Source organism: Erinaceus europaeus, chromosome 9 (assembly GCF_950295315.1).
Source record: "Erinaceus europaeus chromosome 9, mEriEur2.1, whole genome shotgun sequence".
Lineage (NCBI taxonomy): Eukaryota > Metazoa > Chordata > Mammalia > Eulipotyphla > Erinaceidae > Erinaceus > Erinaceus europaeus.
The window spans coordinates 70,164,856-70,236,944 of NC_080170.1; positions in this window are offsets into that span (position 1 = coordinate 70,164,856).

Here is a 72,089-nt window from a genome sequence, read left to right on the forward strand (position 1 = left end):
TAACAAGGACCCCAGTAAGGATCCAGGTTTGAGCCGCCCCACCAGCCCCCCCCAGCTTTTATCAAGCTAGTTCTTTTATTTAATACTTATTTATGCCTTTTTGTTGCCCTTGTTGTTTTATTGTTGTAGTTATTGATGTTTTCATTGTTGGATAGGATAGAGAAAAATGGAGAGAGAAGGGAAAGACAGAGGGGGAGAGAAAGATAGACACCTGCAGACCTGCTTCACCATCCAGGTAGCGACTCTCCTGCAGGTGGGGAGCCGGGACCTCGAACTGGGATCCTTATGCTGGTCTTTGCACTTTGCACCACCTGTGCTTAACCCACTGCACTAAGGCCTACTCCCTGCTAGTTCTTTTGTTAAAAAAATATTTATTTATTCCGTTTTGTTGTCCTTTTTTTGTAGTTATTATTGTTGTTGTTGTTTATGTCTTCCTTGTTGTGTATGACAGAAAGAAATGGAGAGAGAGGGGAAGACAGAGAGGGAGAGAGAAAAACACCTGAAGACCTGCTTCACTGCTTGTGAAGAGACTCCCCTGCAGGAGGGGAGTCCAGAGGTCGAACCAGGATCCTTATGCAGGTCCTTGAGCTTTGCGAAACATGCACTTAACCCGCTGTGTTACCACCCAAATCCCTATCATTCTAGTTCTATATGAAAACATGAGAGGAAAGGAAGGTGGGGAAGAAGAATCTAAATACTGTTAATATAGAGATGAATTTACTTTAACAAAGTATAAAAAAGGACACTAGACTGGGGTGTATATGTGTGTGTGTTGACACACAAGGGCACTGGCAGCTTACAGAAAATACATTAATACAGGAACCTATCTTACTACTTTGTTTGGCAGAAGAAAATACAAAATGAATCAAAATAGTTTAAGTATGAGGACTACTAAAAAGAAATCAGGTTTGGACAAGACCCAGGAGGTATGAACAATGGTTTAAAATAGCTGTTGCCAAAAGTAGCTTCAAAATCCTGAAATCTATGTCACCATTGCTACTCATCCACATAAAGTACTCCATATATCCTGGTTCCAAACTGTTTTCAATAGGAAGTCACTAAATTCTAATTTGATAAATTTCTGCTGAAGAAATAAAGTCTACAGGCTCAAAATCATTAGTCTTACTCTGAAAAATTCTTAAACCACAGGTTATTGCCCATACTTCAAGAACAAAAGTATTTTTAGAGCTTCCTAATTTCATACATATGAGTTCCCCAAAGTAAAAAAATAAATAATCTTTGTTAGTAATACAGTTATTAGTTACTTCCTGCAACCAAAAATTTTAAATTTTAATAGTCATGTAACAACAGCCCATAGGAATATTTCTAAGTTGCAATTATATGTATCACATAGAAATACATGAAGACTAAACTTCTCTATCAGTAAGACACAAGAGGAGATGGTTACAACTTTTTAATAAGAGCTTTATATTATGATGGAGGAGAGAAATAAAAATCATCTATGCCATGAAGATAAGCTGACTGAAAAACAAAAAGTCCTTTCCTTAATTACTAAGACCATCAGGTTACTAAATTATGATTATTAAGTTGGGCCTTGATCCTATTTTTAAAATTGATTTTGTGAGTGTTTTTTGTTTTGTTTTTCCCTCCAGGGTTATTGCTGGGCTCAGTGCCTGCACCATGAATCCACAGCTCCTGGAGGCCATTCCCCCCCCCCCTTTGTTGCCCTTGTTGTAGCCTCCTTGTGGTTATCATTATTATCATTGTTGATGTTGTTCGCTGTTGGATAGGACAGAGCGAAATGGAGAGGAGGAGAAGAGAGAGGGGGAGAGAAAGACACCTGCTGACCTGCTTCACTGCCTGTGAAATGACTCCCCTGCAGGTGGGGATCCTGGGGCTCAAACCTGGATCCCTACACTGGTCCTTGCGCTTTGCTCCATGTGCTCTTAACTCACTGCGCCACCGCCTGACCCCCTGGTGAGCATTTTTAACATTTACCTTTTTTCAACAAGTCACTTCACAGAAAAAACTCTCAAAAAAGTTCCTGGCAGACTCTGTATAAGATACAGAGACTGATACCAAAAGTACAATGATTACAATGATACAAGCAAAGATGACAAGGAATCAAATAATCTTAGATATTAATTTACTGTAATCAAGAGTAAGAGTTCTTTTTGGACAATGGTCTTTTCTCACCTCACTTTAATCATTATGATGGTTAGTATAATATTCAGATGCTTTTTGTAATTAATATAAAACAAAATAATCAGATTTCTGGAAAACTTTGCACAATTTTAATAGATTATTTTCAGCAGAGATCTAAATTTGGAAGTAACCACCTTTTATTCACACCCTATCCCTTCTCATTAAGGTTATCTCATTTTTGGAACCTAGGAGGCTTACACTTGATCTCTCTACCTTTCCTCAAATATTTCCATTCCTCCTTCTTACTGGGAATCTCCTCTCTACTTGTTCCTTGTCCAAACTTTACTCCTGTCCAAGACTCAGTATATACCCATCTCTTAATTATTTAACTCATAATTATTTAACTCACTCTCTTTTAAATTCCACTACAGAGAAAACACTGCCAATATTTATGTCCATAGTACTGCATGCTATCACAAGATATCTGAAGTGTCATTTTTAGATTACTGTGAGTGGAAACACAATTCATATCTTTCACATGTGTAATCTCAGCAAGAAACTCTTTAGTACATCCGACAAATAGCAAAGAATAAGAGTTTTCAACAAGGAGGGCATGTCCTGAAGAAAAGAGGGAAGAGGTGCATGAATAAACTGAAGTACAAAGGATAAGTACTTGCCTAGAGAATAGTGAATGAATTTTTTAAAAAATGAATTTCTTAAAACTTGAAACAAACTAACAGTGGGGGTATAGCATAATGGTTATTCAAAAAGACTTTCATGCCCAAGGCTCTCAAGTCCCAGGTTCAATCCCCCACACCACCATAAACCAGAGCTGAGCAGTGCTCTAGTAAAGAAAAAAAAATTGAAACAAACTTAAGAGACCCCCCCAAAAAATAAATTTTCACAGGCTTGATTTTTTTATGTTTTATCACTTGAAATTATTTACAAGACTCTTGTTCCCATGATAGGTTTCATTACACCACACTTTCTACCAATCTGTCATCTTCCTCCATAATAGACCAAGGGCCTCAACACCCTTCCTAACTCCCTTTACAGGCTTTGAACCAAAGGACTATTTAAAAATATATATTTTATTTATTTTAGATATGAGAGAAATTTAGAGAGGGAAAGAGACACAGAAACACCAGAGCACTGCTCAGCTCGGGCTTATGGTGGTTCGGGGGGATTGAACCTGCAATTTAGGAGCCTCAGGCATGAGAGTCTGTTTGCATAACCCTTATGCTATCCCCTGACCAGGACTATTTTTTTAATCAAAGTCTGAGGAATGACAAAAGACAGAAAAATGTTGAACCAATGAGACCCCCTACTTAATGTAAATGAAGTCAAAGGGACCAGGCAGAGTGGCTCACTTGGTAGAGCATACATATTACTTTGTAGGAGGTGAGAAGGGGTAAACTTCTCAAGGGGTAAAGCGGGGATAAAATGTGTGCCTTTTTTCTCTCCTTATCTCTCCCTTCCCTTTAAAAAAAAAGTTTTCAGGAGCAGGGGATTTGTCATCTAGGCATGAAGCACCAGCAATAATTCTGGTGGCAAATAATAAGGAAAGAAGAGAAAAGAGAGAAAAAGAAAAAAAGTGTAAACAAACAGGGAAGTCCAAAAATAAAGGCATCTAGATACACTTTGGTATTAAAAAGTAAGGATAGAGGGCCTGGTGGTAGTGTCCTGGGTTAAGATGCAAAGCCCAAGGACTGGCATAAGGATCCTGGTTGGAGTCCTTGGCTCCCCACCTGCAGGGGAGTTGCTTCACAGGCAGTGAAACAGGTTTGCAGGTATCTTTCTCTCCCCCTTTCTGTCTTCCCCTTCTCTCTCCATTTCTCTCTGTCCTATCCAGCAACAATGACAGCAATTACAACAACAATAAGAAGAACTATGAACAACAAGGGAAACAAAGGGGAAAATAGCCTCTAGGAGCCGTGGATTCTTGGTGCAGGCACCGAGACCCAGCAAAACACTGGAGGCAAAAAAAATTTAAAAAATAAGGATAGTCATAGTCTGGACAGAACGTGAAGATACTTGATAAGCCAGAAGGAGAAGGACAAATAACAAACAATAGCACTCACAGATGAAACCTACAAGTAAAGGTGGTAAAGGGAAATAATAAGGTGAGCTTGGCTGACTGGTGTACTTCACCAGAAGAAAGAAAGGCTGCAAGATGAAGGATGCCCCAGCTCTCTACCAGCAGCGGGGGAGGGCTTCACAAGCAGCAAAACAGGACTGCAGGTGTCTATCTTTCTCTCTCCCTATCTCCCCCTGTTCTCTCAATTTCTCTCTGTCCTATCTAGTAAAATGGGAAAAAAATGGCAGCCAGGAGCAGTGGACTCATAGTACCAGCAATGAGGTCCAGCGATATCCCTGGAAGCAAAAGAAAAAAAAAAGACAATACTATGAATCTATCAAGAACAATGAACCCACCTTCTCTGACCCATCTTGGACAGAGCTAGAAGGAGTTATGTTAAGTGAGCTAAGTCAGAAAGATAAAGATGAGTATGGGATGATCCCACTCATCAAAAGAAGTTGATTAAGAAGATCTGAAAGGGAAACTAAAAGCAGGACCTGACCAAATTGTAAGTCGGGCACTAAAGTAAAAACCCTGTGGTGAGGGGTAGACATGCAGCTTCCTGGGCCAGTGGGGGGTGGAAGTGGGTGGGAGGAATGGGACACAGTCTTTTGGTGGTGGGAATGGTGTTTATGTACACTCCTAGTAAATGTAGTCATATAAATCACTAGTTAATTAATATGAGAGGGGGAAAATTAATTGTATGTCTTGAAGTTTTTTAAAGCACAGACTGAGGCTGTGTATTTGATATGTGGACTATCTCAAAAGTCTAGACCAAGTAGATCAGAAGCAACCAATAGCACAGCTATATACAACATACTGGGTACTGTAGAGCAAAACCTAACAAAAGGATTTTTCAAAGTTAATCCAATTACCAAAAGATGTGATTGATAACATTAACTATAGATTGTCTTTTTGAACCCTAAGACAGCAGGAACCTCACATCTCCACTACAGAGCCTCTTCTTCCCCCAGTTCTGGAACCCTTGGATAGGGTCCACTTTCCCATATGCCTCTCCCAATCCATATCAAATAATATTGCATCTGCAGATCACTACCTAATAAACACAATGATTGCCACCTCAACATGCTTCAGCTCAGACTGTGTCCAGAGACTTCACTTGTGGAATGCCAACCCTTTAGCTTCATTACTCGGGTGAGACCTTTCCTTTCATAGTATACTCTAATTCCATTTCAGGTGGTTCACTTTCTAACAAAGTCCCAAAACCTAGATATACACTAGTTTCTGTGAGAGAGAGCATATGTTCACACGTATCCATAAACTACTGCAAAATATATACCTGAAAGCAGAAGTACACTAGAGTTTGCAGTGAGTATCCCCCTAACACTTCCTCTCCACTGTTCCAAGCTTTGGGTCCATGATTTCTTTTTTTTTTTTTTTTAATTTTTTATTTAAGAAAGGATTAGTGAACAAAAGCATAAGGTAGGAGGGGTACAACTCCACACAATTCCCACCACCCAATCCCCATAACCCACCCCCTCCCATGATAGCCTTCCCATTCTCTAGCCCTCTGGGAGCATGGACCCAGGGTCGTTGAGGGTTGCAGAAGGTAGAGGGTCTGGCTTCTGTAATTGCTTCCCCGGGTCCATGATTTCTAAACAATTTGTTTGGCTTTGTATGTTAACTCTCTTTTCAGTCACCCGGTTCCAGATGTCATCAGGATGCTGGCCAGGGTTCCCTGGACTAAAGACCCCACCAATGTGTCCTGGAGCTCTGCTTCCCCAGAGACCCACCCTACTAGGGAAAGAGATAGGCAGACTGGGAGTATGGACTGACCAGTCAATGCCCATGTTCAGCGGGGAAGCAATTACAGAAGCCAGACCTTCCACCTTCTGCAACCCACAAGGACCCTGGGTCCATGCTCCCACAGGGATGGAGAGTGGGAAAGCTATCAGGGGAAGGGGTGGGATATGGAGATTGGGTGGTGGTAATTGTGTGGAGTTGTACCCTTCCTACCCTATGGTTTTGTTAATCTATCCTTTCTTAAATAAAAAAAAGACAATAAATGATGGGTTGGGGAATGCTGAAGCCCTGGTGCCTAATGGGGGAAGATGTTCTTTCCAACACCTACCACGGGGACATGGAGGTTGTACCTATGTGCAAACCATTGGCCTCCTCCATCCCCCCAGCCCCAGTAAACTGGAAAAAAAACTATATAAAGCAAAATAAAATAAATTATGAAATATTAAACATGTCGGACAAATTTGCTTTTAAATGAAAAACTGGGTTAGATAAATCCGAATATTGCCGTTTATTTCCAAAGGACTTTAAAGGTACAAGATAAGTTTTTGCCCTATAGTATATCCCCATGATATTTTTACTTGAGAATATTATTTGCATCCATAAACATCCTATAAATGAAAACAAATTAAGCAGAGAGCAAATACACATATAACACACTTTTATAACATTCAGAAAGAATAAAGAAGAGGAGGAAGAAGAGGATACAATCTAGATCTCTTTCTCCAAACTTACAGGACTGACATCAGCACAACAGTTCAACACCAAATGCAGGATAATATTCTACTATATAAGAAAAGCCAGTACATTTCACAAAGGAAATTAAACTCCAGACTTAATTTACAATTTGGGTATTTGATGATGCACCCAAAATTATAGACTTATTTCATTACTAAGACTATTGAAAATCCATGGCTAAACGGGAGGGGTCTGGCGGTAGCACAGCGGGTTAGGCCCAAGTGATGCAAAGCACAAGGACCAGCACAAGGACCCAAGTTCCAACCTGCTCCCCATCTGCAGGGGAGTCTCTTCACAGGCTGTGAGGCAGGTCTGCAGGTGTCTATCTTTCTTTCCCCGTCTCCATTTGTCTCTGTCCTATCCAACAACGAACATCAACAACAATGAGAACTGCAACAAGGCTACAACAACAAGGGCAATAAAAAGAGAAAAAAATGGCCTCCAGGAGCAGTGGATTCATGATGAGAGCACTGAACCCCAGCAATAACCCTGGAGGCAAAAGCAAACAAAAAATCACATAAATGTTCTAAAATGGGCCAAGCTGATAAAGAACTGTTCAGGAAGTTGGGCAGTAGCGCAGCAGGTTAAGCACAGGTGGGGTAAATCCCAAGGACCAGCTTAAGGATCCAGGTTCCAGGCCCCCAGCTCCCTACCTGCAGGGGAGTCACTTCACAGATGGTGATGCAGGTCTGCAGGTGTCTATCTCTCCCCCTCTCTGTCTTCCCCTCCTCTCTCCATTTTTCCCTGTCCTATCCTACAACGACATCAATAACAACAAGGGTAACAAAAGATAGTAAATAAATATTTTAAAAAAGAACTGTTCAGAAAGTTACTAAAATAGTGGTAAAAATGATGTCTACTAATGACAAAAGTATGTTTAAGTATCTTTAAACATTGCAGTCACTCACTTCTATAGTACTGATTATTTTGTAGAAACATATAAAATACATATACAAAGCATGAACCTTAAATCCACATAAGGATAGAGGTAGACAGCATACTGGTTAGTTAATGCTAAGAGATTCTCATGCCTGAGGCTCCAAAGTCCCAGGTTCAATCCCACACACCACCATAAGCCAAAGCTGAGCAGAGCTCTGGTAAAAGTAATAAATAAATCCACATAATAAAATGCAGCAGGATAACCAGTGGTTGAAAAAGGAAGCATTACTTAAATATATGCAGGGTTACACTCAAAAACATTTCTATAAATATCTACAAAGTAAGCAAAATTATATATTTAACAAATTTACACTGAAAAATATACAAATCAAACTGAAGCAATTTAAGGGGGTAGCTGATACACTTTAGCTGTAACACATATATCTTAAAATGCCATTAGAAGAGGGTTCCTGGGTTCCCTTTGACCGGCCAATGTCCATGTCCACTGGTGAAGCAATTACAAAAGTCAGAATGCCCACATTCTGCAGCCCCCAAATAATGCTGGCCCATACTCCCAGAAGTGGAGAAATGTTAGGTGAAGATGAACATAGGGCACTGCACTCCAATTCCATCAGGACCCAGAGAGAAAAGAATAGAAAAAAAGGAAAGATATTCAGAAGTAAATCAGAACTATAGAAAAATGGAAAATATGTATAATCATAACTAGATAGTTAATTGAAATGATAAGTCAGTCTATATCTGTGACCTTGGGAGAACTATTAGTTTCCAATGGAGGGAGTGGGACACAGAACTCTGGGGGCGGGAGCCATGTGGAATTATACCTGTTATCTTATAATTCTATAAATCACAAGTCACTAGTTAAAAATTGGGAGGGCGGATCCTTTTGTTTTAAAAAAAATTCTTTATGGTTTACAGTTGACAGTGAAATACAATAGTTTGTACATGCATAGCATTTCCACATAACAATACAATGCATATAAAATATATAGCTTATATATTAAAATGACTCAGTCTGTGTTTTAAAAACTTCAAGACATATAATTAATTTTCCCCCTCTTATATTAATTAGTGACTTATATGACTACACTTTACTAGGAGTGTACATACACACCATTCCCACCACCAAAAGACAGTGACCCATCCCTCCCACCCACTCCCACCTCCCACTGGCCCAGGAAGCTGCATGTCTACCCCTCACCACAGGGTTTTTACTTTGGTGCCTTACTTAAACTTTAGTCAGGTCCTGCTTTTAGTTTCCCTTTCAGATCTTCTCTCTCAAAAGCCTAGACCAAGTAGATCAGAAGCAACCAATAGCACAGCTATGTACAAGATACTGGGTACTGTACAACAAACCCTGACAAAAGGACTTTTCAAAGTTAACCCAATTACCAAATAATGTGATTGATAACATTAACTATCCATTGTCTTTTTGAACCCTAAGACAGCAGGAACCTCACATCTCCACTATAGAGCCTCTACTTTCCCCAGTCCTGGAACCCTTGGATAGGGCCCACTTTCCCATATGCCTCTCCCAATCCATATCAAATAATATTGCATCTTCAGATCACAACCTAATCAACACAATGATTGCCACCTCAAAATGCTTCAGCTCAGACTGTGTCCAGAGACTTAACGTGTGGAATAACAACCCTTCAGCTTCATTATTCGGGTGAGACCTTTCCTTTCATAGTATTCTCTAATTACATCACAGGTGGTACACTTTCTAACAAAGTCGCAAAACCTAGATATACACCAGTTCCTGTGAGAGAGAGCATATGTTCACACGTATCCATAAACTACTGCAAAATATATACCTGAAAGCAGAAGTACACTAGACTTTGCAGTGAGTACCCCCTAACACTTCCTCTCCACTATTCCAACCTTTGGGTCCATGATTGCTCAACAATTTGTTTGGCTTTGTATGTTAACTCTCTTTTCAGTCACCAGGTTCCAGATACCATCAGGATGCCAATGTGCCCTGGAGTTCCGCTTCCCCAGAGACCCACCCTTCAAGGTAAAGAGAGAGGCAGACTGGGAGTATGGACCGAACAGTCAACGCCCATGTTCAGTGGGGAAGCAATTACAGAAGCCAGACCCTCCACCTTCTGCAACCCACAGTGACCCTGGGTCCATGCTCCCAGAGGGATAGAGAATGGGAAAGCTATCAGGGGAGGGGGAGGTATGGAGATTGGGTAGTGGGAATTGTGTGGAGTTGTACCCCTCCTACCCTATGGTTTTGTTAATTTGTCCTTTCTTAAATAAAAAAATAAATTTAAAAAATCAAAACAAAAACAATACATCCCCCAGTAGGTCCTCCTCTGCTGTTTGGGGAGTGAGGTCCTTTCTTATTCCTGTTCATAAGCAGTCAAATGACAGAAATGTTATGATCTACTTAGAATGTAGGCTTTGGTTGCTAGCTCTACATCTAGTCCATTCAATTACCAAATTCTATACCATCACTGAGACTATCCCACCTACCCATTATTACTGTCTTTCACCTGTCATCTTTTAACTAGCTTTCTATCTCCTTAGCATTTTCCTACTCCATTTTCATTTCTTACCTCGTCTTGAAAATTAGCAATTCAATACTTTCTTCACTAAAAATATCAATAGTATTTTGAAATCTATGTGACAAAATCTATTCTTAGTAGATTTATAAACGTTTCTTAAACATATATACTTATAATTTCACTCCTATAAATTAACTGTCAAAGTCACACCCTTTATATATATTAAAATAATATTTTTGACTTTGCTTTCTGTGTCTACCACTGGTGATTTTTCATCTTCAGTCAGAACCTGCCAAAATTCTTCACCTTGAGGTCTACATTCCTAAGGCCTACCTTCCATACTGATCATTCTGAATTCAATCTACCCACATTATATTTCCACAATCATTTTCTACACTGCCTTTTGGCATGTCACTGTAGTACATTTTATATTGTAATTATAATGTGTGGAAATGTCTGTTTCTCACATGATTATGAGTACCTAGAGATGGATGTTACATGGAATACGTTCTCCAAGACTTAATAAGACCTTTGATCTAAAATGAATAGAATTACAAGCCCAGAGAGTAATGGATAATTAGGTCAAGTATGCATATGTACAGTGATAAAACATTTTTAAAGATAACACTCTTCTTGAAAGGGATAAAATGCAATGAAGACTTTAAATTCCAAACTTTAAGACCAAAGCAAGGACAAATCAAGTCTATCAATTTTAGCAAACTCAATACTAAAAGTTCTGTCACATTGTTTAAACTGCATGTATTGTCACAATAAACTTCTCCATAAGAAAACAAAAAATGCCATCTTGATAATGAAATTCAAAGAATTATAAATACTGTGAATGATTAAAGTAAATTCAACTCTTTGTCTGTCTTTTAAACACATGCAGCACTGTTAGCTAGTGTGGTTGCACAGAACTACCAAAGCAGAACGTACTCAAGTAGGATGTATCCACACAGAAAATAACAAATTTTCATAAGAGAATTTAGGTGTGACTTTTAATTAGACACTCAAAATCATCATTTTACATATTAAGACTCTTCTTGTAGTTTGCATCTTAATCTGTCAAAATTTGGAAAGTAAGATAATGCAACGTGAGTTGGTCTGGTACATTTGCCCTGCTTTGAGTAAGCCACAATCATGCACCTTAAGTTGATTTACTTCACTCGCATGTTACCTTTGTGATCTAAAATGTAATCTATAAATGTTCCTATAATAAATGAAAACTTGGCTTAAGGAATTCTAGTGAAATTCATACATCTTTAAACATTTTAATTCAAAGGAAGGAAACAGCTGCCTTTCAACTGAACAACTGAATGTACTATAAAGATAAAAGTTTAGAATGCTAAACTAAAATTTTAATCATTATTTCAAATTTGAAGTTTTAGTATTTGTAAATATTAAAATGTTCTATTTGAGTCTAGAGCAAAAATATTGTTCTTTATCAATCGAGGTTATGTAGAATAAATGAAACTTAAAGATACTAAGAAAGGTTACTACTAATGAAATTTGCATAGGTCATTACTAATGAAAAGAAGTTTGTTTCTAATTTCCACTAAGTTGTTAAAATATTTTTCAATCAGGAGACTGGCGGTAGCACAGCAGGTTAAGTGTATGTGGTGCTTAAAGCAAGGACCAGTGTAAGGATCCTGGTTGGAGCCCCTAGCTCCCCATCTGCAGGGGAGTCGCTTCACAGGTGGTGAAGCAGGTCTGCAGGTGTCTGTCTTTCTCCCTCTCTTTTCTTCCCCTCCTCTCTCAACTTCTCTCTGTCCTGTTACAACAATACAACAACAAGGGCAACAAAAGGGAACAAAATATTTTTCAATATTTTTCAATCTACCCATAAATCCTGTAACCACATAAATGGGCTGAAGTCCTACTGTTCCTATGTCACAATAATAGGTGATATAAAAATTTTGATCTCCATGTTAAACACTGGAATTTCAACAACTTTTATACTAAAATATTGAAACTGAAATGGTAATGCATATTCAGCATTAAAAAAAACACTTTAACAAAGAATGTTCAGAAATAAGCAGAGCATCAGAGTGGTAGAGTTCTGAAACTATCTAAAAATTCAACATTTACAGACAGTATTAAGAGAAATTCTACCTATTTAGTAAAAATTATGTACTGTTTAAAGAAATGTTTTCTAATATTCTCAATTTGACATTCTAACTACTTTAATTGTTAATATATGTTATGAGTCTCTAGCTTTAAAAAGGAAAAAAAAATCCCTATACAGGGGGTCACATATATTGATACTTTTGGTATTTTTAAGTCTCTTTCATGCAACAGAATTGCCAACAAATTAAATTAGTGAAATTACCACAAAAGCTTATCTAAGTCTTAGATCCTAAAGAGAAAAGGAGATATGGACATATATATCAAACTGTCATTTTAAATATTTCAATGCAGAATTTTATTTCCTTTGTGAAAATAATAGGGCATGGAATAGTTATTTTATATGTTGGGTATAAATACACAAATTGTAAAAGCTTGCTTGTTTTATAAAGAGTAAACATTGAAAACATCATTTCTAAGATATGTAGTATACTAAATATTAAAATAGTAAATATCATTTTAAATAAGAAAATTGAATGTGCATTAAGTCATATAAAAACTGTGAAGACCAACACCATGCAGTGATTCCACATTAAATTTGGAACTCATACATAATTACTAACTACTGAATTTCTCCCTTGGATCATTTTAAGAAATCCACAGCTGTTTATTCTGCATGTTATAAAATACCTTTCCTCATAGTTGGGAGCTATTCTGCCCTGATTGAGCTTTCTAGTTCTAGTCTCAATTCTGACACCATCTTCCTGGACAATACACCTAGCCCACCTGCATGTTAGCTATCAACTCAGAAAAAAAGTATTAAAGTCACATGACTTGGAAGATACCTAAAATAGACTACCTAACTTTTTTCCTATGAAGACTTTTAGTCCTATCTGCTCTATTCTTACCTTTAGGTTACTGTTTATTAAATAATTTGTCCTACTTTATATCCTACTGCTTTTCAGCCACCATTATGCTACCATTATGCCATTCTTACTTCCCTGGACAGATGACCTCAACAATGTGTCCTGGAACCTCACCATCCCAGAGCCCTACCCATCTAGAGAAAGACAGAAACAGTCTAGGAGTATTGGTTGACCTGCCAACGTCCACGTTCAGAGGAGAAGCAATTGCAAAAGCCAGACCTTATTCCACTTTTTGCGCCCCATAAAGAGTTTTGGTCCATAGGCTCACAGAAATAAAGAATGAGGAAACTTCCCATGGAGAGTATGGGATACAGAACTCTGGTGGTGGGAATTATATGGAATTGTATCCTACTTATCCTACATTCTTGTTAACCATTATTAAATTACTAATAAAACAATAGATTAAAAAATGTGTGCTTTACTCTTCCTTAAGAGATGTAAAGTCCTGTTGTTCAGAAATGAGTTAACATCAAATTAATAAATCATTTAAGGAAATATTCTGTCAGAGTATCAAAAATATTAAATCAATATACAATAACTAAACAGATTTTTATAGAGTAAAAGGCATTATCAATTTTTATATATGTTCAGGAATTGATGATGTTAGTCTTTCAAAAATGCAAAACTTAAAATGAAAATGTAGTGCAACTATTTTAGCTAATTTTCAATTAATGTGAGAAGTCAGTACTTCATTCTCATCTTGGTATGTTACTTTTGACTTTCATGGAATTTATAAACATGATAGACAGTGATGCCATTAGTGAATAAACTCTACATACATTTCAATATCCTAAATAATGGTGGGACTATCAATTATTCAATTTACTATTGCTCTCAAGAACTCTAAATTCTTTATCTCTAGTTAAAGAATGCTCAGAACTATCAAAAACTATAAAAAATGAATTTCATAGGACTTTTGTAAATGGCACTCTTAAAGTGTGAATTGAACAATTAAGATGTGCTCCTGGATTTTTTTAATCATCTCTTATAAATAATGGTTTTAAAATAAATCTATTCACATTTAATGACTCTGATTATTGCTTCCTTTGCTGAAATGTTGCAGTTATTTAGATGTTAAAATGTTACTAATGCAATGAGAAAACCAGTAAAGAAAAAATCACCTAACAAGTGTGAGTGTCTAAAATAGGCAAAGTGTAAAAACCATGCCTTATCAGTTCGTTATATTTATGTCAGCATAATTATACAAGGTATTTTATAAACACTAAGCAACTCGAAGTTCCTAAGTGCTTTCAGAATGTATTCTTAAATAACTTAGTGTGTTGTAATCATTACCTAAATTACACATAGCAAAGAGTTAAAACAGAGATTTCAAAAGATCAGGTATTTATTAGGTATTAGCCATTATGTTCTGTGGATCAATAATCATGAATAAGATATAACACATTTGTTATAACACATTTCTTAAGTTGCTTGAAATAGTAAAATGAAGGATTAAACTATTTCTTGAGCCTAACCTAAGTTTTTCTTGAGGTCAATTTTCTGGTCAAAACAGAATGCCACTTGAATCATTAATCAAACTTAAAGAGCATTATAGATGAAATTAAGTTTAACAAACACTGCATAAAACTTTAGTAATTCATTTACTTTTTCCTCTTAAATATAGATCTCAAAAGGATCAGTTTCACTGATTGTATTTGCATTAATATATAAATAAAAAATACCAATATAATTATCCATTAGTAGAAAGCATCAGCTTTTTCTACTTTGAATTTCCAACATTTCCTTAACTGTTGCTTATATCTACATAAAGGAAATCGTATTATGGTAAATATTAGAGAAAATTTGTGAAATCCTATCATTCTTACTTAAAGTGAATACAAAATAGACATTTTAAGGTTTTTAGCATTTTTATGAAATGAATTTAACCCTTTGCACAGCTTTGAATTAGTATCATCTGAATGCCAAAAAATTATACTGTGTAAATCATACATAAAAGTAGCTTGTTTAAACCTGTGCTACATTCAATGTAAAGAAATTTATCTGATATGGGGAAAGTTTCTGAAACATAAAAAAATAAACTTATTGTTTTATAATTAAAATTAAAATATTTGTTCTTAAATCCTAATAATAAGACATTTAAAAATATTTTATTGATTTAGATATTAAAATATGAAGGTTCATAGTTTTGTATTCCAGATTCTTCACATAGGTGCACATACATTTTAATAAATAATATTTAGGACTTATTACAGTTCTATTTCATTAAAAAAGGTTAACAAGTTAAAATATTTGAAATGGAATAAGAATTTTTTTCAATAAGATCACCAACCTTTATAAAAACTTATTATTAAATACCATTTCAAATCTTTATTCGTAGCATACAATACTCTTCTCTACAAAACTATTCTCAATAATATCAACTCAAAAATTCTGAGTGTGCCTCAAAAAACAATCCATTCACATATATAAAGGAACAATAGACATATATATTTAATCTTGGAAAATGATCAGAGGTTATTCATTAAACAAATGAAAATCTTCTTGATACCTATAATGAATATCAAGATTCTTTTAAACTAAGAATCAGTGGTCACTCAACTTCCTTGTCATAACCCTTACTTCACTGGGAAGGAAGCTATGGTATTTGAGGAAATAGGGAAATGAACTGTACTATCAGATTCTATTTTCCAATGTCTATTGTATTGAGCACCAACACAAATCTCTTTATCAAAGTGTTAAGACAGGGAAGTATACTAGGCAACACAGGACAACTATCATGATCCTAGAGAAGAGGAACATTTGTATATTTTTATAAAACATGCTATCCTTTTTTTTATTTTGAAAGTGCTCTTTTATTGCTTACATTAAAGAATATTTTTCCCCACCCGCTATCCCATTCCATTCCTTTAATTGCAAGCAGACAATGGATCACAGATAAAGTCACCAATTATTTTGCACATTATTTAGACATCGGAGCTTCCTAAGTGATCTAGCCCTGTGCTTTCTGTTCCTGCTAGATCCACCATCCCTTTCTACACTCCTTTCACACAACATGGCAGCAGTATCAACACAGAGGTCTAGTGGATGTGAGCTTGTATCCTAGTTCCATCTCTTGGTATTTGCACACCCTTGAATGATCCTGAGTCTGCAAAATGATAATTAAATAAAATGACACATGAATAAATACCTTACAGGGACTCTTTACATGTTTACTTAAAGTGTATTATTGTACTTCAGTGCTTTACATGTTTACTTAAACTGTATTATTGTACTTCAGTGCTAAGTTCTGTGCTAAGCATTGGGAACACACACACAAACACAACTCACAAGCAACACAAAATCAAGCCAAACTAACAACTTGAGAACCATTATCATCTATATCTAGTCACTGCCACCAATAACAATATAAGCAAAATAGGACCTTATCAGAACTGTCTTATGGTTCAGTGGCTTCCAAAGCCTTCCCTGGGTCATAAATAAGGATACAGTTATGTAAGTGTTTACCTAGACTGGGTGATTTCATATCCTTTTTCTCAATTGGTTTGCTCTTTACCAGAGTAGCCCTTAGATGACCTACTTTGTATTATTATCCTCTCTGCCCTGGTGTTTTTGCAACAGTTCCCAGACAGTTCTCTTGCTTTGAACTTTAGATGTAAGATCATACTTTCACATTATAGATCTTGCCATGTTTCTACCTGCTGGAAAACCTTTTTAAGTTCTCAGACTTTTTATGGGGAAAGTCTCTTCTGTTTCTTAGCATATCACATATGTGGCTTGGTCAACTTTCTAGCTTTATCTTCTTGAAGTGATTTTGAATATCCACTCATGTGACCCAGTACCTCTAACTTGTCACACTGTCAATTTTTTTCACACATTTTCTTCCCTCTCCATGCTAATTCCTATTTTTTTTTTATTTAAGAAAGTATTAATTAACAAAACCAAAGGGTAGGAGGGGTACAATTCCACACAAAACATGCTATCCTAATCCTATTGAAGTGTAATTACTGTTGCTAATATTCTTACTCTGATATGAAAATTTTCTACATAAATAAATATAGAAGAGAATTGCTAAGATCATGCTAAGAATGGGTAATTCTTTTACAAAAGTCCACAATAATAAACCCTTTTATTAGACAATAATATCCTTACTTTCAGAGTCATTCTGTGGAACAAGCTTTCATGTTAATAAAGATAGGGTAGCAATAAATCTGTAACAATAAATTTCATTTTAAAAACAGTCTCTTAAAGCAAAAAAAAGTTATCTTTAATTGTCATATCATTCTTTGGTACACTAAGGGGAAAATAAACTATTGTATCTCTTTCAATGGATGTGTAGGGGACCTTCTTTACCTTTCATATAGCAAAGCATAAAATATGGTACTATATCAAAATCTGAGAATAAATAGAGATTCGATTTTAGCAGATATGAATATATCTTCAATTTTCTGGCACAATTAAGTACACAAAAGTAATGTGAAAATTATCACTCACTAGAATACCAGCATGCTCCTTAAGGCTTTTCACCCTGATTACCAAAACAACTCATCACAAAACTCTCAAATTTTTCTATGTATTTCAACCTAACATGTCTTGCATGGCTGACATTGGATTCAAAGAGAAAATTCACTCTATAACTAAGTATTGCTGATTTTGGCTGCATTCATTTTCGTTCCAAATTAGCAATTTTCTAAACCATTTAATATGATGTTTTTATGGTTAGTTTCCCTGTTTAAGTTTCATTGCAATAATCAGTGTGTTACTAACAAGTAAGTTATTAATTCAGAGTGACCAATTTTATTTTTAAAAAGCAGTATATAAAGAGCTAATTTATCCTTCAATGAAAGATAGAGGAATGTAATTTACTAGATATTGTTTAATGATTTATAATACTTCATATAAACAAGAAAATTTATCAAAAATTTTCATCTCTTTAATAACTATTAGATGTTTCTTTAAACAGGCAGTTCTTAGATGATTATCCCAAAACATTAATCAATCATTTAAAAAAGAATCTAAAAGATAATCTAGTATCTTTACTATCTCTCAAGTTATTCTTACTAATTAAAAAGTACATTTATCAGCATGACTTCTCAAGCTTTGGGAGTAAGGCAGAACCGCATTATCAGAAGTGCTGATGATGAGATAGCAATAGATTGCAGTGGATTGCCTGCACTACAAATACACTGTTCCTGGAGGTTCCAGATGCTACCATGATCCAACCAGGCTTCCCTGGCAGACAAGCCACCAATGTGTCCTGGAGCCCTGTTTCCCCAGAGCTCTGCCCAATCAGGGAAAGAGAAAGACAGGCTGGATCGACCTGCCAACACCCATGATCAGCAGAGAAGCAATTACAGAAAACAGACCTTCCACCTTCTGCACCCCATAATGATACTGGGTTCATACTCCCAGAGGGATTAAAGAATAGGAAAGCTATCAGAGGAGGGAATAGGATACGGATTTCTGGAGGGGGGGTTGTGTAGAACTGTATCCCTCTCATCCTATTGTCTTGTCTGTGTTTACATTTTTAAATAAAAATTAAAACCAAAAAGAAGTACATTTATAATCTGTGAACACAGGAAATGATAGCTGGTATTTGATTTGTTAAATTTCACAATTATTTCGCTAATTCCCAAATATTTTAATTTCATTAGTTCAATTTTTCTCAAGCAAGAAAAAGAGTTTAAATCTTAGTGAATGATAATTTTCAACAGCAATTAACAATGTATACTGCCTTGATTATTTATCTCATATACAAGCTCCCTCTGCAGGTAATAACAAGAGTTAGCAAAAAATATTTGAATCATGCAGGCAGTTGCTTCCATAAAGACACAGGTTATCATTTGCAATATGCAGGCCGTTGCCTCCATAAAGATGCAGGTTATCATTGTGTACAAACACAGTGATCCAGCAATGTGTCCTCCTTACCAATTATCTGATTAAAATAATTTCTCCTGAAAATTTGTGTATCAACATGATAATTGTTTTCTATCTCAGTAAAGAATGCAGTCTAAGCAGACAGTTTACACACTTTCAAAGTCACCCCAAAACAACTCTCACACAGAGTACTTCCAGGAAAAGAAAATATTGCCTTGCATACTAAACAGAAAAACTGATTAGCCTTTTATGCAAATTAACCTTCACCCTTTTGTAAAGATTTTTTAAATATGTTTTAGATTTCTTTTTACACATGCTCCCTTTCTTTTGCTATACTTATTCTAGGGTGTACGAATTAGGTGCATTCCTGCTACAGGAGGGAAAAAAAAGGCAATTTCAACGTCTCAAAGTCAGTATATCACACACAAAAAATTGCTAAATAATAAACAAAGTCCCTTCTTCTTTAAGAGTTTCCCCTCAGAACATACATCATCTTTGTGATGTGTGAGCACTGACCAGAAATTTTAAGAAAATTCAGCTTGGTATGCCTATAAGTTAATTATAAAAAGTGATTTCTAAAAACTATGATCCTAATTAACCAAACTATAAATCAGCTAATTTTCATACTGAAAAACACAAAAATAAAACTGACAGAGTAATGGCATAAACAAAATAACGCAGAGAGTTAGCACAATTTACAATAAGCAGTATTCATGTGAAATTTTTCCTGAATAGAAATTAAATTTCCTTTTCTGTTTTCAAATATTCAGGCTGCAGATCTAGTTATAAATGAGTGAAAATATAAATCGCAGCTTACTTTCATCCAGGCAATGGATATTACAGCCCTTTCAGCAGAAGAAGCAAAGCAGGAAAATGTCTCTACTAATATCTATCTACAGCACTATGAAGAGGAGTCATCGAATAATCGAATTTGACTTTTGCATAACAAACAGAAATTTTAAATGAACAAAAGTAAAAGAGATTATGTCCATCATTCTTAATACACAATAAGATATATAAGGTATATTAATTATGTACTTCATTTACATATTACTGTGTCAAATTACATGAAAATATGTACTATCACCAGGACACAAATGTGTAAACATCTATCATCATCATCAAAATTAATGAAATCAATCAAAATTAATCTCCTAAATTGTCTTAGATATTAAAAATAAGAAAACCAGGGCATTTCAGAATTATAGCACACTGTGCACACATCCCGAACTGAAGAACACAAAGAAGAAAAAATGTGACATAACAATTGTGTTCTTTAATTTCTAACCAATAATCACAGTAAGAAGCAGTAAAAATGGTAGGTTTTTAATCTAGAGGACAACGTAAACGTGGAAGGCTTCAATGAAATAAAGGATGAATTCCAAATAGAAATATTTAGCTTCACAGTCATGACAAGGAGAAAATCCATTCCAACATGTTTTTTTTTTTGTGAAGTCTAGTTGCAAACTGAGGAAGTCAGTATAATCTACATAAAGTAGAAATATTAAACTAAATGGTTTATTTGAAATCTTGCAATTGTTCGCGTATTATATGGGAAACTATGATAGTATTTACCTTTAGCAGTAAAGAATAAAGATTGGAACTCATTTCTGTAAACAAAGCAGAAAATTATTTCATACTCTGACTATACAAACACTACCTACTATCTTTTGTAAAAGAAAATAAAAAACAAGAACACCTTGTCCTACTCCAGACGCCAAAGAACCAATAATAGAGGCTATTTATTATGTCATGCAAATCTAGATCAATAATTACTTTGAGATGTGGACTGGAGCAAAAAAAAATAAGTATAGATAGCATGGCTATTTCAAGATGCAAGAGACACCTGCAATAAGTAATTCATAACAAACAGATATTTTAGTCAGATATATTTGATATTTCAAACTTGCATTTGTGTTCATTTTTAGCCAAAAAAATAACTGTCAATAAATACTAACATATCTAGAGGAACAGGGTATGTAGTTCATGCTTATATAAGTACATGTGCTGCATACAGTGACCATGAGAGAGTGACTGATACCTATTAACAGAAAAAACAAGGTGAGCTCCCTTTTGTAGGGAGCCCCAGGGTACATTCTTCTCCTCTAGTACAATGACAAAAGGTTTTGTTCTTCCAGAAAAGGGTAACAGGATTGTGACTCCTTTTCTTTGAACAAAATGTCTGAATTAATCTAAGTCATAAAAGCAACCATCTTTCAGCTGTTTCTCATCTCTCCTGGCCATGAACTAAGTGTTCAATTTTATCATGCACTCTATCATCAAATTAAAAAAAAGTTTTTCAAAGTTACTTAACACATCTTAAAAATGAGGCTAAGACTTACTTGATCATTATTTCAGGAAGTTAAATTCTGCTTCATCTGCCTGCTTTTTTAACATCTATTTCAACTAATTTTGCTAATGTGTTGAATCTAACCTTTTCAGAAGTCTCCCAAAAGTATTTTCAGCATTTAAACAGGTTTCTTTTTAGGCAGCTATTGCAATCCTGAAACTCAGAGATTAAGGCATAATCCCAATGTGTGAATTTTAGTGTTTATAATGTAGTCCTCACAGATTGGAGGGTAGGAAATCAATGACAAGATCAACAGGGGCCCATTTTGCTCAGCATACCTTATATTGTCAGGTCATCATTAATGCTGTATTCTGTATAGGGAAACATTACATCTGGGCTAAAACAGACCTAAATTTTACCCTCAGGCAGAAATCTGAGTCAAACATCTCTATTTAAAGTGACACTTGTCCTCCTTTTTCAACTGGTTTCCCCAGAAATTCCAGGAAGTTGACTTCATGACCCAAAAACACCCAGGTGGCTCTGAGTAGCAGTTGTGCTGTTTCTTGCCCTTTGGTAAATCTGGATGCTAGAATGAATCAAGGTGGTAATAAAACAGGTGTCCAGCTATCCACTGCAATGAATCCCATGCCATTTTATATTGACGAACTAATGATTTTAGCATTCCACATAGCTGTAGAGATAGTAGTAAAAATTTCTAATGATGTGTGTTTGTTGCTAATATAAGCCTGGCTACTCCTATTGATAAACTAGATTTCTCCTGATTTATAGAATGACAATATTTCCCTAAACAGATCTGAAGTAGTAACTGATTACACATTCTAGGAATCAAAAAAAAGCAGTAACTAAAAGACCAAGCTGTAAAAACTAAGATTGTGCAAGAGAAAACAATGTTCAAGTGCCATGAAAAAGCTTTCATAAAAGCAAGAATGGAAAGGGAAAACAGAAAGAAAAAATACAATAAGAAAAAGGAGATGAAGGAGAAGAAGACATGATTCACATAGCAAAAGTAAGCAAGCAAATAAGAATCTTTTCTCTGCTTTATATCCCATTAGAGATTTGCTGAATTCAGGATCACCATCATATAAAAGAGTCATAATTTGAAAGCAATTTTCAGATTACCACTAATAGCTCTGAAAGATCATGTGTTTTCTTTATAGCACTCTGCATTCAAAGCTGACTAGTTAATAGAAACTTAAGTGCAATAATAGCAATTACATAAATGTGGACTTTTTTTTTTACCTCAAGAGTACTATTCACCAATAGAAGGGATCAGATAAATAAGGGATCATAAAATGATTTCAGGGTAATGACCTAGTAAATAGTATTTGAATGCCACTAAAAGGAATCCCATCCTAATCTAAAGGGAAAAAATGTCTTCTTCACCACCACCAAGCCACCCACAAGAAGAAACAGCAGCCTGCAACAACTCACCCAAGCCCCCGACCCCACCACCACCATCCCCTCCTCCTGAACTCCTTGCACTCACTGCACCTGATGGAGCCAGGAGGAGGTGCAGGGGGAGAGAGGAGGCATAAGGAAGGGGGTGCAAGATCCTGGCCTGGCCAGAGTGGGGGCCCCTATTTCCCAGGCTGGCCTGCAGACCAGCCCAGAGAGCACCTCACATTCCCCCTCCTCCGCAGCCAGACCCTGAAAGGGCGAAGGGTACCAGTCTGAGTCCAGGATTTCAGAAAATAAATGAAAAAAGAAATAATCCAGTCCTAGCCAGGCCCCCTTCCCTCCAAACCTCCCTTCCCATTCCCGCCCCACCCCCCCCAACTAGACTGATGCCTCCAGTGCATTACTACAGCTCAGGGAGGAAAGGAGAAGCGGGATGGGATTGGGAATAGGGTCTAAGGATTTCTCAAAAGAGGGGAGGGTGGAAAAAGAGGAGGCAAGCAGGCAGAAGAGCATGGTTCCCCTCCAGGACACAACAGAACATAAACAGCAGTGCATAACCCCCCACACACATACACCCAGCTGCCAACCCCACAACTAACCAGTGGCTCCCTCCCACAAGAACACCCACAAGAACACCTTCCATCCCACAAGAACACTGCAGGGGCAGCAGGTGCAAAGCAAACAGGTCTCTGAAGCCAGGCACAGAGGCATATTGTTCACTCAGGAGGCTCTTACCTTGCTCTGCAAGCCAGCCCCAGGGGCTGGCCATCTGGTGTGGCCCAGGCAGGCTAGAGGCCCTGAGCTTCTCCCTGGGGGCGCTGAGTGGAGCTGAAGGCAGCACCATGGCTCCTCCCCCAACAAGGCAGATCTGGGCTTTCTTCTGCTCAGCCAGCTGCCTCCTCTAGCCAAGCAGTCAGCTGGCAGCTCCAAGGGGTTAGGTCAACATTTTCCTGCAGTTTCCCACATGCTGCTCCACCAGTCAGGGTCTCTTGCGGGCAAGCACACACACACAGCCTGAACCGCATGCTCCTTTCCAATGATTTAAAAAAAAAAATCTGGAACAAATGCGCTAAAAAATAAGGGGGTGGGGGGGACAGTGGAGGCAAAAGGCCAGGTGAGCAGACATGGGAGTCAGTCCCCTTGGAGCTGGGGCTGTGGGAGGAGCAGGCAGATGCCTGCAGAGTCAGGCCAACTCAGTTCATCAGGTGGAGACCCCCCCACCCCCGCGTTCTTTGCCCCTGCTGCCCTGCTCAGAGCTGCCTGGCTGGCAGACCATGGGCCCACCCCAAGGCCTGGGGCAAGAGGCAGAGGCGGCTCCTCCCCACTTGTAGGGCTCTGGGCTGAGGCTGAGCTGCCCCACAAAAAGGCTGGAGCCCAGGGCTTGGGCTGAGAGATGCAGGGAGGTGCATTGAAGAAGAGTCAGCCACTCACTGCAACAGAGGGGAGGTGCACCCCCACCCCGACCAATAATCCTAAGAAATTCTCCAGTAAACTCCTGATTTGGCTCTAGCACCTTTGCATGTGCTAGAGTATGGGTGAGCCAAGAGGGTGAGGGTGAGAGAGAGAGGGGAGAGAGAAAGAGATGGGGGAGTGGGAATTCCTGAAGCAGACTCTCAGGGAGGTCTGAACTTGAGTCACCTCCAGCCTCTCCAGCTTCCTCCTTTCTTTCCTCCTCCATTTCCTTCCTCCTTTCTTTTCCCCCTCCTCCTTTCTTTCCTCCTCCTCCCCCCAATCCACACCTACTCACCCCCCACACCCCCACCAGTTGGGCTAATCATATAAACACATTAGCATGTACAGCTGCAAAGGACAAATCTCTTCCTCCTGTTTTTTTTTTTTCTTTCTCTCTCTACAAAGGAGGGGCTGAGGCAAACTCAAAAGATCACAGACAGCTAAGTACAGAACACAGAGCAAATAATCTACAACTCATTGCTGCCCATGACCATTTTCCACTTCATTGGAGCAGCTGGGAGGTGCCAAGAGAGAAGGGTTGGGAGGGAAGGAAAAGGGGGACACTTACTGGCTGGAGCTGTTGGGGTGGCAGTGGCAGTGGCAGCGACCCAACAGCTGCCTAAAGACAGGCTGGCCTGTGTCCACTGGTGGGGCAGCCACAGGAATGTCTGGGCAGCAGCAGCAAGGGATGCACGCTCAAAATGGTGGAACACACCTGGAGAAGGTCTGCTGTGGCTTCCTCCCATCCCCTCCAGCCCTCTCCTCCTCCCACCATGTGGGCTCTCCCCCCACTACACCTCCTGCAGGGACTCCCATAGCAACCATCCACCCCCATCATGCTCTTCTCCATCCCTTCCACACAGGCACTTTAAAAATGTTTACTTCTAGATCAGGGTGAAGGGGCTTTGGAAGAAATGGGACACTCTGGATTCCAGAGGCAGAGCACAGAAAGCTGGCCTGAGACTCCAGGTCTTGCTACCATGTCCTGCATGGGACACAAGTCTAAAGGGAGTCCTGAGAGGAAGAAGGAGAGCTGAGAGGTAGGGAGGTCTTGTGCCAAAGACACAGCAGGTTTATTTGGTTCAAGGCATATATATATATATATACTTCCCATCACCAGCAAAACAACATGCAGTGGTTACATAACAGCAAACAGCACCTGGTGTTTATGAACCTCCTCTATGTCTTTTGGTTTATCCAGCAGCTAACATACAGGCCAGGTCAAAATGTTCTGCTAATGTTTGCAGGCATAACTTGGGAAGTTACAGGTTTAATTAAAGGCCATGGTATTCTTCCCCATGGTTTTTCTCCTGGCACCCTTGTTTACCAAGGGCCTGATGGAGATTTGCCTTTTGATGGCCTGAGACTCCAGGGGTGTTGGGGGTAGCTGGAGGGTGGGGTTGAGGGTTGGCTCCCCTTCTTCCCAACATGCCCAGGAGCTTTCTTTTTGCCTGCACTTCAGAAAGGCACCCAGGATGCATCCTTTACCGACCCCTTTTCCAGGTTTTCTCTTTTCTCCACACAGAAAGCTAGAGGCCCAGAAACTTTTAGTTTCCACAGCCCTCCTTTTGTGTGACTGCTTGGAGGAGAAAGAACCTGTGTTCTCCACAGGGGATGGGGGGGGCGCTCCAGGGTTAATGGGACTTTGATACCTGAGATTTCAGGCATGCTCATTAATGAAAGTTACTATTTTTAAAAAATATTTATTTTATTTATTCCCTTTTGTTGCCCTTGTTGTTTTATTGTTGTAGTTATTATTGTTGTTGTCATTGTTGGACAGACATAGAGAAATGGAGAGAGGAGGGGAAGACAGAGAGGAGGAGAGAGAGATAGACACCTGCAGACCTGCTTCACCTCCTGTGAAGCAACTCCCCTGCAGGTGGGGAGCCGGGGTTCGAACTGGGATCCTTATGCTGGTCCTTGTGCTTTGTGCCATGAAAGTTATTTTTTATTGCGATGACTTTTTCTTTGTAGCTACAGAGAACCGGCTAAACTTTGGCTTTGATTGACTATTATTTTTTGCACAGAAATGGTGTGAAATCGTATTAAACAATAAGTTTCTACATCTGCCAAAACTTATACAAACAGCTTATCTACCTAGGAAAATTAAATCATGCTACTTTTAAGAGAGGCAGAATTACAGAATTCTAAGACCTCAGAGGTTATATCAGTTTCCTTTGGAACCAAAAGTAATTTTATTTGCAATTATAAATCAAAATATGCTGATAATTTACATTAACTGGAGATATTTAGTATTATTTATTTTGAGTTTTTTTTTTTGTTTGTTTGATTGCTTTGCTCATGTGGGCATGATTCACAAGAAGTTTAATGCTTGTATATAGATCAGTCTAATCCTCTTTTCTTTGGGGACATACATTTTGGGCTGAAGTTTTTATCTGGTGAGCTTAGTGGGTAATCAATAGAAAATATTTGCCTGAATAAGCTGCCCATATGTTGACTCATTTGCTTATTTATTTAACTCTCTCAGAAATAACCTCTGCATTTCATAAGTCTAACAATGATGCTGTGGACCTACGGTGACCCTAAAGGGTAACATCATGACAAAGAAAAATGCCTGGGAGCAGTTAGATGGGGGTGGGATATGCAGATTGGGTGGTGGGAATTTTGTAGAGTTGTACCCCTCCTAACCTGTGGATTTGTTAATTTATCCTTTCTTAAATAAAAAATAAATTAAAAAATACTATTGTAATATTTGTATATATTTATGTATATAGAAAATAAGTATTTAGAAAATATTATTTTATTAAAAGTTTATCTCTCATAAAACCTTTATTAGCCCTTGAAATCTTTGCCACTTCATATAAAATGATTTATCCTTTGAATACCAAGGTTCCATTAATCTGTTTGTCAAAAGAAAATTTAAACCATTTAAACAATTTATTGATTGAATTACTTAAATTCTGTATAATATATATGCACACATATATGTATTTATCTGTGTCTTTATATTTGCGTTCTTGCACAACGTCACAGAAGAAACACAGAATACATTGTCCTTGACACTAGTGTGACTTCGTGTGATTGCTGATGTGTTCTTTGACTAGCCACTGATCGCATAGAATAGGGTTAGAGGCCAATCATGATACATTTAGCACAAGAGGATAATCCAGTGTTGGCAAAATGTGCACATTGTTTTTTTATATGCATTTTAAGTCTGTATTTCTATGGAGACTGTAGGCTGACATATCTTTCAAAGTGTAAGCATAAAAAAGCCATTATTCAACATTCATGGAAAACCTGCTTTATTTAATTCAGTACTGTAGGTGCTACTAAGGAGAGGTAAATGTAATCTCTGCCCAGCAAAATAAGTCATCTGTGAAAACCAAAGGCAGATATGCATGAAAATAAATAAGTCCCCAGAGACCCACCCCTACTCGGGAAAGAGAGAGGCAGACTGGGAATATGGATTAAGCTAAGGGCCATCAGCATGGAAGCAATTACAGAAGCCAGACCTTCCACCTTCTGCAACCCACAATGACCCTGGGTCCGTGCTCCCAGAGGGATAGAGAATGGGATAGCTACTGGGGAGGGGACGGGATATAGAAATTAGGTGGCAGGAATTATGTGGAGTTTTAGACCCCATCCTATTTTGTTAATGTCTCCTTTATTAAATAAAAATACAAATAAATAAATAAAATAATTATATAAAAGAAAAATAAATAAGAATATACATAAAAATTATAAGTAGGGGGTAGGGAGGTGGAGCAGTGGGCTAAGCGCATGTGGCACAAAGTGCATGGACCAGAGTAAGGGTCCTGGTTCAAGCCCCCCACTCCCCACCTGTAGAGGAGTCTCTTCATAGGCAGTGAAGCAGGTCTGCAGGTGTCTGTCTTTCTCTCCCCCTGTCTTTCCCTCCTCTCTCCATTTCTCTCTGTCCTATCCAACAATGAACAACATCAACAATGGCAATAATAATAACCACAACAATGCTACAACAACAAGGGCAACAAAAGGGGGGAAATGGCCTCCAGGAGCAGTGGATTCACGGTGCAGGCACTGAGCACTGCTACCTGGGAGGGAAAATAAATGAATAAATAAATAATAATAATAAAATTATAAGTAAATATATCAAACTAATTTGGTAAGAAAAATTTATAGAATATGTTTAATATGCATAGCATTCAGGAATTTTAACTATGGTATTTCTTTTCTATTACTTCACCAAAAAAAATTCAAATGGCTCTTACAGTTCTGTTTTTCCCCTGAAGATGCATATTTATTCATAAAAGTAATAACAATGATTAAATGTATGCCCAACTTTGGTAAGAATATAAAGTAAACTTATAATGTACTTTAATATATTTTATTTTTAGACTTGCCAGAAAATAAAGTTTTTTATTTGTATATCTCTTACATCACATAAAGTCATGATAGGTAGCTGGACAGACAGACATATTTTTGATTTTGTTACTGTATGTGGTTATGTTGCCCTCCTCATTATACTAGATTCTGCTGACTTCATTTTAGCATTTCACCATTCTGTGACCCATTCTTTAAAAGAGTTCCTTTTGACTTTTTTATTTATTAAGGCAAGCTTAATTCTGCACATATTAAAACCTCAATGTGTTTGTGGCATTTAGTCAAATTTGGAATTTCTTTTCTAGTCTTTCTCTACTCATCTAACCATGTAGAAACCATGTTTCAACTCTGTGCTGATTTACACCCACTTACCCACAGTACTCAAACCTTAGTAAGTAGGTACGGTGAGGAGCCATCATGAATCTAACATGGCTAGTAAAGACCCCTCCCATTCAGGTATAGCACCATGAACTCTGGAATGAAACCATCTTTACAAAGTTTACTGGATGTCTTTAACTGCTTTCTGGAAGGTGCTGTCCTCAGTAGTAACACCTGCCCCTCTGCCTACATGCTGGTAGGCAGGAATGTAAATGATGCCCAATATACCTCTGAAATAGTACCATAGAAGAAATATTCTTAATCTGTTCTGAATGGTATGCACCAATCAAATGGGGTAATCCCTCAATCACTTTATGTACTTAAATTTTTGAAGTGCAGGCGTTCCCTAATATCTAGACAAATGGCCTACACTGTAGTTGCTTATTTAAAAAAGTATTTACAGAATGCTTGGAGTAGAATCCTATAATGAGGGGGGCCTATATATTGACATACCTGATTGAGCACACATGTTACAATGCTCAAGGACCTGGGTTCAAGCCCCCCCAGCTCCCACCTGCAAAGAGAAAGTTTTGCAAGCAGTGAAGCAGTGATGCAAGTGTCTCTGTCTCCCTCTCTCTGTTTTCCCCTTCCCTCTTGAGTTCTCTGTATTTATCTAATAGGTAGATAGATAATTTAAATTTTTATTTTAAAAGTACCCTATCATTATTAATGTTCTAATGACATTTCATTCAATAATAATATTACTTGTCATCCAAATATTGTAACACTTCCTTGTTGATATATATAATACAAGTCAACTAACCTAAAAAATTAAATAAATGTCTTTATCACGACTGTATATAGAAGCACACACACATTTATTGCTTACTACTAAATTTCCATGTTTAATTTGGAGAGCTATTTTATACAGCACATGTAAATAGTTTAATATGTGCACAACTAAATGACAATGAATAATTTCAGGGTTTCCAAAATATGAATTTAACAATTATGTGTGCATGTATATTGTTTTCAAATATAACACAAGTACAGAAATATAATTTTAAAAGTTTCTAGCATTAATTAAGCATCTTATTGAATGTACATTTATTTTAATGTAGTTGAAAATGTGAGAAACAGCATTAGAAAAGCAAAAAGTAAAATCATTGATTTCTTTTGTTAAATTCAGAAAAGTTGAGAATCCCACTATTGATCCACATGTGCTAGAATACTTCTTTCACTGTTTAGCCTACCTGTCTCAAACACTGTAGATATGATGATGGTTTCTCAGGAGAACCTCAAGAATTAGAACGAGCAGCACATATGAAGCTTTTGTTTGAAGATTTATTTATTTGTGGGAGTGGGGGGGTGAACCAGAGCATCATTCTGGCAAAAGGGATGCCAGGGATCAAACCAGAACCTTATGCTTGACAGTCCAATCTCTTACCCACTTTACAACCTCCTGGGCTGTTCGTAAAGCTTTTCAGGGCTTAAATTATGTACTAGGTTGATCCAAAGGCACACAATTTCTGATATTTTTACATTATATTGAAAAGTATCATTTCCATCTTTACTCATTTATGATTCACTAAGTAATCAAAAGGTAGAACCCTATATCTAGGTGCCAAAAAACATTTTAAACAACTTTTCCTGCCAGATTGTCAGCAAATTTAATATATTGTGTTTAGTACCATGTTTGCTTAACTGGCTGTGCCACCACCTGGATTCCTGAGCTAAGTTTTATATGCCTGTACCTTAGAATAGCATACAATAGAAACAGAAAAGCCTGAAATAGAAAGCCTGTATAAAATGAGCCAACAAACTGTTTGTTGCTCCTGTATATGTTAAGCCACATGACATAATTTTTAATTTAACAAGTTGATTTTAATCAAGTTTTGGATATCAAGCCTTTGAAATAAATATGGAATAGCCATCAATATTTGACTTCTCATTAATATTGACATTTAACGAAAGAAACCATTTCTTTTTTCATTGCCTCTAGGGTTAGTACTGGGGCTCAGTATGAATCCACTGCTCATGAAGGATATTTTTTCTCTTATGTTGCCCTTGTTGTTTATTATTGTTGTTGTTATTATTATTATTATTGCTGTCATTGTTGTTGGATAGGACAGAGAGAAATCGAGAGAGGCATGGAAGACAGAGAGGAGGAGAAAAAGACAGACACTTGCAGACCTGCTTCACCACTTGTCTGGCGACCCTTCTGCAGGCAGGGAGCCACGGGCTCAAACTGGGATCTTTATGCCAGTCCTTGCTCTTTGCATGTGCGCTTAACCCGCTGTGCCACGGCCCTACTCCCAGAAACCATTTCTTTTTAAAGAAAATATGTACTCCCAAAAGACTACCAAACATATGAAAAAAATGTGGCCAGTCATTGATTGTTACAGAAATGCAAATAAAGAAAACAATGATACCACTTTACTCCTATGAGAATGTCCTACATCAGAAAAGATAGTAGCAACAAATGCTGGAGAGGTTGTGGGGACAAAGGAACCTTCCTGCACTGCTGGTGGGTATGTCAGTTGGTCCAACCCCTATGAGCAGTCTAGAGAACCCTCAGAAGTCTAGAGTGGACCTACCCTATGACCCTGCAATTCCTCTCCTGGGGATATACCCTAAAGAACCAAACATACCCACTCAAAAAAAGAAATATGTATACCTGTGTTCATAACAGCACAATTTTTTAAATTCTTATCTATGACCACCTGTGGTCAGTAGTTTTGTATTCTTTTTTCTAAATATTTATTTTCTCTTTTGTTTTTCTTGTTATTTTATTGTTGTAGTTATGCATGTTGTTGTTATTGATGTCATTGTTAGGTAGGACAGAGAGAAATGGAGAGAGGAGAGGAAGGCAGAGAGGGAGAGAGAAATACACCTGCAGACCTGCTTCACTGCTTGTGAAGTGACTCCTCTGCAGGTGGGAAGCCAGGTGCTCCAATCACGATCCTTCCACAGGTCATTGCGCAATGATCCACCTGCTCTTAACCTGCTACGCTACAGCCAACACACAACAGCACAATTTTTAAGAGCCAAAACCTGTAACAAATCCAGGTGTCCAACAACAGATGAGTGGCTTAGTAAGTTGCAGTATATATACACAATGGAATACTACTCAGCTATTCAAATTGGTGAATTCACATTTTTCAGCTCATCTTGGATGGAGCTTGAAGAAACCATGTTAAATGAGTTAAGTCAGAAACAAAAGGATGAATATTGGATGATATCTTTCATAGACATCAGTTGAAAAACAAGATCAGAAGGGAAAACAGTAAACAGAACCTGGAGTTGGTGTATTATACCAAAGGAAAAGACTCTGGGGAGGGTAAGGATGGTTCAAGTCCTGGAACATGATGGCAGAGGAGAACCTAGTGGGGGTTGAATTGTTGTGTAGAAAACTGGGAAATGTTGTGCATGTACAAACTATTGTGTCTTACTGTCAGCTGTAAACCATTAATCCCCCAATAAAGATATTAAAAAAGAAAATACAGACTTTAACTCATTACGTTCTCCACCATTTCCCATCACCTCCTGAAAATCAAGAGAAAATATCATCTGACATCTGTGATTAAATTTATTATGTTTTGTTTTTGTTTTTATGGTAACAGTAGAATTGAGGGAAAGTGAAATGCTTTTTGCTCACACCTCCAAAACATGTGAAATGGAAAGACAGACAGAACTGTATATCCACCTAGTTACCTCTCACTTTTTCTTTCTGACTACTCAAAGCATTAATTTTTTAAAACCCAAAACTCTAATCAAAACTCTAGAATCCCCCTATAAAAATTCTTATGTCTTCTTTTATTTTATATGTTTCCCTTTTTTGCTCTTGTTGTTTATTGTTGTTGTTAGTATTGTTGTTATTGTCATTGTTGTTGGATAAGACAGAAAGAAACCAAGAGAGGAGGGGAAGACAAAGAGGGACAGAGAATGATAGACACCTGGAGACCAGCTTCATCATTTGCAAGGTGACTCCCATGCAGACAGGAAGCCAGGGGTTTGAACCAGGTGGGATCCTTGCACAGACCCCTGCACTTTGCACCACCTGCTCTTAACCCACTGTGCTACTGCTCGACCCCCAGCAACCCATTCACATAAACATTTTTATATTTCATCTCTGGGGGTCAGTATAGATTATTGTGTAAGAATGTGTGAATTATAATGTCAGTCAGTGTGCATTATGAATTATGATGAAATATATGCTGAACAGTAGTGATAATCCTTGGCTGTGTTCAAAGCATTTTCATATATACTTTTCATTTGTGTACTGACTACTTAGCTCAGTGTTGAAGTTATAATGTCCCCTATTCTTACTGAGTTGCTCTCTGTACTTATATGCACATCCATTTGCTTCTCTTTTGCTCCTCACTTGAGCAACTGTCCAGCATTCTTCTACTGATACTTACTTTTGCATTTTTTTCTGGAACCTGTTCATTTTATTTACTATTGTGTTACCAAATATTCTGTATCATCAAAGAAGGGACAATATTTTCTAAAACGAATGGAAGTATATGTCTTTTTCAGGAATGATACTCATGTCTAAAAAGAGGTACTGACTAGATAGACAAGATGTCCCAAAACCTAGATATAGACCAGATTCTGTGAGAGAGAGCATATGTTCACACTTACCCATAAACTAGTGCAAAATATATACCTGGAAGCAGAAGTACACTAGAGTTTGCAGTGAGTACCCCCCCCAACACTTCCTCTCCACTATTCCAACCTTTGGGTCCATGATTGCTCAACAATTTGTTTGGCTTTGTATGTTAACTCTCTTTTCAGCCACCAGGTTCCAGATGCCATCAGGATGCCGGCCAGGTTCTCCTGGACTGAAGACCCCACCAATGTGTCCTGGAGCTCTGCTTCCCCAGAGACCCACCCTACTAGGGAAAGAGAGAGGCAGACTGAGAGTATGGACAGACCAGTCAACGTCCATGTTCAGCGGGGAAGCAATTACAGAAGCCAGGCCTTCCACCTTCTGCAAACCACTATGACCCTGGGTCCATGCTCCCAGAAGGACAGAGAATGGGAAAGCTATCAGGGGATGGGATAGGATATGGAGATTGGGTGGTGGGAATTGTGTGGAAATGTACCCCTCCTACCCTATGATTTTGTTAATTTATCCTTTTTAAATAAAAATAAATTTAAAAAATTATAAAATATAAAAATAAAGAAAAAATGTGCGCTTTTAGCAGGAACTAATGAATTAGCAGAATTCTAAAGACAGAATGTGCTAAGACAGAGAATTTCATCCTTTACCAGAAATTTCTAGAAGAAATTGATGGCTTCATATATGCTCAAAAACATCTTTTAGGGGGTCGGGCAGTAGCGCAGTGGGTTAATCACATGTGACCCAAAGTGCAAGGTCCTGCGCAAGGATCCCACCTGGCTTCCCACCTGTAGGGGAGGCACTTCATAGGCAGTGAAGCAGGTCTGCAGGTGTCTGTCTTTCTCTCCTCCTCTCTGTCTTCTCCTCCTCTCTCCATTTCTCTCTGTCATAAACAACAACAATGACATCAATAACAACAATAATAATAACCACAACAATGATAAAACAACCAGGGTAACAAAAGGGGAAAATAGTCCTCCAGGAGCCGTGGATTCGTAGTGCAGACACAGAGCCCTGACAATAACCCTGGCAGCAATATATATTTTATAAGATTACATTTTTCAAAGGGAGTATTTACTCAAAATTGAGAATATCTACTGATATTGAGTTAAGAGTACTTTTTTCCTATCCCAACTTATGTTTTTTTTCTAATCTGTAAGTACTATTAGTATTATTGCTATTGTTTTATAATTTAACATACAAATTTAAAGTTTGTTTACAGGTAACCCAGACCTAAAGACACCTAGACATATCATACTTAGAATGGAAAGGAATAAGGATAAAGAAAGGATCCTGAAGGCTGCAAGAGAAAAACAAAGAATCACCTACAAAGGAAAACCCATAAGATTAGCAGCAGACTTCTCCATACATACACTACAGGCCAGAAGAGAATGGCAAGATACCTATCTATCGAGTGCTCAATGAGAAAGGCTTTCAACCAAGAATACTATATCCTGCGAGACTGTCATTCAGACTAGATGGAGGCATCAAAACCTTCTCAGACAAGCAACAGTTGAAGGAATCAACTATCACCAAGCCTGCCCTGAAAGAAGTTCTCAGAGGTCTCCTATAAACAATCAGACCACCACAAATAGGGCATATATCAAAACACTCTAAAACTCTACAAGAATGGCATTAAAATATCTTCAATCTTTGATATAAATAAATTTCAATGGCCTAAATTCACCTATTAAAAGACACAGAGTAGGAAGATGGATCAGAAAACACAAACCAACAATATGCTGTCTACAGGAAAACCCCCTAACTCAACAAGACAAACACAGACTTAAAGTGAAAGGATGGAAAACTATCATGCAAGCCAATAGCCCACAAAAAAGGGCAGAGGCAGCTATTCTCATATCAGACACAATAGACTTTAAAATAGATAATATTTAAAAAGATAGGAATGGACACTACTTAATGCTCAGAGGATCGGTCAATCAAGAGGACTTAACAATTATTAACACCTATGCACCCAATGAGAAGCCATCTAAATACATCAAACTTCTACTGAAAGAGCTACAGCAATATATTAACAGCAACACAATCATAGTAGGGGACTTCAACACCCCACTCTCTCAAGTTGACAGATCATCCAGGCAGAAAATCAATAAAGACATAAGGGAGCTAAATGAAGAGATAGATAAACTAGAACTATTGGACACTTCCAGAGTCATTCATCTCAAGAAACTGGAATAGACATTTTACTCAAATCCACATGGGTCATTCTCAAGGATAGACCATATGTTAGGCCACAAAGACAGCATCAGCCAATTCATGAGCATTGAAATCATCCCCTCACCACAGGGTTTTTACTTTGGTGCCCTACTTACAATTTGGTCATGTCCTGCTTTTATGGAGATTGGGTGGTGGAAATTGTGTGGAGTTGTACCACTCCTACCCTATGGTTTTGTTAATTTATCCTTTCTTAAAAAATTAAATCATCCCAGGCATCTTCTCAAGACTACAATGGAATTAAACTAAGACTTAACAATCAACAAAAGATTAGTAACAGTCCCAAAATGTGGAAGCTCAACAGTACACTTCTTAACAACTTCTGGGTCAAAGAGGAAATAAAGGAAGAAATCAAAATGTTTCGAGACTCCAATGAAAATGAAGACACAAGCTATAAAAATATTTGGGACACAGGTGAAAACGTTCTTGGACGAGAACTGCATTTTATATATGTAAGGATGCCAGTTGTCAAATATACTCATGATAAACTATTTTACAATTTAAGAATAACCTATGTTAAGCATGTTAATTTAATTTTATTTTTTAAGTTTTAAAAATATTTATTTATTTATTTATTGGATAGACACAGCTAGAAATTGAGAGGGAAGGTGGTTACAGAGGGTGAGAGAGACAGAGAGACACCTGCAACACATATTACAGAGAGGAAGGAGCCAGGTTCAAGTCCCCGGTTCCCACCTCAGGGGGAAACCTGACTCCTTCCACACTGTAATAAGTGTGCTCAACCAGGTGCACCACCACCTGGCCCCAATCATGATAATTTTAAACTTCATATAAATCACATTGTAATCATAACCTCCTTTCTAATGACTTAAAATACCGAAGAATACAATAATTTCTGTAAAGCCCTATTGTGCTCTCTGGGGTACTATTCATGAAAGATTTGTTTTCTTTTAAAATTTTACATTTTTTATTATCTTTTTTAAAATTTATTGAATAGTGACAGTCAGAAATCAAGAGGTGGAGACTGAGGACTTCAACCCAGGTCCTTGCACATTACAATAGGTGCACTCCACCCGGGTGTACTAACACCCAGCCCCATTTCATGAAACTTTCAAGTGTTATTTTCTTTTTTTAAAATTTTTTTATATTTATTTATTTATTCCTTTTTGTTGTCTTTGTTGCTTTATTGTTGTAGTTATTATTGATGTCGTCGTTGTTGGACAGGACAGAGAGAAATGGAGAGAGGAGGGGAAGATAGAGAGGGAGAAAGATAGATACCTGCAGATCTGCTTCACCTCCTGTGAAGTGACTCCCCTGCAGGTGGGGAGCCGGGGGCTTGAACCGGGATCCTTACTTCAGTCCTTGCGCTTTGTGCCACATGTGCTTAACCCGCTGCGCTACAGCCTTGCTCCCCAAGTGTTATTTTCTAAATTTTGTTTATAAAACAAATACATCTGCCTATAATTTTACTAAAGAATCAAGCACCTTCACTTATTAAAATATTATTACCACAATTGTTTCTCTCAAGTGTTAGAATAAGAAGTTATTTTTTAAAAATATCATGACGGGGGTCCAGTGTGGCAAACCTGATTGAATACATGTGTTTACAATGCACAAGAACCTGGGTTCAAGCCCCCAGTACCTACCTGCAAGTGGTAAAACTTTGCAAGTGGTAAAGCAGCAGAGTTGCAGATGTCTATGTTTCTCTCCCTCTCTAGTTTCCTTTACCTTCTTGATTTCTGGCTGTCTCTATCCAATAAATGAAGGCAATTTAAAAAATATATCCTGATAAATAATTTACAGTACATCCCAAAAACTGGTGGTGGTACAAGTGTTTGAACCACCATTATATACATTTTTCTTTCTCACTAGGCAAGGTGCTTCTATGGGAACCCCAAGTTGGACTTCTATTAATAATATAATTTATTTTTTGAAAACTTTGTCATCTCCTCTTTTCAATTTCCCTGCCAGCATATAAAGCATGGATAAATAATTTTACATACATACAGAGAGGTATGAAACATTTGTACTATTATTCTTGACTCTTAACTGAGCACATACATTAAGAAGCAAACTTTCTTTTGTTGATACTTTATCAAGCATCTCAGGAGACTATACCTAGCTGAAATGATTTATATTTACTTCTTAAAATTCTACAATTTGGTACAGTTATAAATTTGGTTCTTCTTCTTCTAGCGTTTGCCCTTCTTCCGTAGCCAGTCAACAGCGTCAGGTTGAAAGCTGTCAGGAGCTGCTTGTTGCTGGCTTTGAAAGTGACTGGGATCCATGTGGATTCAGTTGGCTAGGAAGGATCGTCAGTTTCCCCAATGAATGGGTACTCACGGGATGCACCACGAGAAGGTCGATCCAATGCATCCCATTTGGTAAATGTCATTTAAAATAACTTTACTCTGCAAAGCTTTTGAAACTCCATTATTGAAGACCTTGATATACTTTTTAAAAAAGTCATAGATGTTACTATTTAAAATAGTGCATAGAGCTAAGCTCATGGGGCACAAAGCGCAAAGACCGGCAGTTCGAGGCCCCCGGCTACCCACCTGCAAGGGGGTTGCTTCATAAGTGGTGAAGCAGGTCTACAGGTATCTATCTTTCTCTCTATCTTCCCCTCCTCTCTCCATTTCTCTCTGTCCTATCCAACAATGACCACATCAATAACAACAGCAACAACTACAACAATAAAACAACAAGGGCAACAAAAGGGAATAAATAAATAAATTTTAAAAATAATAAATAAAATAAAGACTATATTGAAGATTAAGTCCTTCCCACCTACTTGAAGAAATCTCTTGTGCAATACTTGAAAAGGCTGCATAAGTAAACTGTAATTTTTATTATCTTTATTTATTTATTGAATATAGACAGCCATAAATCAAAAAGGAAGGGGTAATAGAGTGTGAGAGATAGAGAGACACCTGCAGCCTTGCTTCACCACTTGTGAAGCTTTTCCCTTGCAGATGGGGGCGGAGGGCTCAAACCTGGGGCTTTGTGCATTATAACATGTGCACTCAACCAGGTGCACCAGCACCCAGTCCCGTAAACCGTAAATTTATAAGTCATGGAGGTAGCACACCAGGTTGAGCACACATGTTATATGTTCAAGTTTCCAGTCCCCACCTGCAGGGTGAAAAGCTTCACAACTGGTGAAGCAGCACTCTAGGTCTTTTTCTCCTCCTTCCTCCTCTCTATCTTGTCCTTCCCTTCCAGTTTCTCTCTGTATGTATAAAAGTAGGGGGCAGATGGTGGCGCACCTGGTTGAGCACACATGCTACAGTGCTCAAGGACACAGGTTCAAGCCCCCAGTCCCCACCTCCACAGGAGGAAAGTTTTTTTTTTAATTTAAGAAAGGATTAATTAACAAAACCATAAGGTAGGAGGGGTACAACTCCACACAATTCCCACCGCCCAATCTCCATAACCCACCCCCTCCCCTGATAGCTTTCCCATTCTCTATCCCTCTGGGAGCATGGACCCAGGGTCATTGTGGGTTGCAGAACATAGAAGGTCTGGCTTCTGTAATTGCTTCCCCGCTGAACATGGGCTTTGACTGGTCGGTCCATACTCCCAGTCTGCCTCTCTCTTTCCCTAGTAGGGTGTGTCTCTGGGGAAGCTGAGCTCCAGGACACATTGGTGGGGTCTTCAATCCAGGGAAGCCTGGCCAGCATCCTGGTGGCATCTGGAACCTGGTGATTGAAAAGAGAGTTAACATACAAAGCCAAATAAATTGTTGAGCAATCATGGACCCAAAGCTTGAAATAGTGGGGAGGAAGTGTTAGGGAGGTACTCACTGCAAACTCTACTGTACTTCTGCTTTCAGGTATATATTTTGCAGTAGTTTATGGATACGTGTGAATATAAGCTCTCTCTCACAGAAACTGGTGTATATCTAGGTTATGGGACTTTGTTAGAAAGTGAACCACCTGAGATGAAATTAGAGTGTACTATAAAAGGAAAGGTCTCACCCGAGTAATGAAGCTGAGGGTTGTCATTCCACATGTGAAGTCTCTGGACACAGTCTGAGGTCATACATGTTGAGGTGGCAATCATTGCGTTGGTTAGGTTGTGACTGGCGGATGCAATATTATTTGGTATGGATTGGGAGATGCATAATGGAAAGTGGGCCCTATCCAAGGGTTCCAGGACTGGGGGAAGTAGGGGCTCTATAGTGAAGATGTGAGGTTCCTGCTGTCTTAGGGTTCAGGAGGAAAGTTTTACAGATGGTGAAGCAGTGCTGCAGGACTCTCTCTCTCTCTCTCTCTCTCTCTCTCATCTCCCCCTCCTCTGTCAATTTCTGTCTGTCTCTATCCAACAAATAAATGAAGGTAATAAAATAAAAACTCATAAATAATGAATAAATAAATAAAAATATCTTTAAGAAAGTATAAATTTAGTTATCTGACTTTAGTTAATATTAAGATGTTTTTTAAAAGAAATGTTCTTGGAGTAGATAGGATACTGGCTGTACATAAGACTTTCAGGCCAGAGATTCTGAAGTCCCACATTGAACTTCTTACATCAACAAAAGCCAAGAGTTATGCAGTGTTCTAATAAAAACAAAATTTTACAAAATTTAATAAAGCAACATAAATTAAAAGCCTAGAATCTGGACAAATAAGTCCAGGTCTTAGTAACACCATCTTCAAACTGTTTGTCCTTGATGAATGTATGGAAGTTTAGGTTTAACTCTTTCTTTCTCTTTTCATTTATAAACTGGGAATCCTAGTTAACATGATTTTAAAGTATTTCCCTGAGGACTATATGAATTAATATAGTAGTATTTAAGATTTATAATAAGCTCTCAAATATTTGCTATTACTTTAGCAATACTAATAACATAAAAGAGCTCACAGTTTTGCTTCTCATATTTATTTACTTTCCCTTTTGTTGCCCTTGTTGTTTTTCACTGTTGTTATAGTTATTATTGTAGTTGTTATTGATGTCGTTGTTGGATAGGACAGAGAGAAATGGAGAGAGGAGGGGAAGACAGAGAGGGGAGAGAAAGACAACTGCAGACTGGCTTCACCACTTGTGAAGTGACTCCCCTGCAGGTGGGGAGCCTGGGGCTGGAACCGGGATCTTTATGCAGGTACTTTTGCTTTGTGTCACCTGTGGTTAACCTGCTGTGCTACCACCAGACCCCCAGAGCTCACAGTTTTGCAAAGTACTACTGTATAAATGCATACATTTGTACAAGCTCGGATACAATATTGAATGTTCTTACATATTCTTGTATACTATACTGAGTTCTATAGAAGCAAAGAGTTTTGAGTACATTTTGAAATGTAGAGCTTTCTATCCACTATATACAACTTATTACCATGTGTGTCACAGCGTTGCTACTATTACTTTTGATCATTTTAAGTCAGTGATTTTAACTTACTCATGCTCAAAACTTATGATTTTTATCACTTCTCAGTCAAAATTGCTTATTCAAGAAAAAAGTCTTATACATTGGGGCAGGGTGATGGCACACCTGTTTGAGTGCACATGTTACAGTGTGCAAGGACCCAGGTTTGAGCCCCCAGTCCCCACCTGCAGAGAAAAGCTTCATGAGTGGTGAAGCAGGACTGCAGGTATCTATCTCTCTCCCTATCTCCCCATTCCACTCAATTTCTGGATGTCTCTATTCAATAAAAATAAAGATAATTAAGAAAATTTTATACATTGAAAGGACTATCTGGTTAAACATTATATTTTGGACTGGCAAAGTAACTCACTTGGGTAGTGCACTTGCTTTCCATGTGTGTGACCAGGTTCCATCAGGACCACTACAAATCAGAGGACATTTAAATACTATGGTACTTTCCCCCCATCTCTCTCTCTCTCTCTGTCTCTCTGTCTCTCCCTTTCTCTCTGAAAATGTCAGGCTGGAGCTCAGTAATGGCAATAAATAAATAAATAAATAAACTTATACTCTGAAAAAGCTAAACATGACTGATGATATTATTTGGCACACTAATATTTATAAATTTATAATCTTTCACATCACAAAAATGATTCAAGAAAAATTTATAAAAATAAAGTAAATAAAAAAGAGTAATATGAATGGCAAGGAAAAGAATGAAATATATATATATATGCAAATATATATATAATGGAAAATAAAATGTAGTCAAAGTTTTAACAGCCACATAAAGAAAAGAACTGTTGCAGGATTCCTAATACGCTGCAAATCTGCAATCTGACAGGGTAGAGCTCCCCCCAAAATGTTAATTTGCCAAAATGTCTAGATCCAAGGATCAGCAAAATAGCTCACTTGAATACTGCACTGCTTTGCCATGTGCATGACCCGGTTTTGAGTCCTGCCTCCATCACACTGAAAGAAGCTTTGATGGTCTCTCCCTCCTTTTTGCACCTCTCCCCTTTCTCTCTGCCTATATCTCTCTTAAATGGTTTAGGTCTGTGTTTTGTATAGGTATTGGTAGATATAGATATATCCAGAGCAGTTTTTTTTCAGCTTGTGTCATCTTGGCTGTGGAACTAAACTTTATAAAGGCCCAGCTCTGGTTTATAGTGGTTCTGGGGCTTAAATTTGGCATCTTGGATCCTCAAACAAGCATGGAACTCTTTTGCATAGCCATTATGCTATTACCCCAGCCCACCTCAAGCATTATCGTTTTAAAATATTTATTTATTTATTCCTTTTTGTTTCCCTTGTTCTTATTGTTGTAATTATTATTGTTGTTGTTGGACAGGGCAGAGAGAAATGGAGGAGAGGAAGACAGGGGGAAAGTGATAGATAGAAGTCAAAAGACCTGCTTCACTGCCTGTTAAGCAACTCCCCTGCAGGGGGGAGCAGAACTGGGATCCTTACACTGATCCTTCTATTTGTGCCACGTGCACTTAACCCACTGCACTACTGCCTGACTCCCCAGCATTAACTTATTTTAAAATAGATTTTGTTTCTAAGAGACAGAAAGAGAGGCCAAGTGGTGGTGCACCTGACTGAGTACACATGTCACATGTCTAAGGATCCAGGTTCAAGTCCCCAGTCCCCACCTGCAGGGGGAAAACTTTGCAAGTGGTGAACTGGGCTGCAGTTGTCTCTTTTTTCCTTTTCTTTTTTCTTTCTTTCTTTCTTTCTTTTTTTTTTTTTTTTTTTGGCTCCACCACTCGGTTTGGCTCAGTGCCTGCACTACTCATCCACTGCTCTTGGAGGCCATTTTTTTCCCTTTTGTTACCTTGGTTGTTTTACCATTGTTGTGGTCATTATTATCATTGTTACTGATGTTGGATAGGACTGAGAGATCTGGAGAGAAGAGGGAGAGACAGAGAAGGGGAGCAAAAGACAGATACCTGCAGACCTACTTACCACCTGTGAAGTAACTCCCTTGCAGGTGGGGAGCTGGGGCTCTAACCTGACAGGATCCTTGCATAGGTCCTTGCTCTTTGCTCCACGTGCGCTTAACCTACTGTGCCACCGCCCGACCCCCTCTTTCTCTCTTTTTCTCTAGCACTCCTTCCCTCTAGATTTCTGGCTGTTTCTACCCAATCACTAAATAAAGATAACTGAAAAAAATAAATTAACACAGGTTCACTCAAGAGAGACAGAGAGAAAACAGAGTATGTATTACTACACCTCACTCTCAACATCAAAATGTCATCACCCTCTTAGAGTCCCCAGATATGCAAACATAAAGGTCTGAATATATTTTATCCTGTTTTCTTTCTTCATTTGTCTCTTGAATCCCACATTTGGGTATGTTCATGTGGTATTTCTGATTTGTGACACTTAGCCTGCCCCTCCAGTTCCATCTCTGTTGTAGCTACAGGAAACATTTTTTCTCCTATTAAAACTGAGCAGTATTCCACAGTGTAATCATACCACGACTTGCTTGTCCACTCAACTGTCCATTAGCCATTTGGATTGTTTACAAATCTTCATTATCAATGATGCTACTATGATGAATATAGGGGTACAGATATCTTGTCAGGTTAGTATTAGTTTCCCTGATAGATATCCATAGACAAAATCTCGCTAGATATGATGGTAGCTATGTTTTTAATTTCTTGAGAAAATTCCATATCATTTTCTAAAGAAAATGTATCAGATTGTATTCCTACCAATAGTGGCTAAGGATTCTCCTCCTCATCCTCATCAAAATTTGTTGCTCCTGGCAACAATTTGATTTAGGCCATTCTCATCAGTGTTGGATGATTTTAAAGAATTTTTTAATTAATTAATTATTTTACAGAGCACTACTCAGGTCTGGTTTATGGTGGCACAGGGAACTGAATCTGGACTTGGGAGCCTCAAGCATCAGAGTCTCTTTGCATAAGCATTATGCTATCTTGTTGGTCATTTCTCACTACTGTTTGTTTTCATTGCCCCTGGGGATAACTGCCTGGGCTCTGTGTCTACACAATGAATTACCTGCTCCCAGACACCAGTTTGCCCCCACACCCTCCTTTTAATAGAATGAGACATTCCTATTGCAGATAATCAAGTAGACTATTAATCCATCTATATATAACTAAGGGGCTAAACTTATAAAATAGAGAAAGGTGAAGAGTCAAGTAGTGACGCACCTGGTTCAGTTCACATGTTACAGCATGCAAGAACCTAGATTCAGGCCCCCGGTCTTCACCTGCCAAGGGAAAGCTTTGCAAGGGGTGAAGAAGTGCTACAGGTGTCTCTCTGTCTCTCTTCCTTTCCATCTCCCTTTCCATTTCTGGCCGTCTCTATCGACTAAATAAACAGACATAATAAATATAAAGTAGAGAAAGGCAAATCTTTTTCAACAAATGATACTGGGAAAACAGAACAGCATATGGAAATAGAATGACTCTAGACCACCACCTCACACCATTCACATCCTCTAACTTCCCTCTGTACTTCTGCTTATCTCTTTATAACTAAGGTATGTTGAGTTAGAAATCAGTCACTGAAATTTATGGGGAAAAGTGTTGCTCAATGATGTCATAAAGGGACATCTTGATAGAAATCTTTTACAGTGGACAATCAGAACCTAGTGATTCATTTAGCATAACAGTATCCCTTCCAGTCAAACAGTTACATGGCAGGATACATCTCCACTGACACACCATCTCTTATAAATTGTACACAGCAGCCCAAGAGGGAGAGGGAGAGAGAGAGAGAGAGAGAGAGAGAGAATTGCTTTCAGGGTGATTGCTGGGACTAAGTAAATACACTATGAATACACTGCTCCTGGAGGCTACTTTTTAACTTTTGTTGCCCTTGTAGTTTATCGTTGTTGTTATTGTTGTTGTTGTTGTTGTTGCGGTCATTGTTGTTGGATAGGACAGAATGAACTCCAGAGAGGAGGGGAAGATAGAGAGGATGGGAGAAAGACCACTTGTGAAGCAACCCACCTGTAGGGTCCTTGCGCTTCACACTATGTGCACTTAACCTGCTGTGCCACCACCCGACGACCCCCAAGAAAGAGAGTTTTTAAAGGCAGGTAACTGCCATCTTCTCCAGTTTACTATCACTTGATTAAATCTGTTTTTTTGTCTCACTGAATCTTATCTCTTAATTAATTGGTTTTGTAAGTAAGCAATACGATCCTTTGACTGCATAGCATTCCTAGACCATGAGTATCCTGAAGCAGTGAGTGTGAGATTAAACTACATTCATCAGCCCTGGTAGTCTTAATCCCTGGCAACTCTGTGACCTAGAGAATCAGAGAAAAATTCAAGCTAAAGTACACTGTTTATAGATGCACCTGCTCTTGATAAAAACTGCCACCTACGTCCAGATGGGACTACTTTGTTACTCTTGACTAAATACCTTAAATGGCAGATATATATTTGTTGTCTTCTTGACTCTCTGTAACCTCAAATGCTGTAAAATCCTATAAGTGAAGCAGAGCTTGAATAAATAGTTCATCTACCTAATACTACAGAATAAAATAGAACTATGTCTTCTATGGCAGAGCACAAGAAAAAGGTGCATTAGTATGTTGTACAGTATGAGATACAGAGACTTCTGTCCTTCAGGTCATTCCTAAGACACCACCACTATGGAATGGTGACTCTCTTTTTATTTTTTTAAGATTCTTCTTATTTATTTATTTCTTTATTTATTCCCTTTTGTTGCCCTTATTGTTGTCCTTGTTGTTGGACAGAGAGAAATGGAGAGATGAGGGGAAGACAGAGGGGGAGAGAAAGAGAGACACCTACAGACCTGCTTCACTTCTTGTGAAGTGACTCCCCTATAGGTGGGGAGCTAGGGGCTCAAACAGTGATCCTTATGCTGGTCCTTGTGCTTTGTGCCATATGTGCTTAACTGCTGTGCTACTGCTCAACTCGCTGAATGGTGACTTTCTAATACCCAGGACTAAGAGGTAGAACTGGTGCTAGTCATAAGTGACTTTTTCCTGATGCAATTCCTGCCAAAGGGAGTTGGGCAATTCCTAGGCATTCATAATGACTTTTCCTTCTCCTTCCCCTTCCCCTTCTTTTTTCTCTTCCCTTTCCCCTCCCTCTCCCCCTCCCCTTCCTACTTCTCCTTCTTCTTCCACCTTTGTTTTAAACTCATAAACAATGTTAGAGAGATAGTGAGAAAAGGCATGTACCCAGGTGAAGGAATTTATATAAACAGAGCCATACAGGGAGTCATATAGGTAGCACAGCAGGTTAAGCATAGGTGGTAAAATGCTCAAGGACCAGTTTAAGGATCTGGATTCAATCCCCAGGCTCCTCACCTGCAGGGTAGTCCCTTGACAAGAGGTGAAGCAGGTCTACCAGTGTTTATTGTTCTCTGTACCTCTTTGTCTTCCCCATCTCTCTTGATTTCTCTCTTTCCTATCCAACAATGACATCAGTAACAACAATGACTGCATTTTAAAAAAGTGCTACAAAAGGAAATAAATATTTTTAAAAAGAGGCATACAAGTGGGTTAAAGGCAAGTCACACAAAGTCCAAGGACAGGTGGAAGGATACCCTTTCAAGCCCCTGGCTCCCCACCTGAAGGGGAGTCACTTCACAGGTGGTAAGGCAGGTCTGCAAGTGTTAGTCTTTCTCTCCCCCTCTGTCTTCCCCTCCTCTTTCCATATCTCTCTGTCCTATCCAACAACAATGACATCAATAATAATGATAATATTGACCACAACAATGGTAGAACAAACAGGGTAACTAAAGGAAAAAAATGGCCCACAGGAGTAGTGGATTTATGGTGCAAGCACCTAGCCCTGGCAATAACCCTGGAGGCAAAAAAAAGAGGCATACAGATTGACATTTACCAGCAGCCAGGATTACCTGAAAGCCAGCTAGACCCACTAGATTCCAGAGAACTCTAGGCACAGCCAATTGCAAAGCATATTCAACAGTGCAAAACAATCTGACCAATTATAAGTGGAACAGGAGTGAAACTGCAGAAGACCAATAAAACACAAAACCTCAGCCACTCATCTGGTGTTGGGCACCTGGGTTGCTTCCAGGTTTTAGCTATTATGAATTGTGCTGCTATGAACATAGGAGTACACACCTCTTTTTGGTTGGGTGTTATGGAGTCCTTGGGGTATAACCCCAGGAGAGGAATTATTGGGTCATATGGAAGGTCCATGTCTAGCCTTCTGAGAGTTTTCCAGACTGCTCTCCACAGAGACTGTACCAATTTACATTCCCACCAGCAATGTAAAAGGGTTCCTCTGTCCCCACATCCTCTCCAGCATTTGTTGCTGCTGTCCTTTTTGATGTATGCCATTCTTACAGGAGTGAGGTGGTATCTTAGTGTTGTCTTGATTTGCATTTCTCTGATAATCAGTGACCTAGAGCAGTTTTTCATATGTTTGTTAGCCTTTTGGATCTCCTCTGTGGTGAATGTTTTGTTCATTTCCTCTGTCCATTTTTGGATGGGGTCATTTGTGGCTGAGAAAGCTGTGGTATATATACACAATGGAATACTATGCAGCTATCAAGAACAATGAACCCACCTTCTCTGACCCATCTTGGACAGAGCTAGAAGGAATTATGTTAAGTGAACTAAGTCAGAAAGATAAAGATGAGTATGGGATGATCCCACTCATCAACAGAAGCTGACTAAGAAGATCTGAAAGGGAAACTAAAAGCAGGACCTGATCAAATTGTAAGTAGGGCACCAAAGTAAAAACCCAGTGGTGAGGGGTAGGCATGTAGCTTCCTGGGCTAGTGGGGGTTGGGAGTGTGCGGGAGGGATGGGTCACAATCCTTTGGTGGCGGGAATGGTGTTTATGTACACTCCTAGCAAAATGTAGACATATAAATCAGTAGCTAATTAATATGAGAGGGGGAAATCAATTGTATGTCTCAAAGTTTCTCAAAAGACAAACTGAATCTTTTTAATATATAGGCTATGTATTTGATATGCGGACTCTCTCAAAAGCCTAGACCAAGTAGATTAGAAGCTTCCAATAGCACAGCTATATACAAGATACTGGGTACTGTCCAGCAAACCATAACAAAGGGACTTTTCAAAGTTAACCCAATTAACAAATAATGTGATGATATTAACTATTGATTGTCTTTTTGAACCCTAAGACAGCAGGAACCTCACATCTTCACTATAGAGCCCCTACTTCCCCCAGTCCTGGAACCCTTGGATAGGGCCCACTTTCCATTATGCATCTCCCAATCCAAACCAAATAACATTGCATCTGCCGATCACAACCTAACCAAAGCAACGATTGCTACCTCAACATGCTTCACCTCAGAATGTATCCAGAGACTTCACGTGTGGAATGACAACCCTTCAGCTTCATTACTCGGGTGAGACCTTTCCTTTAATAGTACACTCTAATTTCATCTCAGGTAGTTCACTTTCTAACAAAGTCCCATAACCTAGATATACACCAGTTTCTGTGAGAGAGAGCTTATGTGCACACGTATCCATAAACTACTGCAAAATATATACCTGAAAGCAGGACTACACTAGAGTTTGCAGTGAGTACCTCCCTAACACTTCCTCTCCACTATTCCAAGCTTGGGATCCATGATTGCTCAACAAATTGTTTGGCTTCATATGTTAACTCTCTTTTCAATCACCAGGTTCCAGATGCCACCAGGATGCTGGCTAGGCTTCCCTGGATTGAAGACCCCACCAATGTGTCCTGGAGCTCAGCTTCCCCAGAGTCACACCCTACTAGGGAAACACAGAGGCAGACTGGGGGTATGGACTGACCAGTCAACGCCCATGTTCAGCGGGGAAGCAATTACAGAAGCCAGACCTTCTACCTTCTGCAACCCTCAATGACCCTGGGTCCATGCTCCCAGAGGGATAGAGAGTGGGAAAGCTACCATGGGAGGGGATGGGTTATGGGGATTGGGTGTTGGAAATTGTGTGGAGTTGTACCCCTCCTACCTTATGCTTTTGTTCACTAATCCTTTCTTAAATAAAAAATTTAAAAAAAATAAAATGTAATTTAATGTAATTAATTAAGTAATTAAAATAATAAAAAGCCAACTGATCTGAAAAAAAAAAAAAAAAAAAAAAACCTTGGCCTGTCCCTTTCCTTTCTTGATTGCTATAGCAGACAAATGGGTCCTAGCCACTATCTCCTTGCTAGTTTTCTAGTTATCTTTCTCTATCCCTTCAGACTCTTGAAAGTGGTTGTGCTTGAATTTAAATTATTCTCCTAAATAAATTTACCCTTAATTCTTCTTCTAATAGATTTCCTTAACATGCCAATGGTTTCTGTGCTTACTGGTCATTCTTGCATTCGATTAAGTCTTTCCTAACATGAGAAAGAACCTGGAAGTCCTTCAGAGGGGTCCTAAATTATCTAACCATAGTACCTTAATTGCCTCTAATTCTTCCCTAATATTCCTAACTTCCTTTTATTTTGCTTCATAAGGAAATTGTGAAATAGTTTAACTTGCCTTTTCTGACTAATGGTAAAAGCAGGATTAGATTTACCTTTGAGGCCCCAAGATCTATACATGTGTTTCAATTTTCTTTGATTAAAAAAACAACAGCAGAAACTTTTTCCTCTAAAAATAATCATATAGAGAAGCTCAGTAGAGACTCCCATACAGAAGATCAAGATCAATCATATTCAGAAGATGAACATGATTAAAAGAGGCTCCACTTGATTAAAGCAAGATAGACTAGTGACACTTTCTCTACTTTTTTTTTTTTTAATTTCAAGTACATTTTTTTTTTAAATTTTTTATTTAAGAAAGGATTAGTGAACAAAAGCATAAGGTAGGAGGGGTACAACTCCACACAATTCCCAACACCCAATCCCCATAACCCACCCCCTCCCCTGATAGCTTTCCCATTCTCTATCCCTCTGGGAGCATGGACCCAGGGTCGTTGAGGGATGCAGAAGGTAGAAGGTCTGGCTTCTGTAATTGCTTCCCCGCTGAACATGGGCGTTGACTGGTCGGTCCATACCCCCAGTCTGCCTCTGTGTTTCCCTAGTAGGGTGTGACTCTGGGGAAGCTGAGCTCCAGGACACATTGGTGGGGTCTTCAATCCAGGGAAGCCTAGCCAGCATCCTGGTGGCATCTGGAACCTGGTGATTGAAAAGAGAGTTAACATATGAAGCCAAACAATTTGTTGAGCAATCATGGATCCCAAGCTTGGAATAGTGGAGAGGAAGTGTTAGGGAGGTACTCACTGCAAACTCTAGTGTAGTCCTGCTTTCAGGTATATATTTTGCAGTAGTTTATGGATACGTGTGCACATAAGCTCTCTCTCACAGAAACTGGTGTATATCTAGGTTATGGGACTTTGTTAGAAAGTGAACTACCTGAGATGAAATTAGAGTGTACTATTAAAGGAAAGGTCTCACCCGAGTAATGAAGCTGAAGGGTTGTCATTCCACACGTGAAGTCTCTGGATACATTCTGAGGTGAAGCATGTTGAGGTAGCAATCGTTGCCTTGGTTAGGTTGTGATCGGCAGATGCAATGTTATTTGGTTTGGATTGGGAGATGCATAATGGAAAGTGGGCCCTATCCAAGGGTTCCAGGACTGGGGGAAGTAGGGGCTCTATAGTGAAGATGTGAGGTTCCTGCTGTCTTAGGGTTCAAAAAGACACTCAATAGTTAATATTATCATCACATTATTTGTTAATTGGGTTAACTTTGAAAAGTCCCTTTGTTATGGTTTGCTGGACAGTACCCAGTATCTTGTATATAGCTGTGCTATTGGAAGCTTCTAATCTACTTGGTCTAGGCTTTTGAGAGAGTCCGCATATCAAATACATAGCCTATATATTAAAAAGATTCAGTTTGTCTTTTGAGAAACTTTGAGACATACAATTGATTTCCCCCTCTCATATTAATTAGCTACTGATTTATATGTCTACATTTTGCTAGGAGTGTACATAAACACCATTCCCACCACCAAAGGACTGTGACCCATCCCTCCCGCCCACTCCCACCCCCCACTGGCCCAGGAAGCTACATGCCTACCCCTCACCACTGGGTTTTTACTTTGGTGCCCTACTTACAATTTGATCAGGTCCTGCTTTTAGTTTCCCTTTCAGATCTTCTTAGTCAGCTTCTGTTGATGAGTGGGATCATCCCATACTCATCTTTATCTTTCTGACTTAGTTCACTTAACATAATTCCTTCTAGCTCTGTCCAAGATGGGTCAGAGAAGGTGGGTTCATTGTTCTTGATAGCTGCATAGTATTCCATTGTGTATATATACCACAGCTTTCTCAGCCACTCATCTGTTGTTGGGCACCTGGGTTGCTTCCAGGTTTTAGCTATTATGAATTGTGCTGCTATGAACATAGGAGTACACACCTCTTTTTGGTTGGGTGTTATGGAACTTTCTCTACTTTTAAGCATCTCCTGAAGACTTGCACAAAACTCATGTATGCTCCAAAGAGTGGAGCTGGGAAAATACTGACTTACAAATTGCTGCCACCCTCAGACCCATTCGATGCTGTTCACCTTGATAAATAACTTATTCAGCAAACATACTATGTAGCATTGAGTGCCAGACTCTAAGAATGCAAAGCTAAATTAGTAGTGCCTGCTGTCAGGAATTTCATAGTCTGATGGGCAGGAAAAAACATACAGAAAAAAAATAATGGACCCACCAATGCCATCTCTGCTTAAGCACCCATGTTACAAAGTGCAAGGACCATTATTCAGTTCACTGGTCCCCATATGCAGGGGGAAAGCTTTGCAAATGGTGAAGCAGTACTGAAGTTGTCTGTTTCTCTCCCTTTCTATCTCCCCTTTCCTTCCTGACTTCTATCACTATCCAATAAGTAAATACTGTAAAACTGTATTATTTATCTATTTATTTTTGTTGTATAGAGACAGAAATTGAGAGTGGAGGGAGAGACAGAGAGCAAAACACACACACACAGAGAGAGAGAGAGAGAGAGAGAGAGAGAGAGAGAGAGACCTGCAACCCTCCTTCACTACTAGTGAAGCATTCCCCTGCAGGTGGGGGCCAAGGGCCTGAACCTGGGTCCTTGAGCACTGTAATGTGTGCACTTAACCATGCTCACCACTGCCTGGCCCCAGTAAATAAAATTAAAAAGAAAAAATACATAATTAAAAAAAAAGGATATTGAGACTTTCTGTATCAATGTTCACAACTCTAAGACAGGGGAATCCTTAACTCTGTAGATAAGAAAAATAAAGCCAGAGAGAGACTGATTGTCTTGCCTACCTTGACTGAGGATGAAGATACCAAAGGATGAAGTTACCAAAACCTAAACTTTTTTCTATGGAATGCATTTTGTGATTTGTTGTAAATTTTTAACTAAGAAAGCACATTTCACCACAAATTTAAATTTAAAAGGTAAGTCACTTAAGCAATTAGGAAAAAAGCCCAAAGAAACCTATAGATTAAACCATTAAAATCATTATCATAATAATACTGCCTTACACTACAGCTGTTATTACACAGCTATTATCTCCTTCCTTTCTCAGCACAACCCTGGGAAATAGGAAGGACAGATATTCTTATTTGAATTTCACAAAAAGAGCTGTAAGTCTCTGGACTACTATTAATCAAAGATAACATGGTAGAAGTGAATTTAATGGCCTGAGGGAAGGAATTAACTTTTTCTTGCATTCACTTTCCCTAAATATCTTTGAGTCTGTGGGCAAGTCAACTAAATTGTTAGGATGCAACTTGGTTATCAATAAAGAATCTAACCTATCATCCTTCTTTTAAGGGGTCTTTGCTTCAGACATGATATAGTAAACTTCAACTTGCTTGTTCAAAATTTAAATACACCTTACAATCCAAATCTTCCAAATTTCATGTTACTTAATAATATTAAGTTATAGAGAATGAATCTCACTGGTGTTCTGGTCGTGAGTTTGCACAAAAGTAAAATGAATCCTAATGCAATAAATTTTGAATGATAACTAGACTGGACTGATTGAAATAAGGTGACTAGTCCTGGTGTTGGTTAGAAGCTATAAACCAGAAGCCAGACCTTCCACGTTCTACAACACACAGGCACTTGCCCTTGACCTTGTCTGATATGAACAGATTTATCAATGAGTGAGATAAAGCTATCAGTAGAAATGCTTATAGAAAATCAGTTACGGGGGTTGGGCGGTGGCGCAGTGTGTTAAGCGCATGTGGCACAAAACGCAGGGACCGGAGTAAGGATCCTGGTTCTAGCCCCCGGCTCCCCACCTGCAGGGGAGTCGCTTCACAGGCGGTGAAGCAGGTCTGCAGGTGTCTATCTTTCTCTCCCCTTCTCTGTCTTCCCCTCCTCTCTCCATTTCTCTCTGTCCTATCCAACAACGAATTGCGTCAACAAGGGCAATAATAATAACCACAACAAAGCTACAACAAGGGCAACAAAAGGGGGAAAAATGGCCTCCAGGAGCAGTGGATTCATGGTGCAGGCACCGAGCCCAGCAATAACCCTGGAGGAGGAAAAAAAAAAAAAAGAAAGAAGAAAATTAAGCCTATATTAATAAATTTAGGGTTGCATAATTGATTCTTGTTTAGATTACCATACTCAGTTCTGATCAACAACATTTTAAGGACTATATAAATGCACAGATTACAGAATTTGCCTGCAACTTACATGGTAACAACTTAAAGTTATCTCATACTCAAAAAAACTGAAAGAAATGAGGAACTTTTAACCTGAAAATTACTATATTTGATGGCTATATTAGAATAGTATGGGGAGGTGAGTGGTAGCGCAACTGGTTAAGTGCAGGTTCAAGACCCCAGCTCCCCAGCTCCCCACCAGCAGGGGTGTCGCTTCACAGGCTGTCAAACAGGTCTGCAGGTGTCTATCTTTCTCTCCCTCTTTCTTTCTTCCCCTCGTCTCCATTTCTCTCTGTCCTCTCCTACAATGATGACATCAGTAACAACAATATATACTACAATAATAATAACTACAACAATAAAACAAGAAGTTATTAAAAAATGGTTGTCTGGAGTTGGGTGGTAGCACAGCAGGTTAAGTGCACGTGCGGCAAAGTGCAAGGACTGGCATAAGGACTGGCATTAAGGATCATGGTTCAAGCCCTGGGTCCAAAAGGGAAAATAAATAATAAATTTTTTAAAAGAAATATACAAAAATGGTTGTCTTGTATACTAAGAATGTAACCGTCTCTTAAAAAAAATTACTTTTGTTATAACCTAGGGTGGAAAAGATCACAGCATCACTGCATTTTTATTGTCAGTAATGAAATCCTTGGCAAGTCACATGGTCTATTTTTTTCTAATTATTTCTAGTAATCTCCCTGATGCTTATTCTGTTCCCTTAGAATAGGATTTTAATTTCTCAGGCTCTCTATACTAAGTCTATATTAATTCACAAAAAATTGAAGTGGCCTGGGAGGAAGCACAGTGGATGGAGCACAGGAATTAAAAGCATTCCATCCTGAGTTTGATCCCCAGAATCTCATGTGACAGAGTGAAGCTCTGGATTTCTTTTTTGTAAGTAATTTCTTCTTTTTTAAAATTTTGTCTGTATTTTTAAAATTAAAATATTCTTATGTGGAGTAAGGACTATTTTGAATGGACCAAAGAGACTTAATTAAAACTCTGCAAGAAATAATGAGGTATATTTTAGTTAAAAGCAGAACTACCCTAATGAGAAATTTCTAAGAAAACAATCGTGTAATGATGGGCCAACAGGTAGATCATGCATTTTATCATGCACAGGGACCTGGGTTTGAATCTTGAGCTACCATATGTGAGTGTCTGCAGAGAGGAATCCTGAAGAGCTGTGAGGTGCTGTGGTATCTTTCCTTTTCTCTCCTGGCCCCTCACCCTCTATCAGATGTGTAGAACGCTGACCCATGGGGGTGTATTAATTTTGTGAAATCATTTGGTATGGCCATGCAGAGTTAACCTCGTCTTTTTTCATAACAACACTGAGGGATAGTTTTTAAGTTGATAATATTGTATGACCCATGAATGATGTTACAAATATCCAAATGACCCTTGGCATATAAAAAATACTTGCCCACATTTAATCCTGAAAAAATGAAAAAGGAAAGGTAGAAAGAAAAAAGATAAAAAGAAAAAAAAATGACTGCCAGGAGTGGTATAATCATTGCTGGCAGCATGACTATAGTCCCAGCAATAATCCAGGTGACAACAAGTATAAATAAATGTGTAATGAATACATGAATGTATGCATTTAGAACTGGAAAGTAGAGGGGGCCAGATGATGGCACAGGTGATAGAATTAACATGCTATGATGTACAAGGACCTGTGGATCAAGCTCCTGGTCCACACCTGTGGTGGTGTGTTTATCAAAAAATAAATATCAAAATAATAAAAAACTTGGGGGGGGAAGAAGAGGAAACTAACCAGTAATTGGCCAATTTATATTTATTTTTTCCTTTGTTGACCTTTTATTGCTGTTGTAGATATTAAAGCAGGGCCTGACCAAATTGTAAGTAGGGCACCAAAGTAAAAACCCTGTGGTGAGGGGTAGACATGCAGCTTCCTGGGCCTGTGGGGGGTGGGAGTGGGTGGGAGGGATGGGTCCCAGTTTTTTGGTGGTGGGAATGGTGTTTATGTACACTCCTAGCAAAATGCAGTCATATAAATCACTAGTTAATTAATATCAGAGGGGGAAAATCAATTGTATGTCTCAAAGTTTTTCAAAACACAAACTGAATCTTTTTAATATATAGGCTGTGTATTTGATATGCAGACTCTCTCAAAAGCCTAGACCAAGTAGAACAGAAGCAACCAATAAGACATCTATATACAAGATCCCGTGTACTGTACAGCAAACACTAACAAAAGAACTTTTCAAAGTTAACCCAATTACCAAATAATGTGATGATAACATTAACTATCGATTGTCTTTTTGAACCCCATGACAGCAGGAACCTCACATCTCCACTATAGAGCCCCTATTTCCCTGTCCTGGAACCCTTGGATAGGGCCCACTTTCCCGTATGCCTCTCCCAATCCATATCAAATAATATTGCATCTGCCAATCACAACCTAACCAATGCAACAGTTGCCACCTCAACATGCTTCACTTCAGACTGTGTCCAGAGACCTCACGTGTTGAATGACAACCCTTCAGCTTTATTAGTAGCGTGAGACCTTTCTTTTCATAGTATACTCCAATTCCATCTCAGGTGGTTCACTTTCTAACAAAGTCCCAAAACCTAGATATACACCAGTGTCTGTGAGAGAGAGCATATGTTCACATGTATCCATAAACTAATGCAAAATATATACCTGAAAGCAGATATACACTAGAGTTTGCAGTGAGTACCTCCCTAACACTTCCTCTCCACTATTACAAGCTTTGGGTCCATGAGTTCTCAACAATTTGTTTGGCTTCATATGTTAACTCTCTTTTCAGTCACCAGGTCCCAGATGCCATCAAGATGATGGCCAGGCTTCCCTGGATTGAAGACCCCACCAATGTGTCCTGGAGCTCAGCTTCTCCAGAGACACACACTGCTAGGGAAAGAGACAGGCAGACTTTGAGTATGGACCGACCAGTCAACGCCCATGTTCAGTGGGGAAGCAACTACAGAAGGCAGACCTTCTACCTTCTGCAACCCACAATGACCCTGGGTCCATGCTCCCAGAGGATTAGAGAATGGAAAGCTATTGGGGGAGGGGGTGGGATATGGAGATTGGGTGGTGGGAATTGTGTGGAGCTGTACCCCTCCTATCCTATGGTTTTGTTAATTAATCCTTTCTTAAATAAAAAATATAAAAGTATAAAAAAAAATAAAAAAATGAAAAAGGAAAGGAAGAAAGAAAAAAGAGAAAAAGAAAAAGAAATGACTGCCAGGAGTGGTATAATCATTGCTGGCAGCATGACTATAGTCCCAGCAATAATCTAGATGACAACAAATAAAAATAAATGTGTAATGAATACATGAATGTATGCATTTAGAACTGGAAAGTAGAGGGGGCCAGATGATGGCACAGCTGATAGAATTAACATGCTATGATGTACAAGGACCTGGGGATCAAGCTCCTGGTCCCCACCTGTGGTGGGAAGATTCTCAAGCAGTGGAGAAGTACTGCAGATTTCACTCTCCTCTTCTTCAACCCCTCTGTGTTTTTCTGTTTCAAAAAATAAATATAAAAATAATTTTAAAAAACTTGGGGGGGAGAAGAAGAGGAAACTAAAGTATGAATAGCATTAATTGTCCTACTTATATTTATTTTGCCCTTTGTTGCCCGTTTTATTGTTGTAGATATTATTGTGGCTATTAATGATGTCATAATTGTTAGATAGGACAGAGAGAAATGGAGAGAGGAGAGGAAGGCAGAGAGGGAGAGAGAAAGATAGACACCTGCAGACCTGCTTCTCCACCTGTGAAGCATCCTTCCTACAGGTGGGGGGCAGGAACATGGGTCCTTGTGCATAGTATTAGTGTGCTTAACCAGGTGTGCCACCTCCAGACCCCGTAAATCCACTTTATCTTGTGGTCTTACTATACAATTTGTCTCATCTAAATAGCACTAGGCCTCAATACAACTATAAAATGTCTCTGCCAACTTTTTTTCTTTTTGGAATTTTAAATTTAAAAATTTTATTTGTGACTAATAGTAGGTTACAAAATTGCAATATTACAGTGCATAGTTCCACACTACACCAGGGTTCTGAGTCCCTGGTCCCCAGGTCCCCAGAGGCCTGTGGCCAGGCAGTGGCAACTCTGCCCAGACTCCACCTCAGCCCAAGACCCGGGTCTGCAGGCCACTGTGCTCGTACGCCTCCCCAAGGAAGGCCCCCAACCCAACCGCCAGGTGCCCAAAGCGGGAACAGCCATAGTCTAACCTGCACAAAGGCCCCCTAGAAGAAGAGTCTCCTCAGCATATAGCCCTCAAAATGGCGGCCTTGCACCCAGAGGTGGCCTCTTGCCCAGTCCCTGCCACAGAGAGCACCTGTGTCACAGAGTCTGCACCTGGAACTTGCAGGGGTGGGGTTTTGTGACGTCAGGTCAACCCCTGCCCTCCAGACAGCGCCTGTGCACTGGAAGTCCCCAAGTCCCTAGTCTGTGGTTTTCATTAACAGAGGAACCTGGCTGGAAACCTGGGGAGCACAGTTATCAGTTGCTTGCTGCTTGTGGTGGGCTATTTACATCCCATTTTTCAGTCTTATTTCTCACTTGTTCAATTTCCTGTCATCCATGTTTCTCTCTTTGTTCAACTTTCTTCTCATCAAGTTTAATCAACATGGAGACAAATATAGTATTTTGAAATTCCTCTTACAAGATCAAAACTTCTTAGACTCCATAATTCTATGACATGAGAAAGCAAGCATAGGTAGGCCATATCTTTCATAGAGATAGATCTCCTGAGTAACATATAATAATAAAAACTGAGCTATTAAACAGAATGCACTCTAGAAAATGTTTACAATTCAATAACAAATCATAGAAGGATTTCACTGCAGGAAAATACAAAATATATTTAATATAAAAAATATCAAGAAAAATGTGAAAATCAAGTAATAAATTGAAACCCCATAATAAAACAAAGCAATATTAAATAAAGTAAATGAACATATAACTAGTGTCATTACTATAAATCTATCATAAACTACCCCGCAAGAAGGTAATGAACACAGGTTCTCAGTTTTTCTTCTTTCATTTAGGGCTGGGACTGCCAGTGTAACCAGGTAATTAATATGAATGAAGAAGAGCCAAGAAATCAACTATTATACACAATCATCATAAAAGGACTATATGTATATATGTTGACAATACACAATCATAAAAACAACTACAATTGTATACTTTTTCAATGGCACGAATTTAAAAATACAAAAACAATACAATTACTGTGAAATTTCATAAACGAAAAAGAAGGTTAAGTTCAATAAGACTGGAGTAAGAAACAAATGTCAAAATGATTTTCTTTTTTTTTTTTTTTTTACTTTTTAAAAAATATTTTTTATTTACTATTGGATAGAGACAGAGAAATTGAGAGGGGAAAGATTGAGGGAGACAGAGAGAAACTGAGAGGGGAGGGAGAGATAGGGAGAGATACAGATACCTGCACTACTTCACCGCTTGTGAAGTTTCCCCCTTGATTTTCTAAATAATTAATTTATAATCATTTTTTAAAACCTTAAATGAATAGAGCAAAAGTACCCATGACAGAATAAAACATAAGCAGAAAAATATCAGAAGAAATGGGCATAAGAAACAATCCCTAAACAGTAGAAACAATGCCCTGGAGCAAGACACTTCAGGCTCCAGGAACAACATACCTGCTGAGCTGTGGGAGGGAGGGAGCCAGTCTGGCCACCTGAGGCCACAGTGGCCCCTGCTGTGGGGAGGGGCAAGGTCCAGGAGAGCAGTTCAGCTCAGGACCAGCTGTCCACACTGCCCAGACACTCCCCAGGAAGGACTCCTTAAGGACACAGGGAGGATTCTGATTGGCCAACTTTATGTTGGCCAATCAGAATCACAATGAGCCCTGCCTCAGCCTGAGCTGCTCTACAAGATGACTGAAATTTTAGTGAGTGCTTCACTAAGTAGGTCATTAAGGGGGTAATCAAGTTGTGTCGCTTCACTGCTCCTTTTAATTAAGATAACAGTTCAGTTCTGAAATAAAATTGCTGCAAAATATTGCCAGATTTTGATGTTTGATAACAAAGTCCCATTTACTCCATCTATCTTTTTTTTTTTGCCTGCCCTGTGGACTCATGGGTACTTGCGTTTTTAAGGCTGGTTGTCTGTTGAAGAGCATTGCAGGGAATAACATTATAAGCCTCCCAACAGCTGGAAATGTGTGTATTTGACCAAACCTAAAGAAATACAGAAGAACTACTTAAAAGTATTTTTTATTTCAGAACCATACTTGTAAACAAGAAGAATCAATTAAGGAGGGAGTCCGGAGTGACACACAGGCCCGGGATTCAAACCTCCACTCCCACCAGCAGGAGGAAACTTTCACAAGTGAGGAAAGCAGGTCTGCAAGTGTCTCGTTTTCTTTCTTTTTTTTTTTCCTCCTCCAGGGTTATTGCTGGGCTTGGTGCCTACACCATGAATCCACCGCTCCTGGAGGCCATTTTTTTTCACCTTTTGTTGCCCTTGTTGTAGCTTCGTTGTGGTTATCATTATTGCCCTTGTTGACACAATTTGTTGTTGGATAGGACAGAGATAATGGAGAGAGGAGGGGAAGACACAGAAGGGGAGAGAAAGATAGACACCTGCAGACCTGCTTCACCGCCTGTGAAGCGACTCCCCTGCAGGTGGGGAGCCGGGGGCTCGAACCGGGATCCTTACGGTGGTCCCTGTGCTTTGCACCACATGCGCTTAACCCACTGCGCCACCGCCCGACCCCCAAGTGTCTCTTTTTCTATCTCCTTCTCTATCTCTCCCTTCACCTCTCAGTTTCTCTCTGTCCTAACAAAATAAAAAGTAGAAAAAAAAAAAAGACAGAAGCTAAAGGTCAAAATGGTGAGTTGGAAGGGTAGAAAAAGTCATTCTCTCCTACTCCAAACAACTTAATTAAGGATTCCTGCAAGCTCTTTTGTAATTACAGAAGTTTATTTTTTCTGCTGTTCTGTCAAAAGCATTTTAAAATGTCATCTTGAAATAGAAATGTCTCTTTGTCTCTCTTCCTTGTCTCTTGATTTCTCTCTGTCCTATAAAACTAAATAAATAAAATGGAAAATCTTTTGAAACTATAAATAAACTAGTAGGCTGGATAAAGTATTGGACATTTAAGCATAAGGTCCCAAGTTCAATCCCCAGCGCACATCTACCAGAATGATGTCTGGTTCTTTCTCTCTCTTCCAGTCTTTCTCATAAATAAATAAATAAAACAAATGGCCAATGATGGGATGCTTGGTTTGGAACTAGTTTGGTCAAACTTCATACATAAACCTAATTGTAGTATAAAACATTTTCTTATAATTATAAAATTAACTAGCCTTAAATTATATTCCAGGGTGATACATGTTAACTGTAGTGTTACTATAATAAATGAGCACACTAAAAAAAGAAAGAAAAGAAGGTGGAGATGTATGTTCCAGGACATGGGAGCCACCATTTACACTCTGCTTCAATGTTACCCAAGTGAAGATTCTGCCAGGGCTGCCTGGGGGGGATTTGAAAGTCACACAGATTTACAAGCAAAGCTACCTGAGACAAGACACCCCTACTCTCTGCACTGCTAGTGCCAGCCCAGGTTCTCTGAATTGGAGCCCATGGATAATGAGTTGTGCCACATTCCCTTGCTGTCTCCACTTGGAGGTACTCACTTTTGCCCACACTGGACATGTTCTTATTCTTTTCAAAGCTAATGTAGTATGCAAAAAAGGAGAAAGAGACCACAAAGCAGTCTGGCATAAGAGGGTGGGTCAGCACCAGGTACCTCAGATATGCCTGTTTTCTCTCTAACAGACCCACCTCTCCAGTGGCAATGTATTCACAGGAATGTTTAAGAATATCACCAGGGAGGGCACAAAAGTAAAAACCCTGGGGTGAGGGTGGATATTCGGCTTCCCAGGGTGGCAGAGTTGTGTGTGGGTGGGATGGGACACAGTCTATTGGTGGTGGGAATGGTGTTTATGTACACTTCTGTTAATTTGTAGTCACATAGATCACTATTTAAGTAATATGAGAGGGGAAAATTGTATGTCTCAAACTCTTTAAAGCACAGACTGAGTTTTTTTTTTAATTCATAGCCTGAGTCTTTGATAAGTTGACTCTCTCAAAATCCTAGAACAGGGAGAACACAAGCAACTGGTGGCACAGCTATATACAAAAAATGTCAAAGGACATAAATGATGGTGATGTTGGGTATGATACAGCAAATCCTAATAAAGGGATCTTTCAAAGTTAACCCAATTACCAAATAATGTGATTAGAACAATAACTATCTATTGTATTCTTGAACCCTAAGACAGCAAAAAACTCACATTTCCCTATAGAGCCTATATTTCCCCCATTCCTGTAACCTCTAGGGTGGGGCTCACTTTCTAGCATGCTTCTCTCAAGTCATACCAAATACTACTGCGTCCACCAATCCCAACCTAATAACACAAAGAGTACCAACTAAGCATGCTTCACTTCATACTGTGTCATGAGACTTCAGGTATGGAATGCCAACCCTTCAGCTTCATTACTTGGATGAGGCCTTTCCATTCATAGAATTCTCTAATTTCATTCCAGGTGGTTCACTTCCTATCAAAGTCCCAAAACCTAGATATAGACCAGATCCCGTAAGATAGAGAAAATGTTCACATGTATCCACAAACTAGGGCAAAATATATACCTGAAAGCAAAAGTAAACAATAGTCTGCAGTGAGTCAGTATGAAGTTCCTAATGAAATAGTATCTAATCAGACTTAGAGACATTCCTCACCTACTTCCTATTACAGTTCTCTTACTCACACCATAGCTCACGTTATCAAAGCAAGGACTGCAAAAGTTGAATAAGGGCAAGAGATTGGCATACTTTAAAGATGACTCTTTAGTCACTATCAAGTCACCCATCAGCTGGGGTCCTATGTGAGAAGTCCTGAGATTCCTAAAGAGACATGATGGGCATAGACCTCAAATAAATCCTTCTATCCATTGTTACAGGTCATCTCTATCAGGAACAACAAAATAGACCCCTCTGTGCGCCCACATAGGACCTTGCCCTCAACTCGAATCAACAATGGTAGAGAGAATGGTCCATACTCTGAAGGGAGGATGGACAACATACTCTATGCTACACCTGAGGAAGATGGGTCTCGAAATTGGGGCAGCTTGGCATATTCCTACTCATGACCACAGAATGTGATCTCAGATCTACAGGGATGCAGAGGTCACCTAGGCTCCTAAGCTGAATTTGGGGCCCAGACAAAATCAAATCAGAGGAGTTTACAGTTAACAATATTTATACCCTGTTCCCATATTAGGGAGCTACTCTCTTCTCTGATTTAGCTTTTGTCCCTTTTCCAGCCAGGACATCATTTCCCAGACAATAACTTGGATCCACTGGTGTATCAGATTTCAGGCTCAGGGAAAAAAAAAAAAAAAAAAAAAAAAAAAAAACTAGTATAGCCATAGGCCCTTTGGAATTTAACTAAAATATGCCTACTAGCTCACTACAAAATGAAGGAACCCCCGCCCCCAACATTTTATCTGCACTATTCCAGCCTTTGGGTCCATGACTGGTCAATAATTTGGCTTTGTATGTTAACTCTCTTTTCAGCCGCCAGGCTCCATATGCTAGCTGGATGCCAACCAATCTTCCTTTGACAGAAGAGCCCACCAATGTGTCCCGGAGCTCCGCTTCCCCAGAGACTTTCTCCACTAGTGAAAGAGATAGACAGGCTGTGAGTATGCATTGACCTGTCAATGTCCATATTCAGCAGGGAAGCAATTACAGAAGCCAGACCCTGGGTCCATACTCCCAGAGGGATAAAGAATAGGGAAGCTATCAGGGGAGGGAATGGGATATGGAGAGCCGGTGGTGGGAATTGTGTGGAGTTGTACCCCTCTTATCCTATGATTTTGTCAAAGTCTCCTTTTTATAAATACAAAAAAAAAGAACAAAACAAACTTAATACAGATCAAAGAAAGATACCATAGTATCCAATAGTGGATTCTACTTTAAAAATTGGAGAAGACTTCCAATAAATAGCATTGCAAACAATATAGAATATTTCACGAATGATAACACAGAAATCCACAAAATCATATGAAACATCTACAAAGAAGTATTTGCCAAAAAGCAAGAGAACTGGAAGAAATGGGCAAATTCCTGGAAATATATGCTTTTCCAAAACTGCAACAAGAAGAAATACAAAACGTAAATGCACCAATCACAGACAAAAAAAAATCAAAACTGTTATTAAGAATCTTCCCAATAACAAAAGTCCTGGATCAGAGAGCTTTACAAATGAATTCTACAAAACCTTCAGTAAACATTAAATGCCTGTATTTGTAAAGCTGTTCCACAATATTGAAGTGACAGGAACAATGCCTTCCACCTTCTATGAAGCCCACATCACCCTGATACCAAAAGTAGATAGGGACACACCAAAAAAGGAAAACTAAAGACCAATATCTCTGATGAACATAGATGCCAAAATATTGAGCAGGAGCTTGGCCAACCAGATACAAAAGTATATTAAAAATTGTTCATCATGACCAAGTGGGATTTACCCCAGGAATTTAAGGCTGGTGCAACACACAAAAGTCAATCAATATTATTCACCACATCAAGAAAAGTAAAAACAAAAAACACATGACTATCTCAATAGATGCTGAGAAAGCCTTTGACAAAACCCAACACCCATTCTTGATCAAAACACTGCAAAAAAAGGGAAAGATGGGAAATTCCTCCATATAGTGGAATCCATATAGAATAAACCTACAGCCAACATCATACTTAATGAACAGAAGCTGAAAGCATTTCCCCTCAGATCGGGGACTAGACAGGGCTGTCCATCATCACCATTACTCTTCAATATAGTATTGGAAGTTCTTGCCATAGCAATCAGGCAAGAGAAATAAATAAAAGGAATATAGATTGGAAGTGAAGAAGGCAAGCTCTCACTATTTACAGATGACATAGTAAAATCTACATAGAAAAATCTAAAGAATCCAGCAGAAAACAACCGGAAGTTATTAGGCAGAAAACTACTGAAAGGTGGCAGGACAGAAAGTCAATGTACAAAAGTTAGTGGCATTTCTTTATGCAAGCACTAAATCTAAAGAAAAGGACACGTAGAAATCAGTCCCATTCACTGTTACGGCAAAACCAATAAAATGCCAAGGAATAAACCTGACCAAAGAAGAGAAAGACTTGTATACTGAAAACTATGAGTCACTATTTAAGGAAATAGATAATGATACCAAGAAATGGAAAGACATCCAATGCTCATGGATTGGAAGAATTAATATCTTCAAAATGAATATTCTTCCCAGAGCCATACAGAAATTTAACATGATACCGATCAAGGATCCACCAAGCTTCTTTAAATGAATAAAACAAAAATTATGATCATTTATCTGGAACCAGAAAACACATGGAAGTGCCAAAACTAAAACTATCTTGAGGAAAAGAAACAAATGGAGACATCACATGACCAGATCCCTAACTATATTATAAGGCCATCATCATTCAAACAGCCTGGTACTGGAACAAAAATAGGCACACAGTCCAGTGGAACAGAATTGAAGGCCCAGAACTAAACCCCCATATGTATGGACCTCGAACCTTTAATACGGGGGGCCAAAAGTATAAAATGGAGAAAGAAACTCCTCTCCAATAAATGGTGCTGGTAAAACTGGGCTGAAAAATGCAGAAGAATGAAACAGAGACGCTTTATCTCACAAAAAAATAAATAAATAAACTCCAGATGGATCAAGGACATGGATGTTAGACCAGAAACTATCAAATACTTAGAGGAAAACATTGGTGGAACACTTCCCCACCTAAACCTCAAGGAAATCTTTGATGAAACAAACTCAATTTCAAGGAAGACTAAAGCAGAAACAAACTAATGGGACTATATCAAATTGAAAAGCTACTGCATAGCCAAAGAAACTATCACACAAACAAAGAGATACCTCACAGAATGGGAAAAAATCTTCATATGCCATACATCAAACAAGAGACTAAAAACCAAAATATACAAAGAGCTCAGCAAACTTAGCAACAAAAAGCAAATGACCCCATCCAAAATTGGGCAGAAGATATGAACAGAACATTCCCTTCAGAAGAGATCCAAAAGGCTAAGAAACACATGAAAAATTACTCCAGGTCAGTGACTGTCAGAGAAATGCAAATAAAGACAACATTGAGATACCACCTCACATCTGTGAGAAAGTCATACATCAAAAAGGACAACAGCAATAACTGCTGGAGAGGCTGTGGGGACAAAGGAACACTTTTGTACTGCTGGTGGGAATGTAACTTTGTCCAACCTCTGTGGAGAGCAGTCTGGAAAACTCACAAGGCTAGACATGGACTTTTGATATGACCCAGCAATTTCACTCCTGGGGATATACCCCAAGGACTCCCTAACCCCCAACCATGTGTACACCTATGCTCATAGCAGCAAAATTCATAACAGCTAAAACCTGGAAGCAACCCAGGTGTCCTACAACAGATGAGTGGCTGACAAAACTCTGGTATATATACACAACGGAATACTATGCAGCTATTAAGAACAATGAACCCACTTTCTCTCACCCGTCTTGAATATGGAGATAGAAGGAATTATGTTAAATGAGCTAAGTCAGAAAGATAAAGATGAGTATGGGATGATCCCACTCAAAAACAGAAGTTGAGAAAGAATAACAGAAAGGAAAACTCAAAGCAGGATTTGACTGAATTTGGAGTAGAGCACCAAATCAAAAACCCTGGGTTGAGGGTGAGGGTGGATGCTTGGCTTCACAGGATAGAGGGGGTTGGGGTATGACGGGATGGAACACAGTCTTTTGGTGGTGGGAATGCTGTTTATGTACACACCTATTAATTTGTAGTCATATAAATCACTAAGTAATATGAGAAAGGAAAAACTGAATGTCTCAAACTTTTTAAAGCACAGACTGAGAATTTTTAATACATAGGCCGAGTATTTGATATCTTAACACTTTTAAAAGCTTAGACCAGGGAGAACAGAAGCAATCAGTGGCATAGCTATATAGAAATAATGTCATGGGGCCGGGTGCTGGCTTACCTGGTCGAGTGCATATGTTGCAGTACACAAGGACCCAGGATCGAGCCCCCGGTCCCCACCTGCAAAAGGTGAGATTTGCAAGTGGTGAAGCAGGGCTGCAGGTGTCTCTCTCTCTGCCTCTCTATATCCCCATCCCTCTCGATTTCTGACTGTCTCTATCCAGTAAATAAAGATAATAAAAATTTTTTAAAAAGAATGTTAAAGGACATAAATTATGGTAATGTTGTGTATGATACATTATATCTTAAGAAAGAGTCTTTTCATAATTAACTCAATTTCCAAACACTGTGATTTTGCAATAACTCTCTATTGTCTTCTTAAACCATAAGACAGCAGGAACCTCCCATTTCCTCTATAGAGCATATATTTCCTGAAAATTAAAAAAATAATGTTAAAGGACATAAATTATGGTAATGTTGTGTATGATACATTATATCTTAAGAAAGAGTCTTTTCATAATTAACTCAATTTCCAAACACTGTGATTTTGCAATAACTCTCTATTGTCTTCTTAAACCCTAAGACAGCAGGAACCTCACATTTCCTCTATAGAGCATATATTTCCCACAGTACTGGAACCTCTGGGGTGGGGCTCACTTTCCTGCATGTTTCTCTCAAGTCATAACAAATGATAATTCATTCACCTATCCCAACCTAATCAATGCAACTAGTACCACCTCAGCATGCTTCACTTCAGACTGTGTCCAGAGACATCAGGCATGCAATGCCAACCCTTCAGCCTCATTACTCAGGTGAGACCTTTCCTTTCATAGTATTCTCTAATTCCATTCCAGGTGGTTCAATTTCTATCAAAGTCCCAAAACCTAGATATAGACCAGGTCCTGTGAGATAGAGCAAATATTCACATGTATCCATATATTAGGGCAAAATATATACCTGAAAGCAAAAGTATGCAACAGTTTGTAGTGAGTCAGTACCAATTTCATAATGAAATAGTATCTACTTAGACTTAGATACCCTCCTCACCTACATCCTATAAACAGTTCTCTCACTGACTCCAAAGCTCACCTTATCAAAGCAAGGACTGCAAAAGGTGAATAAAGGGGAAGAGACTGGCATACTTTAACGATGACTCTTTAGACACTATCAGGCCATTCCATCAGCTGGGGCCCTACATTCCCAAACAGACTCGATGAGCCTAGACACCAAATAAATCCCTCTCTCCATTGTTACCGATAATTTCTACCAGAAACAACAAAACAGACCCCTTTGGTGGGCCCCATAGGACCTTGCTCTCAACTTGAATCAACAATGGTAGAGAATGTTCCATCCTCCCTTGAGGATGGACAACATACTCTATGCTACACCTGAGGAAGATGGGTCCTGAAATTGGGGCAGCTTGGCATGTTCCTACTCATGACTACAGAATGTGAGCTCAGATCTACAGGGATGCAGAGGTCACATAGGCTCCTAAGCTAATGATGGGCCAAAGATCACATCAAATTGATGGGGTTTACAGTCAATAATATTTATACCCCCTTCTCATATTAGGGAGCTACTCTCTACCCTGATCTAGCTTTCTTGTCCTTTTCCCAGCCATGGCATCATCACTACAGACAATAACTTGGATCCACTGGTGTATCAGATTTCAGGCTCAGGGGCAAAAAGAAATAGGAAAAAAAAAATCAACCAACAAACAAAAAAATAGCATAACCACAGGCCCTTTAGAATTTAACTAAAATATGCCTACTAAAAACCTGATTGAATGTCTTGAAATTTTTAAAGCACAGACTGAGTCTTTTTAATACATAGGCTGAGTCTTTGATATGTTGACTCTCTTAAAAGCTTAGACCAGGAAGAATAGAAGCGACCATTGGCATGGTTATACACAAATAATGTCAAATGTTATAAATTATGCTATGTTGTATATGGTACATTATATACTAACAAAGGGATTTTTCAAAGTTAACTCAATTGCTAAGCAATGTGATTATAGCAATAACTATCTATTGTCTTCTTAAACCCTAAGACAGCAGGAACCTCCCATTTCCTCTACAGAGCATATGTTTCCCCAGTCCTGGAACCTCTAGGGTGGAGTTCACTTTCCTGTATGCTTCTATCAACTCAGACCAAATGATATTGAATCTGCGGATCCCAACCTAATCAATGCAACAAGTACCACCTTAGCATGCTTCACTTCAGACTGTTTCCAGAGACATCAGGCATGGAACTGCCAACCCTTCAGCCTCATTACTCTGGTGAGACCTTTCCTTTCATAGAATTCTCTAATTCCATTCCAGGTGGTTCACTTCCTTTCAAAGTCCCAAAACCTAAAAATAGACCAGGTCCTGTGAGACAGAGCATATGTTCATATGTATCCATAAATTAGGACAAAATATATACCTGAAAGCAATAATACACAATAGTCTGCCATGAGTCAGTATAAAGTTCCTAAAGAAATAGTGTCTACTTAGACTTAGATACCCTCCTCACCTACGTCCTATTACAGTTCTCTCACTTACTCCAAAGCTCACCTTATCAATGCAAGGACTGCGAAAGCTGAATAAGGGCAAGAGACTGGCATACTTTAACGATGACTCTTTAGTCACTATCAGGCCATTCCATTGGCTGGGGCCCTAATTGGGGAGTCCTGAGATTCCCAAACAGACATTATAGGGCTAGACCTCATATAAATCCCTCTCTCCATTTACTGATCATCTCTATCAAAAACAACAAAATAGACCCCTTTGTGGGACTCCATATGACCTTGCCCTCAACTTGAATCAACAATGGTAGAGAATGCTCCATCCTCTGATGGAGGCAAGACAACATACTCTATGCTACACCTGTGGAAGATGCATTGATATTGGAGCAACTTGGCTTGTTTCTATTAATGACCACAGAATGTGAGCTCAGATCTACAGGGATGCAGAGGTCACATAGGGTCCTAAGCTGAATACGGGCCCCAGATCACATCAAATAAATGGGGTTTATAGTCAACAATATTTATGCCCCTTATCCATATTTGGGAGCTACTTTCTTCCCTGATCCAGCTTTCTGATCCTTTTTGCAGTCAAGTCATCATCTCCCCAGACAATAACTTGGATACACCTGCATATCAGATTTCAGTCAGTGGGGCAGAGAAAGAAAAAAAAACTAGTACAGCCACAGGCTCTTCAGAATATAATCAAAATTGCCTACTAGCTATCTAAAAAAATGGAGACCCCTCCCCCAACTCTTCATCTGCACTCTTCTAGACTTTAAGTTCATGATGAGTCAACAATTTGTTTGGCTTTATATGTTAACTCTCTTTTCAGACACCAGGCTCCAGATGCTAGCTGGATACCAACCAGACTTCCCTGGACAGACAACCCCACCAATGTGTCCTAGTGCTCCAATTCCCCAGAACCCCAACCCACTAGGGAAACAAAGAGGCAGGCTGCGAGTATGGATTGACCTGTCAACACCCATGTTCAGTGGGAAGCAATTACAGAAGCCAGACTTTGAAGCTTCTGCATCCCACAAAGACCTTAGGTCCATACTCACAGAGGGTTAAAGAATAGGAAAGATATCAAGGGAAAAGTTGGGATATGGGGTTCTGGTGGTCAGAAATGTGTGGAGTTGTAGCCCACTTATCCTATGGTTTTATCAGTATTTCCTTTTTATAAATAAAATAAATAAAAACTTAAAATATTAAAAAGAAAACTACCAGATTTATTGAAAATATATAATAAACTGGCAGGCTACAAAAATCGATGGCATTCCTCTATGAAAACACAAAACCAGAAGAAGGAAAGATACAGAAATCAATCCATGTCACCATAGCAGCAAAAACAATCAAATATTTGGGAATAAAGTTAGCAAAGAAGTGAAGGACTTATACACTGAAAACTATAAATCATGCTTCAAGGAAATGGAAAAACATCCCTTGCTCATGGACTGACAAGATTAACATCATTAAATGATTATCCTGCCCAAAGCCATGTACAGATGTAATGACATCCCCATCATGGTACCAACAAACTTCTTTAAAAGAATAGAACAAATTTTACAAAAACTTATTTGGAACCAAAAAGTCTCCAAGACTTCCCAAGCAGCCTTAAGACGAAAGAATAAGACTGGAAGCATTACACTACCTAACCTCAAGCTATACCACTGAACTATTGTAACCAAAACCCTCTGGCGCTGGAAACAAATCAGACACACAGACCAGTGAAATAAAATTGAAGACCCAGACCCAGAAATAAGGCTCCACATCTCTAGCCAACAAGTGTTTTCCAAGTAGACTCAAACCATTAAATGGCAAAAGGAGAATCTCTTCAACAAATGGGAAATTCAACTCTTCAACAACTGGGAAAGTTGAATTAAAACATGCAAGCACAGGAAATTGTACCATGCTCCAAAGTCAACTGCAACTGGATCAAGGACATGGATATTGGGCTAGAAATACATGGGAGAAAACATTAGCAGGACACTTCACAACTTATGTTTCATAAAAGCTTTCAAGGATTCAAATCCAACAACAAAGAAAACAAAAGAAAATATAAGCCAATGGAACTACATCAAACTGAAGAGCTCTGCAAAGCAAAGGGTACCACAACCCAAACAGAAGGGCATCTAATGGCATGGGAGAAGATCTTTACACAATGCACAAAATAAATAAATGAATAACCCACTTAGAGAATGGGGCCAGGGCATGAGCAGAAATTTCACTTAGGAAGAGATCAAGTTGGCCAGCAGATATATGACAAGGTGCCCAAAGTCACTGCTCATTATATAAATACATGTAAAGACAACAATGAGTTACCACTTTACATACACACGTGAGAATGTCATTCATCAGAAAGGACAGAAATCACAAATGTTGGAAAGGATGTGGAGAAAAAGGAACATGATCCAAAGACTGTAGAAAGCAATCTTAAGACTTATCAGCACACTAGAAATGTACCAATTCCTCTCCTGAGGATTTGCCCAATGGAAACAGATTTACCTATCTGAATACTTATGTTCATAGCAGCACAATTTGTTAAGTATCAGGACGTGCAAGCAACCCATATGTCCAACATTAGATGAGTGGCTAAAAAAAGGTTGGTATACACAGTGTAATTCTAATCAGCTATTAAAAATGATGAATTCATCTCTTTTTGCATCCTCCTGGATGAAACATGAGGACATCACATTGAGTGAAATAAGCCAAAAAGAGGACTAATATCAAATGATCTTACTTACTAGTAGGACTTCGCAGAAAGTGAAACATGAACTAAACATGGTGTACTGCACCAAAGCAGAGGACCCTATGAGGGAAGGAGAGGGAGAATAAGGAGAAAACTTTGGGGGGCTAGTACCTGGCTATCCTCCACAGGTCCTCTAAGGTCAGGGACATTCAAGTAGAACAGCAGATCATGCCATTGATTCCATGGCCAGGCATTCTCCAAAGAGCCGGGCTTTTGTGTCTTTTTTAGTTTACGATACTTTTCTGACTAGCAGGGGTATTACTGAGGTTCAGTAGCAGTATTCCCAGCAACCATTCCCCCTCCTTTTCT